General features: G+C 50.4%; 2 protein-coding genes and 2 pseudogenes across 2 annotated transcripts; 3 read left to right on the top strand and 1 right to left on the bottom strand.

Annotated features, from left to right (window-relative positions):
- Nucleotides 1–7,680: 7,680 nt before the first annotated feature.
- On the top strand, nucleotides 7,681–28,981 carry ANKRD24 (ankyrin repeat domain 24). Its single transcript, XM_006902162.1, has 21 exons — nucleotides 7,681–7,719; nucleotides 8,520–8,606; nucleotides 8,707–8,837; nucleotides 8,918–9,006; nucleotides 13,119–13,183; nucleotides 13,640–13,697; nucleotides 17,219–17,289; nucleotides 17,439–17,545; nucleotides 17,662–17,849; nucleotides 18,288–18,325; nucleotides 19,387–19,467; nucleotides 19,585–19,692; nucleotides 21,347–21,385; nucleotides 21,476–21,574; nucleotides 21,994–22,066; nucleotides 22,238–22,356; nucleotides 22,485–24,011; nucleotides 26,640–26,807; nucleotides 28,236–28,361; nucleotides 28,629–28,694; nucleotides 28,904–28,981. Exons 1-21 carry the CDS (start codon nucleotides 7,681–7,683, stop codon nucleotides 28,979–28,981), a joined length of 3,357 nt encoding a protein of 1,118 aa, XP_006902224.1.
- Nucleotides 28,982–32,128: 3,147 nt separating this feature from the next.
- On the top strand, nucleotides 32,129–41,891 carry EBI3 (Epstein-Barr virus induced 3). The gene is made up of 5 exons (XM_006902161.1): nucleotides 32,129–32,195; nucleotides 38,090–38,207; nucleotides 39,486–39,664; nucleotides 40,927–41,084; nucleotides 41,739–41,891. The coding sequence occupies exons 1-5, from the start codon at nucleotides 32,129–32,131 to the stop codon at nucleotides 41,889–41,891; spliced, it is 675 nt and encodes a 224-aa protein (XP_006902223.1).
- A 2,786-nt stretch (nucleotides 41,892–44,677) lies between these two features.
- LOC102866601 lies at nucleotides 44,678–45,598 on the bottom strand (annotated as a pseudogene).
- An 8,887-nt stretch (nucleotides 45,599–54,485) lies between these two features.
- LOC102866203 overlaps nucleotides 54,486–60,732 on the top strand; it is a 25,895-nt pseudogene continuing 19,648 nt past the window's right edge.

The raw sequence follows: 60,732 nt of genomic DNA, 5'->3' as shown, positions 1-60,732 counted from the left end.
ATTTTTTAAGTTATTTTATTATTTTTTGTTCATGTACCATCAAATCAGATCTGACTGGTACAGGAGGAGATTGTCCCTCCTTCTCCAGCAGAGCTTTGGTGGATACGAACTGCACACCTCTGGGATTGCAGTGCAGCTTCTTGTCACTAGGCCATCAGAGCTCCCCAATATTTCATATTTTTAAATAAAATGTTATGTTCAACAACAACAAACCCTGAACGCATTGCTGGTGACTCAGCACGAACTCTCAGCGACCCTGATCAACACAGAATAGCCCCAAACGGGTGTCTGAGGCCAGCAGGCTTCACGGAAGCAAAGGCCTCATCTCTACCCCATAGAGCAGCCAGTGAGCTCAAACCACTGACCTTATGGTTACCAGCTGGGCCATTAACCACTGCACCACCAGGGTTCCTGGCCAACCAGGCAAGAGAAAGATAAACCAAGGCAGAGGATTTTTAAAAAAGATGTCCCACAGTGCTGGCCGTTGTGTGGTGGTGCAAGGCAGCTTTCCTGGCAGGCTGAGGGAGGATGGACGCCATTGAGTTGGGGTGTTGGAGGAGAGGCCTGGGTACCCCAAGGCCAGAACAGACTCCTGTCTGGAGGAGGTGTGGCCAGAGTGCCCCCTAGAGGATGGGGAAGCTTCATCTGTGCGCCTTGGGCATGGTGTCAGGAGGGCGCAGTCCTTGGAAAAGGACCTCAAGCTTAGAGTCCAGGGTCAGTGAGGAAGATGAAGACTGTCCTGAGATGGAGTGACACACTGACCGCAGCAATGAACATGTGTATGGTGCGAATCGTGCGGATGGCGCAGGATACAGTGGGCCTCGGCTCTGCAGTTCCTAAGTCACCACAAGTCCCAGGAAGTGACTCCATGACACCCAACAATAACAACAGAGCTGAGTTCTTTACCACGGTGCCACCAGGACTCCTAAGTGCACTGTCTGGGTACGGTGAAAACCACAAAGACCGGACAGGCCCCATCAAGGGCTCAGGGGAGTAAAGACTGAAGTTGTCAAGGGTTTTGCTTCACTTGGATACACAACCAACATCCATAGCAGTTGTTATGAGCTGTCCAGTCACCTGAGACTCACAGCGACCCCGTGTACGACAGCCCTGAACCCTGCTCTATCCTGTGCCAACTTTACTGTCTCTGACACACCCACCCCCATTACCCCATCACTGAATCCATCCACCTCATCAATGGTCTTCCTCTCTTCCTCTGTCCCTCCACCCTTCCAAGCATGACATCCCTCTCCAAGGTCCCTCCTTGCAACATGTCCAAAGTATGTCAGATGGAGCCTCAGAATCCTTGCCTCCAAGAAGCAGCCTGGTTTAATCCTTCCCAGGATGAATCTGTTCTCTTAGCAGTCCATGGTATATTCAACACTCTTCTCTAGCACCACAGCTCAAAGACATCAATTCTCTATCATCACTAGTCATTGTCCAGCTCTCTGATGCACAGCAATAGACAAGAAATTAAAAGGTGTGTTGCATTGGAGAAATCTGCTGTCAAGGACTTCTCCAAAGTGCTAGAGCAAGGACATCACTTTAAAGATTAAGGTGTGCCTGACTCAAGCCATGAAACTTCCAATTGCTTCCTATGCATCTGAAAGTTGGACAATAAATAAGGCTGATGTTGTTATGTGCTGTCAAGTCGCTTGTGACTCATAGTGACCCTATGTACAATAGCCCTAAACTCTGCTCTGTCCTGTGCCAATCGCACTGTCTCTGACATTCCCATCCCGATTACCCCAGTCACTGAATCAATCCACCTCATAGAGGGCCTTCCCCTCCTGCACTGTCCCTCCACCCCACCAAGCATTATGTCCCTCTCCAAGGACTGGTTCCTCCTTACAACATGTCCAAAGTGTGTTAGACAGAGCCTCAGAATCCTTGCCTCCAAAGAGCTACCTGGTTTAACCCTTTCCAGGACAAATCTGTTTGTTTTCCTAGCAGTCCATGGTACCCTCAATACTCTTCTCCAGCACCACAGCTCAAAGGCATCAATTCTCCGTCTATCCTCCTTAGTCATTGTCTAACTCTCTGATGCATAACAAGTGATTGCAAAGACCATGGCCTGTATCAGGTGCACCTTAGTCTCCAGTGAGACACCATTGCTCTTTAGTACTTTGGAGAGGTCCCTAACAGCAGACTTTCCCATGGCAATATACCTTTTTATTTCCTGGCTACTGGTGCCAAGAGTGTTGACTGCAGAGCCAAGCAAATTAAAGCTGTGAACAATCTCAAAATGACGCGTCTGAATTATGGCGTTAGAGAAGAGGACTGAATGTCTCATAGCTCGTGGACGGCCAAAGGAACAAACAAATCTGTCCTGGAGAAAGTGCAGCCAGGGTGCTTCTTAAAGGAAAGGATGGTGAGACTTCATCTCACATACTTTGGGCCTGTTTCAGGAGGGGCCAGTCTTTGGAAAAGACATCATGCTGGGAAGGGTGGAGGGTCAGAGAAAGAGAGGAAGACCCTCAATGAGATGGACGGACACAATGACTGTAACAACAGGCTCCAGCAGGGCAGATTGCGAGATGGTGGTGCAAGATTGTTATTGTTGTTGTTAGGTACCACCAAGTCATGTACAACTCATAGCAACCCTCTGAACAACAGATCTGAACCCTCTCTTGTCCTGTGCCAACCACACAATCTCTGACACATTTAATCCATTGCTGCAGTCACTGTGTCAATCCAGCTGATTGAGGGTCTTCCTCTCTTTTGCCAGCACTCCACCTTTCTTTTTTCTTTTTCTTTTTATTGTATTATTTTTACATGTACATCAGATCAGATCTGACTGGTACAGGAGGAGATTGCTCCCTCCTTCTCCAGCAGAGCATCTGGTGGATTTGAACTGCGTACCTCTGGGACTGCAGTGCAGCGTCTTGCCACTAGGCCACAGAGCTCCCTAACCCTCCACCTTTCTAAGCATGATGTCCCTCTCCAAGGAGTAGCCTCTCCTAGCAACATGCCCAAAGGATGTGAGACAAAGCGTGGTCATCCTTACTTCGAAGGCGAACTCTGGTTCCAACTTCTCTGAGACATATCTGTTCTTTTGACAGTCCGTGTGTTTTCAGTGCTCTCCTCCACCGCTACAGCCATCCTTATTCATTGTCCTGCTCTCAGATGCATAGCAAGTGATGGAAAAGTCTGAGTCAGGTGCACCTTAGTCCTCACACTAACATCATTTCTCCTCAGTAATTTGGAGAGGTCCTGACTGCAGACTTTCCCAGTGCAATACGTCTCCAAATCTCCTGACTGCTAGTTCCAGGTGTATTAATTATGGACGCCAGTAAGATGAGGTCGTTGACAGTTTTAACTTTTCCTCCCTCCATCATGATGTTGTTTATTGGTCCAGTGGGAAGAATTTCTGTTTTCTTGACGTTGTGATGTAATCTAAGTCAAAGGCTGCAGTGTCTGACCTTTTGCAGCCTGTGCTTCAAGTCCTCCTTGCTGTCAGCCAGCAAGGTTGTGTCATCTGCATATTGCAGGTTATTGATGAGGTTTCCTCTCATCTTGATATCACATTCTTCTTCATAGAGTCTAGTGTCTCTCAAATAATTTGTTCAGCTCACAGACTGAATAGGTATGGAGAAAGGATACAACCCTGACACAATCCTTTCTTAATTTTAAACCCCGTAGTGTTCCCTTGCACTGTTCACACAACAGCTGCTTGGTCTAGGTCTAGGTTTCACATGAGCATGATTAAGTGTTCTGGGATTCCCATTTTTTCAGTGTTAGCCAGAACTTGCAAGATAGGGCAAAGTTCAACTCTATTACTCACAGAGAGCATTGCTTTACGTGACAGTTGACTTGATGGCACCTAACAACAACAACAACAACAATAACAACAACAACAACAATTCATAATCAGAGACAATAGTCAAGGGATTGGCTCTGGGGCAATGAGAGTCCTTAAAACACTTCACTGAGGCGAGCTCTGGTGACCTAGTAGCAAGAAGCTGCACTGCAATCGCATAGGTGCATGGTTTGAAGCCACCAGATGCTCTGCTGGAGCAGGAGGGACAATCTCCTCCTGTACCAGTCAGATCTGATTTGACTGTGTACACACACAGACACAAATTTTTTTTAAAACCCAAAACCCCACTTCATTGAGAGATACCTCGGAAGAAAGGGCTGGTGTTCTACTTCCAACACAACCATTGAAAACCCTCTGGAGCACAGCTCTCCTTTGACACACGTGGGGTCCCTGTGCATTGGGATGGGTTGGAGAGGAGCTGGTTTGGGTTTTTATGTGGACTGTGGGGGAAGGAAGCTGCAGGGAGAGCAGAGGCGAACACCCAGGTGTGTTCCAGCGGTGGAAAGGGGAGACCACAGCCATGAGGGGTGGACCACGAGTGAGATGTGTGTGTGCTCACAGCTCCAGGAACTGGAAGCGGGGGATCCTGGAGAACAGAAGTTCCGGGAGTTCTCTTTAACTGTCCAGACAGTAAAGACCATTAGCTTTGTGGGTCAAGTCTCTGTTGCATTTATTCATCTGCCCATTGAGGCGAAAAGCAGATACAGGGATAAGCAAATAAGGGGCATGATTATGTGCCAAGAAAATGTTATTTACAGACACTGAACATGAACTTCACATAATGTTCAAGTGTCTCTGAATATTATTTTTCTGTAGATGGTTTGCCAACCATTAAAAAATATGAGAGAAAAAAGTCCATGAGGGAAATACAATCAATTTTTTAAAAAAGAATAATAAATTCATCACACACACACACACACACACACACACACACTCTGAGAATCCACTTCTGGTCTCAAGCTGTATGGAACTGGGGTGGGGGGCCTGGGTGTGATGGGGCCTGAGTTTGCAGATGGCCGTGCTGTGGAAGTTGCTAAGCAGATCGTATCTCACGAGGTCATTGGCCTTTCACACTCACCAGCCCCAGGGAGAAAGGTGTGGTGTCCGCTTCTGAAGCGCTGTGGGCAGCTCTCCTCTGCCCCAAGTCACGCAGGCAGCGGACAGGAGGGCAGTGGATTGGGATTGGGTTTGTCCTGAAGAGAGTGGTTAAGGTTGGCAGTTCAAACTCCCCAGCAGCTCCTGGGAGAAAGAGCGGGCCATCAGCTTGTGTAAGGCCCCTTGCCCAGGACAGGGTCCGGACCCACCTGCTCCACTGGGCGCTACGGGGTGGGATTGACTAGTCAGCAGTGAAGGAACCTCTGGGGGCCTCGCGGCAGGAGTTTTGCTGCCAGTCTCAAAGGCAGGAGGTTCAAACACACCAAGTGCTCTGTGCAGGAAAGACGGGCAGTCCCCTCCCTCATGATTCACAGCCTGCTGTAAATGAAAGGCTGATTTACAATCTGCTGTAAATGAAAAGCTGATTTACAACCTGCTGTAAATGAAAGGCTGCTGCAAGGTCAGCCGTGAGTCAGTTCCGACTTGACAGCACTTAACAGTGGGCAGTGGGGCTTTGGTGGGGAGGCTTGGAGAAGGCAAGGGTGGGGAGGGGTCTGGGGATGGTGGGCTCTGGGCGCTGGTGGGATTGGCTGTTGGATTGGGTGGTAGGAAGAGACAGAGGGAGATGAAGTGACTCCAGGGTGTGGCCGGAGCCCCAGAGGGTGGGGTGCTTGGCGCAGGTGTGGGGACCACACACAGTGCGTGTTCTGAGCTTGCATTGTATCCAGGAGGATGGGTTGGGGGGCTGTTGGAAATCAGAGGCCTGAGGCAGGAGGGTTGCCAACCTCTGAGAGCCAGGGGGGAGGAGCCTTTGGGATCTCCCCACATGCCCATCCCTGGGTACCTGCCCCTCACCCACTGCTCAAAAGCGGTGTAAAACCTCCGGCTGTAATCTTAGCACCGCTGTTCTGTCCACTGCCCACCTTCCCCCAGGCCATTGTGCCCCCCGGGGGACATTTAGCCCGCTTCTGAGTTGGCCTGGCTTGGGGGTGAAGCTGTGATTGGATGCAGGCCAGAGATGCTGCTAGCCCTGAAAAGCACAGGGTGTCCCCCCAGGATGGCCGGATGGGATGGTGCAGCCCCATGTCAGAGGGCCCAGGGGACTGGCCTGCATTCATTGTCTGGAACAGCTTGAGCCAAGGCCACCAGCACCAACTCCCACTGGTGAGGTGCCGCGAGCCATGGGGGCCCTCAGCCTCTGTGCCCCCCCCCCAAACCTCAGTGTGTGGACTTCAGAGTGGGTGGGGGTCCTAGGTCAGCTGGGGGCCCCTCAGCCTCTGTGTCCCCTCACCCTTAAACCTCAGTGTGTGGACTTCAGTGTGGACCGGCTCACCTCAGCATCTGTGTCGCCTCCTCTCCCCTTACCTTGACCTCTCACTGTGTGGGCAGGGTCCTAGGTCAGCAGGAGGGCAGGAGTTCATGGGACCCAGTCTCACGGGGCTGACCTAACCCAGGGCTTCTCACTCGGGGCCGTTTTGTTCCCAGGGGACATTTGGGTGACATCTGGGACATTTTTTGTCACAACCGTGGTCAGGGGAAAGGTGTGGAGTGGTGAGAATAGAGATGCTGACCAACAGTCCACAGTGCACAGACCTGGCACCACACCAGGGTGGGAGACTTGGGAGAAAGGCTATGTTGTGATGCTATTTCTGTTATCAGTGGGGAGACTGAGGCCTAGGGCACAGTGCCCATGAAATCACACCACGGCCAGAGCACCACCCCCACTGGCGTCAGATGGATCCCCTCCCAGAGCTGCCCTGGCTTCTTCCTGGAAGCGGCTGGCCACGTCTCTCTCCCCCATGGAGCAGCTGGCAGGCTTGAACTACTGACCTCTGAGTTAGCAGCTGAATGCTTTAACCATCGCACCACTCAGAGCTCAAGGTTGGAAAGTGGCCGATCTGGGCTCAGACCTCTGCCCAGCCATCCACAGGGTCGCTGCTCTTAGTTTTGAGTTTGGAAAAGGCCTAATCTCTTTCTTCGCCCTTGTCTCCCCACCTCGGTGAGTTTGCATGCACACCCACAGAGCGGACCACCCCCTTCTCCTCTGTCCTCCTCCCGGCAGCCCCTCCCAGCTTCCTCGGGTTCCCCCTGAAACAGACAGCCCCTCTGCTCCCTCCTGACTCTCCCTTGCTTCCTCCCTGGGTCCCCGGGCAGCTCTTATCCCAGTAACCCGGTGTGGTGGGTCCTGCCACCAAACCCATTTCACAGATGAGAAAATGAAGTCCAAGACCAGTAAGTATGTTGGCGAGTCATACAGGTAGTAAGGGGTGGGGGGTTGGGCGCTGGGCTCCAATTCAAGCTTGTCAGGCCCTGGAAGCAAACTTGGAGATGAGCGGGTGAACGAATGAAGGAGTGAATGAATGAAGGTGTGTGTGGGCCAGCGGTGAGGAGAGGCCTGGGTGGACCGGCGTGGACGGTGATGAGTGGCTGGGTGGGTGGATGGGGAGAGAATGAATGAATGAGCGGGCAGACGCGGGGGGTCCGGACTCGCAGGCGTGTTGAGGCCCAGTGGCCGGTGGGGGTCCCCGCGGGGTGACACGGCTTGGTCGGAGGTGGACGCCCGCGGGCCCAGCGGAGGTCGGGCGGCTGCCGTGTGTGGGGGCTGAGCGCGGAGCCCTTGCCGCTCTCCCTCCCCCGCCCGCACCCCCCATCCCCCGGCCCGGGGGGAGGGGCCTCCGGGGGGCGGGGCGGGGCGGCGGCCGGTGAGCGGAGCTGGGCAGGGAGCGAGCGCAGGGCGGCCGCCTGGGCCCGCGCTCGCCGCCGCCATGAAGCAGCTGTGTCTGTGCGCGGCCGCCTCGTTCGCGGTAGGCTGGGGGGGATGGGCAGGGGGGCCGGGCCGGCGGGGGGGCAGGCCGGGGGAGACGGGCTGGTGGGGGGGACGGGCCAGGGGGGACGGGCAGGGACAGAGCCCGGGCAGGGACAGGGTGCAGGCTGGGGACCCTTTGGAAGTCATATGGAGACACTTAGAAGAATGCGGGGAGGTTGGGGTAGGGTGGCAGGGGGCGGTTCTGGATACAGGTGGAGCCATTTGGTGGACAGCTTTTGGGGAAGCTTGACATGGGAGAGCAATTTCGGAGGACAGTGGCGCGTACCTAGTGGAGGACACTTGGGCACAGTTCTGGGGAGGAGATACTACGTTTGGAGAACAGTCTGAGGGATGAAGTCATAAGACATTTTTGGGGACAGCTCCTGGGCACATAATGAGCTCCTTTGGGGGTCGGCTTAGAATTTGGGGGAGAGGTTTTGGAACGTGCTTCAGGGCATGGAGTGAGGCAGACAGGCCTGGGACTTTGGGGACAGTGGTGGCATTTCAGGGGCAAAAAGGAATGGAAAGGTGACAAAGGACGGCTCTTGGAGGCATTGCCAGGGCTCTTTCTTGGGGTTCTCTGAGGAACTCTGGGCTGTCGTTTGGAGCGTTGTGGAGACGTCGTTGAGGTGCTGACTTCTTGCTGAGAACCAGGCTGGGCCTGGGTGTGGGGACCCCTCTGGGAAGAGAGGCTGGTCAGGGATGGGCAGCTGGGATGGTGGACTTGGGTCCGGGTGCCAGGGCCGCAGGCTTGGGGACTCTGTCTTAGACGCGTGCCCAGAAGCCCCTTCCCTGCAGCTGCGGCTGAGCCCCACCGAGCTGGGCTCCTGCCCGCCCTGCGGCCCCTGCCCCATCCCGAAGCCGGTGGCCAGAGGCAGGCGCCAGGCAAGTGCCCGGGGTGGTGCCCTGCTCGGAGCCCCTGCCCGGGGGAGGGAGGGCGGAGCAGCGGCCAACCTGGGCCCACGTGCTCTGGGTGTGCCCGCAGAGCCAGGACTGGGGCAAGAGTGACGAGCGGCTGCTGCAGGCCGTGGACAGTGACGATGCCCCCCGGGTGGCCGCCCTCATCGCCCGCAAGGGCCTGGTGCCCACGAAGCTGGACCCCGAGGGCAAGTCCGCGTGAGTGCCCATCCCCGGACCACCAGACTACAGCGGGATGGACATGACCCAGTGTCTGACCCCTGACCTCTGACCTGCAGGTTCCACCTGGCAGCCATGAGGGGTGCAGCCAGCTGCCTGGAGGTGATGCTGGCTCAGGGTGCCAATGTCATGAGCACGGATGGGGCAGGTACTGCCAGCTGGGCCCTGGGAAGGGGGGGACCAGGGGAGAGACTCAGACCAGGTGCCCCAGGGTCCAGTCAGGCCCTGCTGACAAAGGGGGAGCCCTTCCGTTCCCTACCTGACCCCAGGAAGTTTCAGGGACTGCTGTGCACATGCTCGGGGCCCCGAGCTGGCACCAAGGCAGGTGAGTCAATGAGCTGTGGGTGCACCTGAGTCTGAGGGCCCGCTGAGGCAGAGGAGGTATCTGCAGGGAGTATCTGAGGCTTAGGCTCGCCTAGGTTTGCCTCGGAGATAAGGTGAGCTTCAAAGTGCTTGTGTCCGTAAAGCGAGCCACATGGACGATCAGGCTTCCAGTGAACAGTTAGGTTTACACGCTCCTGTTGTCTAGGAAAGCAGCCTGGTGGAACAGTGCATTGGGCTGCTAACAGAGAGGTCAGTGGTTCAAATCCACCCAGCTCTCAGGGGGAGAAAGTCAGGCTGTCTCGGAAACCAGAGGCTGCTGGTCAGAACTTGCCCCAGAGCAGGGTCTGGGTTTGTAGTCTCTGAATGTGCTTTATACAAAAGGTGGAAGAGCAGGAGAATAGCCAAAACGTGAAGCAGAGAACCGTGAGCAGGTGCTGTAGGGAGCAGGACAGACTTGCTCAGCACAGGGGCCCACGAACCACCAACTGACAAGAAGGCAAACACTGTACCTGCTGAGTGTCACAAAATCCTACCTGGCTACTCCTGGGTGAGGAGGCAGAGGCTATGACAAGAGCCAGCCCTGGGGCTGTGGGGACAGAGGCAGAGACTGAGTCTTAAGGTGCCCCTGGGATAAGGAAGTTGTTGGGATCTGGGGAGTTTCTTAAACTAAGGAAGTACCTCAAATTTGAAGGAGAAACTGGGCTCAGGGAATATCTGAGTTTAGGAAGCATCTAGGGTCCTGAGACTAACAAGCGGAGGTGAGGGATGCCTGAGGTTGTGAACAGCTGGGGCAGCGGCACTCTGGGCAAGGGAACCCTGGTGGCACAGTGGGTAAGGCTGTGTTGCTATCCAAAGTGTGGGCAGTTTGAACTGACCATCTGCTCCATGGGAGAAAGATGTGGCAAGTTGTTCTTGCAAAGACATACAGCCTGGAAGGCCCTCTGGGGTTGTTCTACTCTGTCCTGTTGTTAGGCACTGTTGACTCAAGCACGACCCACAGCAACTCTGTGAACAACAGATCTGAAGCCTGTCCTTTCCTGTGCCCTCCTCTCACTTCCTAACACACTAGAGCACGTTGTGTGTCAGTCCACCTGGTTGAGGGTTTTCCTGTCCTTCGCTGACCCTCTGCATTTCTGAGCATCATGTCCCTCTCCAAGGAACAGCCTCTTCTGGCAATGTATGTGAGGCAAAGCTTTATCATCTTTGCCTCCAAAGAGTACTCAGGTTGCACTTTCTCCAAGATACATGTGTTTGTTCTTTTGACAGTCCATGGGGTGTTCAGCACTCTTCTTAAATGCCACAGCTCAAAGGCATCAATTCTTCTCCTGTCATCCTTATTCATTGCCCAGATTTCAAATGCATAGCAAGTGACTAAAAACACCATGGCCTGAATCAGATGCACCTTAGTCCTCAAACTGACATCATTACTCCTCAACAATTTGGAGAGGTCCCTAACTGCTGATTTTCCCAGTGCAATATGTCTCCTGATTTTTTGACTGCAAGCACCAAGGGAGTTGACTGTGGATCCAAGTAAGATGGAGCTGTTGACAGTTTCAGTCTTTATCGTAATTTTGCCTGTCAGTACAGTGGTAAGAATTTTTTTTTCTTGATGCTGAGATGCAACCCATATTGAAGGCTGTATTCTTTGATCCTCTGGCACAAGTGCTTCAAGTCCTCCTCACTTTCAGCAAGAAAGGTTGTGTCATCTGCATAACACAGATTATTGATGAGTTTCCCTGAGATCTTGATACCACCTTCTTCTTCATAGAGTCCAGCTTCTCAAATAACTTGTTCAGCACACAGATTGAGTAGGTATGGAGAGAGAATACAACCCTGACACACTCCTTTCCAAATTTAAAATCATGTGGTCAAGTATAAATTTCACATGAACACAATTAAGTGTTCTGGGATTCCCATTCTTCTCAATGTTAGCCATAAGTTGTTATTATCCACACAGTCAAATGCCTTTGCATAGTTAATAAAGCATAAATAGACATTCTTCTGGTATTCTTTACTTTCAGCCAGGATTTCTCTGACATCAGCAATGATATCCATGGTGCCACAGCCTCTTCTAAATCTTGGGTGAACTTCTGGATTTCTTCTATGTACTGTTCTAGCCAGTTTTGTGCTCATCAGCAGTATTTTGCTTGTATGTGATATTAATGATTTTGTTCAATAGTTTCCACTTTCTTGAGAATGGGAACAGATATGACCTATTCTAATCAGTTGGCCAGACAGCTGGCCTCCAAATTTCCTGGCATAGACTGGTGAGCACAATAGGGCTGCAACTATTAATTAAAACAAATTAATTGGTGTCTCATCAATTCCTGGGGCCTTATAATTTTTGCCAATGCCTTTAAGGCAGCTTAAACTTCCTCCTTCATTACCACTGGCTCCTGCTCATATGATATTTTCTGAAATGTTTCAGTCTCAGTCTGTTATTATTTGGTACAGTGACTCTGTATTTCCTCCATCTTCTCTTGATGCTTCCTGGGTCATTCTTGGTATTTCCCACAGCATCTTTCAATATTGTTACTCAAGGCTTAAATTTGTTTTTAGTTCTCTCAGCTTGAGAAATGCAGAGCGAGTTCTTCCTTTTTATTCTCCAATTCCAGCTCTCTGGACATTCCGTTATGAAACTTTGTTTTGTCTTCTTGAGCTACCCTTGGAAATCTGTTCAGCTCTTTTACATCGGCATGTTTTTCCTTTGTTTTGGCATCTTGACATGCTAGTGCAATTTTCAGAGTCTCCTGACATCTATTTTGATTTGTTGTTTCTTCTCTGTCTTTGTAATAACCTTTTGCTCTCTTCATGTAACTCATACCTATTCTTAATATTATTTTGAAATTCAGATGGGTTAGATCAAGGTTATATTTTTGTTCTCCTGGACTTGTTTTAATTTTTTTGGCCTCAATTTGAACTTGCACATGAGTATCACAGCCCACCCCTGGCCAAATTTGATGCCAATATTGAGCTTCTCCAACAATTCCTTCCACAGATACGGTCAGTTTGATTTCTATACAACCCGTCAAGTGAGGTCCATGTGTAAAGTCGCCACTTGTGGTGTTTAAAAAGATGTCTCCAATGATTATATCATTGAAAATACAAAATTTGATCGTTCTATTTCCAGCATCATTTCTATTACCAAGCCCATATTTCTCAACTACTTCATCGTTTCCAACTTTTGCGTTCCAGTCACCAGTGATCATGGATGCATCTTGACTGCATGTTCGGTCAATTTCAGACAGCAAGATTTGGTCAAGAGTCTCAATTTCATCCTCTTCGGCTCACAGCTCTTTTTTACTCTGTGCTGTGGGGTCATGATAGCTGGACTGGACTGGAGGGCAGTGGCTTTGGGAATAGCTGGGACAAAAAAGAAAATCCGGATGCATAACTTAGCCAAGGACCTGAGAGTCCCACTGAGATAGAAGATATGGCCAAAAAGCATGGTTCAGACACAGAGGCAAGTAGGTGTGGGGCGTAGCCGGATCTGAAGCATTCATGTGATGGGCAGTAGCTAGTTAGGGAGTAGCCGGGGGCTTGTCGAGTAGCAGTGACTAGGCCATAGCTAGCACATAGAACTGCATGGGTACATTGATGAGCTGGGGTGCAAGAACAGCTGTGGGGTGTGACGATGTGACGATGGACAGTTGGGGATTGACTGTGGTTGGGCATGTGAAGCAGCTGGGGACCTGGGGAGTAATTGGAGCTTGAGAAATAGGTGGGTGTGAGTTTGGCTGAGGTGGGCTTGTCGGACACAGACTATGGTGTGGAGGGTCTCCAACCTCAAGGAGTAAAGAGGTTTTGAGAAATCCTTGGAGTCTGGGGAATTGCCGGGTGCAGCAAAAGGCATCATGAATGTTTGACACAGACTTGGGGAGCAGCTGGGAACACCTTGAGTTTCTGGCACCCCATAACCTCCTTCTTTCCATTCAGGTTACAATGCCCTCCACCTGGCCGCCAAGTATGGGCATCCCCAGTGCTTGAAGCAGCTGCTACAGGTCATTGGCTTTCTTGTCTTGGATAATCCCCGAACCTGAGATACTCCCTGAATCTTAGCTACTGTTCATCCTCCTGGGCCCCAGCCACTCCCTGAGCAGCCAGATACTCCCCAGGTGTCCAGATACTCCTCACGCTCAAGGCTGGCTTTGACCTGGGCCCCAGTTCCTCCCTCAACCCCAGCTCGACTCTTAGCCTCAGCTCATCTTAGAGGTCTCAGCTACTCCCCTAGCCCTCAGCTGCCTCCAGGCTCTTTCCTGTCATGACAGCTCTCATGAAAACAGATGTTGTGGAGGGATCCCTCAGGAGATGAGCACCACAGAGCAGGTGGATGGGAGGGAGGAAGGGGCAGGTGAGGAGAATTCAGTACAGCAGAGCCCAGGGTGGGGTGGGGGTCCTGGGAGAGGCAGGCAGCTTGGAGGGATGATCCTAACTCCTCTTCCTGCCCCCCTCCCCAGGCCTCCTGCGTGGTGGACGCCACAGATAGCAGCGGGTGGACAGCTCTGCATCACGCAGGTGGGTGCGGCCCTGCCCTGCCCACCATGGGGCGAGGCGTGGGGGTTACTCTGGAGCCTGGAGACCCACTCACAACCTTTCCCTTTTTCTTACCCCTTTTCCACCGAGCACCTGTGTACCACACCCTGGGGCTCAGGTGCAATGCCCGGGACCCCTGGAGACACAGGCCTCATTGAGCAGCCTGGGAAAGCCACGCTCAGCCTACTGCGTGCTGGGTCTGAGCTGGGAGGTGATCCTGAGTTCAAGTTCCTTTGGGAACACCCAGAGAATGGCCACACATCAAGCTGCCAACTGTCCATCGTCAACACATTCCCTCCTGGGCCGAAAGGACCCACCCACTCGAGCCAGAACCCAGCCCAGCACCCGTCCACTGTGCCTGCGAGGTGCACATGGCTTTCATAAACGACCCAAGAAACATCTGTTCTTTTGGAAACAAGGAATTTGTGTGCACTTTGGAGTTTGAGCCAAAAGCACACTGATATTTTGCGTATGCTGCCACCTAGTGATGCCAGCTCCTGAGTTTTAGACCTGCCTCAAATAATACGGTGCCAGGCACCACCAGGGACTCCTCTGACTTCACTGACACCTACTAGGTGTCAAGCTCTCATACGGACAGTATTGAGATTTTTTTTTTTTTAACCAGAGGGACCCGGCCTTAGTTGCGTGGGGCAGCTGCTGGGCTTTGAGCCGAGAGCTGGGTTTTGAAGGGGAAAGGAAGAGAAGTACACAGAGGGACATGCATGTGCAAAGGCCCTGAGGTAGGAAAGAGTGAAGTGAGGAAAAGGAAGTTATGTATGTCCTAAACTTCAATGACAGAAAGGGACACGACAGGAGGTGTAGCTGGAGAGGTCAGTGGGCCCCAGCCCTGAGGGCCTTGAAGGAAGTGACTGGGAAGTGAGTGTTTTAAATAGCTGAGTGAGATCATCAGCTTAAGATGACTTAGAGAGATTTCTTTTAAGCGAGGCTGATAATGTGCATTTCTGCTCAAAATGTACAGAAACAGAATCTACAGCTTAACAAGACCCACAGGCGATCTGGTTGATGCAAGAAGCTCCTGGGAGGTTTCCTGGACTGTGTGGAATGAATCCTTTGACATGCTGATTGAAGGGGTCTGGACACAACCAGGAGAGGATAAAATTGATGAATAAGGCCTTCTTTTTAAAAAATATTTGTTGTGTGCCATCAAATGGGATCCGACTAGCATAGGAGGAGATTGCCCCTCCTTCTCTAGCGGAGCACCTGGTAGATTCGAACTGCCCACCTTCAGGATTGCAACTCAGCTTCTTGCCCTTAGGCCACCAGCACTCCCTTTGAATGGAGCCTTCTAAAGATTAAATCACTGTGCTCATAAAAAACTTTTTCCAACAGGGTGAAAAGAAAACCTACCGACTGGGAAAAAAACCATTTGGCAACACTATCTCAGACAAGGGTCCCATAACAAAAGTTTACAGAATAGTACAGGGCCTCTACCAAAATAAGGACTGATAAGTCAGTTAAAAAATGGGCCAAAGAGGTCCCTCTCTGGCTGCTGTGTGATCAGGCTCAAGGCAGGAGGCTGTTTAGCCCAGATAAGAGCGTGGCCTCTGGGGTTCTCGGAATTTGCATCCCTGAATATTGAGGGAAGTCTGACTGACACGAAGCAGCTATTTTTCCAGTCAACACACTGAGTACTTGCTGTGTAGTGAAGTGGCCATGAGGTTTGCTGCTCCCTCTTCTCTCCTCCTTGCTTGTTAGAACTGGGCCTCTTGCCTCTCCATTGTACAGCAAGTATTCAGCGTCTTCTTAAACCGTACATTCTGACTCCGTACTTTCTGAGTAAAAATGTACACCATCAGCCACGCTTAAAAGAAATCTCTCCAAGTCATCTTATGCTGATGATCTCACTCAGCTATTTAAAACACTCCCTGACCCAGTCACCTCCTTCAAGGGCCCTCAGGGCCAGGACCCACTGACCTCTCCAGCTACACCTCCTGTCATGTCCCTTTCCCTCATTGAAGTTTAGGACATACAAAACTTCCTTTTCCTCACCTCATCCTTTCCTACCTCAGGGCCTTTGCAAGTGCACAGCCCCCTTCCTTTCCCCTTCAAAACCCAGCCCTTGGCTCAAAACCCAGCAGCCTGCCCCGTGCGCCTAAGGCCGGGTCTCTCTTGTAAAAAAAAAAAAAAAACCTTAATACTGTCCGTATGAAAGCTTGACACCTAGTAGGTGTCAGTCAAGTCAGTGGAGTCTCTGGTGGTGCGAGCTAGTAAGCACTGGCTGACCAACTGCAAGAATCCTGACAGTCTGACCGATAGATCCTGACCGACAGTCAGAATCCCCTCCCTAGAGGCACCTTGGAAGAAAGGCCTGGCAATCTGTTTGCAGAAGATTACAGCCATAAAAACCTCTGTGGCTTTCATCACTCAAAATCATCAGAGGCTGATGGAACCCCGCCACTGTGGCCCTCAGTCACCCTTTGAGCCTGGACTATTCTCAGCCTGTGGCTCAGGAGTCAGCCCAGTAGTGGACAGGCTCGTTAGGTGAACAAGAATACAAGGGGTGTAGTCATTTCTTGGAACAACCATCAAGACCATGGTGTTTTCCCAGAGAGAAGGCTCAGAGGGAGCAAGGGAAATGAGATTCACAAGGGGGAAGTAGGAAGAGTGCTGTTGCAATGTGGCTGCTGTGACTAATGGCCTAATACAGCATCTCTGGGAAACCATTCACTCAACGGACGATGAAACGTGCAAGAAAAATCCCCTCCCCTCCCCAAAAAACCCAGCCCAAGCACTGTGGAGTCCACTTCTACCCAGCAGCACATGGGGTCAGAATTGGCTTACTGGCCACTGGATGGGCACATGATAAGGGCTGGTTGCATCAAAGTGGGAAATACATGAAAATGAGCTTGAGTTCCACCTTGCTGTTGTTGTTGTTTGATGCTATCGAGTCGTACACAACTCATAACGACCCTATGAATGAACAGCCTGAGCACTGTTCGTACATAGAGTTTCTGGAGGCAAGCCATTTCAGAAGTGGATACTGCTCCTGCTTCCAGGCTTGTTTTAGTCGGGAAGCTCCAGCCAACACTGTCCACCATGGGTGCCCATTACCATGATTGGCACGTCACTGTCACAGTGTTCAGCATCACAGCAACATGTTACCTCTGTACAGCAACGCACAGACCAGTGCTATACCACCTAGAAGAATGTTTGACAGGAAAACAATTTGAACCTGGCCCGAGGGCCACAGATGAAAATCACCCACCTTCGGCTTGGTAGCAAAGCTTTAAGTTCCACCTTAAGAGAGAAAATATCAAAAGGCACAACATGGAAAGACCTGGGGTGGAGGCTGTACTTCTGACCTTGTAGGGTGTCCAGGGGTCCACTGGGCCCTCAGGTTCCTCATCTGTGAAATGGGACTCATGCCTTCATCATTGATGCCCCACGGGGAAGAGGAGCTTGTGAAGGAGAGGGCTTGAACTAGGCAGAGGTAATCCAGAGAATAACACTGGCCTTTCTGCTTCCCTTTTCTCTTTGACCAGCGGCTGGAGGCTGCCTCTCCTGCTCAGAATTACTCTGCTCGTTTAAAGCCCATCTGAACCCCCGAGATCGGGTGAGCCTCCGGAAACTGGGGGCGGGGAGGGGTGAAGCCAGCAGAGCTGTGCGCTGCCATGGTGGGATGGAGCTCAGGGGCCGCCTTTAGGCGTCACATCTCCCAGGTGGGCCACTCACAACCCCATTTCATCCTTTCTTCCACATCAGTCGGGTGCAACACCCCTCATCCTCGCGGCTCAGATGTGTCACACTGACCTGTGTCGCCTCCTTCTGCAGCAGGGCGCAGCCGTGAACGACCGGGACCTGCAGGGCAGGTGAGCTGATGCCCCACGTGCTGTGCGACTTAGGACAGTTGTCTTGACCTCTCTGATTAAGGAAAAGTGGGTTTGAAGGGTGTCCTCGCCCCCTCATTCGCTCCCTCCCCCAGCAGGACAGCCCTGATGCTGGCCTGTGAAGCGGCCAGCCCCGAAACCGTGGAGGTGCTGCTTCAGGGCGGTGCCCAGCCGGGCATCACCGACTCCCTCGGCCAGGACGCCTCGCACTATGGCGCCCTCGCGGGGGACAAACTCATCCTACAGCTCCTGCAGGAGGCGGCCCCGAGGCCCTCACCCCCCAGCGGTACGCAGGCTCCGCCCCTGGGTGGTTTCAAGCACCCAATCCCCTCCTTTCTCCCAGTTGTAAGGAGTTTCAAGGTACCTCCAATTTGCTGCATTATAGGAGGTTTCATGGCTCCCCTCATCATATTCAGAGTAGTTTCAAGGAACCCTAGAACATTTAGGGTAACATAAAGTCCACCGTGTTGTGAAGGTTCATCCTTTCCCTGACTCCTTCCTTTTCCTAAGTATCGGTGCCCCACCACCCTGGTCCTCTCCCTTTTGAGAGCTCAAGGTCGCTCTTCACAGTATCCTGCCTACATGGTGGATTCCTGGCTTTAAAGTCCTCTTAGGTGGGAAACTGAGAGTCCCCCCCAAGTCCCAGGGGTTCACTAAAGCCCTCCCTGGGGCTGGGAATGGGTTCCACAGAGCAGAGGGCCTGACCTGCTTCCTTCTTTCCCCTCCCTCCCAGAGGATGACTCAGGCGAGGCCTCATCTCAGGTATGGAGCCCTAAGCAGTTAACAAGTCTTTCTGTGCACACCACACCCTGCACACACACCACACACACACACACACACACACACCCTCTCTCTCTCTCCCCCCCCCACCCCCCAAGCTTTGTGGGAAAAGAGGAATCCCTGCCCCACCCAGGGCTGTCATACCTGGAAAGTCTGGTTTGGAAAGAATGCTGCCTTCATCTATCCCTTTCTGTAAAATGCTTGTCCTTCAGATACTCTTCTAAAGCTGCGCATTCAAATTAAGACAGACTGGGAAGGATTGGCCTTCCACTTTTGAAATAACAGGCCTTCAAAAACCCTACGTACAATAGAACACACTTAGAGTAGACTAGCAGATATAGCAACTGAGGCTGAGACCTCTAATATGGAAACTCAGTGACTCTGTGTGTGTGTGTGTAAGTGTAGTGACTCTGTGTATGTGTGTGGTGTGTGTGTGTGTGTGTAAGTGTGTCAGAGACAATGAAGTTGGCAATGAAGTTGGCTCAAGATAGAGCTCAGAGCTGTTGTACATAGGGCACTGTATAGCGTAGAACATCAACCTTCAGGATACACGGCCACCAGGTGGCAGCAGCGTCCACAGCGACACTCCCACAGCTGGGTGAGAATCCCGGGAGATGGTGCTGGATCTGAGGCTGGGCTCAGTGATGGAGGGAAGTGGTACCTCCTATTTGCTGCATGATAGGACAGTTTGTGACTCGGCTAATCATCTTCAGGACAGGGCTGAAGCGATCAAGGAAGGCTTTCTGGAGGAGGCATGCCTGGCCTCTGTGCTTGTCTCAGCTCTGCAACACCTCGGTTTACAGGAAAAGGAACATGTGGACAGTTAGGTCCCACTAGGGATGATGCTGAGGTGCAAAGAAGGGCAGAGGGGAGAGAGATCTGGAAGCGCTAGGGCATTGTCACGTGCCCATCTATGCAGGAGAGGCTGGGGGAGGAAAGGATTCACTTAAGCTGCACAGGAAGCCAGTGTGGGGATGGGCTGGCTGGTTGGTCTATATGGTGGGAGGTTGGCAGGTCCCCCATGTGTCCCCCCACCCCATCAGAATTCTGTGTCCAGCCGTGAAAAGCCAGGAACTTCCAAGAAGCGGAAGGCACCCCAGCCCCCTGCCAGCATCCCTATGCCGGTGAGAGACCCTGAGAGGGGGAACACCCAGGAAGGGGTCAGAGGGAACTCTGGCTCCAGTGTGGGCAGGACAGGCCTCTGGCCTCATTTAAACGAGATGGTCTCTGGTGGGGGACAGGATGACCGAGAGGCCTATGAGGAGATCGTGCGCCTGCGGCAGGAGCGAGGCCGTCTGCTTCAGAAGATCCGGGGCCTGGAGCAGCACCAGGAGCGGAGGAAGCTGGAGGTGAGGGGCGGCCCGGGCCCAGCCTGGGTGTGCGCTGTTCTAGGGGAAGACCCCCACCATTCCTAGCACCCCTACTCCTTGCTCAGCCATGCTGGCCTCTTGCTGTCCCTCTGGGCCTGGTCCTGCCTCAGGGCCTTTGACAGAGTGTTCTGTCTGCTCTGCTCTTCCCCAGACCCCTGCGTGGCCCCTCCCTCCCCTCCTTAGGGACTTGGCTCAGAAAGCCATACACATCCCACTTTATGTTAAATTGCAACTCCCTCACTTCAGAGTCCCGTTTGTTTCACCCATGCCCTTGTCTCAGCTTTTCTGGTTCATGAAAGTGTGAGCCAGTAGTGGCTGACACACAGTAGCACTCAGTAAACACCAGGGACTGAGTACAAGGGCAGAGCAGTGTGGCACACAGCAGACTCCAGTAAGTACTTACGATAAGTGTGTGTAGAAGGCGTCTAGCATGGAGTGAGGGCTCGGTGAGCAACGAGGAGCAAGTGTGTAGGCGGAATGGCCCCTGCACACAGCAGATGCTCAATATTTCTATGGTCTGAGTGAGTCGTGGAGCAGTGCTGGCGTGCAGTGGGTGCTCAGTGGACCTATTGAGGGTGGGTGAGTATACAGTAAGTGCTTGGTGAGCACATTAGGAGGAGTATGCAGTAGGTGCTCAGAATGGGCACATGGGACTGGACGGGTGTGAGACATGAGATGAGTATATAGTAGGTGCTTGGCACACGTGTTGAGGATGGGTGAGTATACAGTGGGCGCTCTGGGGGACATGAGGATGGGTGAGTATACAGTAGGTGCTCAGTGGGTCTGTTGAGGATGGATGAGTATACAGTAGGTGCTCCATGGAGACATGAAGATGGGTGAATATACAGTAGGTGCCCAGTGGACATGTTGAGGATGGGTGAATATACAGGAGGTGCTCCATGGAGACATGAGGATGGGTGAGTATATTGTAGGTGCTCAGTGGGGACATGTGGGTGGGTGAGTATACAGTAGGTGCCCAGTGGGCATGTTGAGGATGGGTGAATATACAGTAGGTGTTCAGTAGGTGCGTTGAAGATGTGTGAGTATACAGGAGGTGCTCGGTTGGTGTATTGAGGATGGGTGAGTATACAGAAGGCACTCCGGGGGACATGAGGATGTGTGAGTATACAGTAGGTGCTCACTGGGTGTGTTAAGGATGTGTGAGTATACAGTAGGTGCTCAGGGTGTATGTTGAGGTTGGTGAGTATACAGTAGGTGCTTGATAGGTGTATTGAGGATGGACGAGTATATAGTAGGTGCTCAGGGGACATGTGGATGGGTGAGTATACAGTAGATGTTCAGTGGGTGTGTTGAGGTTGGTGAGTATACAGTAGGTGCTCGATAGGTGTCTTGAGGATGGGCGAGTATACAGTAGGTGCTCGGGGGACATGTGGATGGGTGAGTATTCAGTATATTCGGTAGGTGTTCAGTGGGTGTGTTGAGGTTGGTGAGTATACAGTAGGTACTTGGTAGGTGTATTGAGGATGGGCGAGTATACAGTAGGTGCTCGGGGGACATGTAGATGGGTGAGTATTCAGTAGGTGCTCGGTGGGCATGTTGGATATGGAAGCAGAAGGTGGATGGGCAGGAGCCAAGCTCAGAATCCCACCTCCTCCCCGTCTTTCAATCACAGGAGCCAGAGGCCAGCTCCCTGCACAGCCTGGAGAGACAGGTAGGTGGGAGGTGGGGGAGTAGTCCCAGTGTCGCCTCCTTGTGGGGTTCGCAGGGCCAGCTGAGTGTCCATCACCCTCCCCCTGCCCAGGTGCAGGAGCTGCAGCAGCTGCTGGTGGAGAAGCAGGAGGAGAAGGAGAGCCTGGGGCGTGAGGTGGAGAGTCTGCAGAGCCGACTGTCCCTGCTGGAGGTGTGGCGGGGGACCAGGGACAGGGACTTGGGGCTGGGGGCCAGGCGGGCCGAGCGGCACACGGGCTTGTGGACCAAGCAAGGCGGGCAGCAGACAGGCAGCACTGTCCTGCTCTAACTGCCACTCAGACACACACGCACAGACAACCCCAAACCAAACCACTCCCTGGCAGCAAGTAGATCCCCTATCGTGACCGTGTGGGACAGAGGACTGGCCAGAGGGTTCCAGAGCTCCAGATGACCACATCCTCCCAAGGAGCAGCCAGTGGGTTCAAATCACAGGGCGCTCGGTCAGCGGCTGAGTCCTTACCCACTGCACACACCACACACCCACAAATACATTTACTACACACATATGGGCCCTTCTTGAAGCACACAAGTCAGGGGACAGAGCCGAGTTGGTCTCTGTCACCACCCCAGAACGAGCGTGAGAACACCAGCTATGACGTGGCCACACTGCAGGATGAAGAGGGGGAGCTGCCTGACTTCCCAGGTGAGCCTCCCCCACCCCCACTCCCTCCTCCTGCCTGCCCTTGTTCTGGGTCCTGGGATGTGTACCACACGTGGGGCAGCATTTGGAGCTGTGGGGGAGGTGTGCAGGGCCTGGGTGGTTCACTCCATCACCCCAGCCTGTTCCCCTGCGGCCTGAGTCTGTGTTCCCCAGGGGCCGAGGCACTGCTCTCCAAACAAGTGAGCCCGTCAGTCCAGGAGCTCTTGGCGTCGCTGCAGGACCAGGTGGCCACGCTGACCAAACAGAACCAGGAGCTGATGGAGAAAGTGCAGGTGGGGAGACAGAAGCCTGGGGGTGCTGGGCTCGGGGTGGGCCTGGGGCTGAGTCTGCAGGCTCGTGTGGACAGCCCATCTTACGTCCCCATGGCCAGTCACCTGCTGCCTGACTACCCTCTGTTTAGATCCTGGAGAACTTCGAGAAGGACGAGGAGGAGGCCAGCAGCTTGGCCGAGGTCATCCCTCTGGCTGTCTATGACGCTCTGCGCGCTGAGTTTGACCAGCTCCACAGGCAGCACGCCGAGGCCTTGCGGGCGCTGGGGCAACGGGACATCCAGGAGGCCCTCAGAGAGGAGGAGGCAGTGGCAGGGACAGGCAAGGGCCAAGCAACCAGGAATACCATGAACGGGCTGGCCGGCACAGAGCTGAACGGCCTGGAATCCAAAGTGAATGGAGCTGAGAACACAGATGAGGAGACTGGAGGAGACAGGACCATCGAGGTTGGGACTTTGGAACCAGCATCCACAGGGGTGGAGGCCACTGAGGCCAAGACCACAGAAACAGAGGACTCAGGATCTGCAGCTGAGGAAACAACAGTGGCCATGGGGACTGAAGTCACTGAAGTGAAGGCACCAAAGGAGCCAGAGACCATTGAGAGAAAGGCCACGGGGGTGGAGGCCACAGGAACAGGTGCCACGGTGAAGGAGACCACGAAGGTGGCACCAGAGATGACAGAAAATGGAGTGGGGGCCACAGAGGCAGAGCTCACAGGCCCACAGAACACAGACGGGAAGGCCACAGCGGTTGAGACCACGACACTGTCCGCGGGTCCCCTCCTCCATCCCGGTGCCGCGGAGGCCTCAGAGAAGCTGCAGGCAGAGCTAGAGACCAGGATCCGTGGCCTGGAGGAGGCGCTCCGGCAGCGGGAGCGCGAGGCGGCTGCGGAGCTGGAGGCCGCCCGCGGCAAGTGCGAGGCCGCCGAGGCCGAGGCTGGCCGGCTGCGCGAGCGGGTGCGCGAGGCCGAGAGCGGTGGGGCCGGCGACGGCTGCGGGGGCAACGTGGCGCAGCTGCGAGCCGCCCTGGAGCAGGCCCGAGAGGACCTCCGGGGCCGGGACGCGCGCCTCCGGGAGCTGGAGGCGGCCGTCTCCTCCCTGGACGAGTCCCGGGCCGGCCTGCTGCTGGCCGAGGAGGAGGCCCGGGGTCTGCGCGCAGAGCTGGCCCAGAAGGACGAGGTGCGGCTGGAGCAGAGCCGGGAGCTGCAGGTGCTGCGGGAGCAACTGGCCGCCGCCACGGCCTCCGAGGAGCAGCAGCGGGCAGCGGCCGCCCAGCTGGGCCAGGCCCGGGACGTGGCCGAGGCGCAGGCGGCTGAGCTGGGCGCAGCCTGCGAGGAGGCCCGGCGGAGCCTGGCGGAGCTGCGCGAGGCCTCGGAGGCCCTCCGACAGTCCTCGGTGCCAGCGGCCGAGCATCACCGCCTGCAGGAGGAGGCCCTGGAGTTGCGGGGCCGGGCGGCCAGCCTGGAGCAGGAGGTGGTGGCCACGGGCAAGGAGGCGGCCCGGCTACGCGCGGAGCTGGAGCGGGAGCGCGTGGGCAGCGTGGCGCGCTCGGAGCACGAGCGGGTGGTGGGCGCGCTGCAGGCCGATGTGGCCCGGCTGGAGGGGCAGCTGGAGGAGCTGGGACGGCGCCATGAGAAGACCAGCGCCGAGGTCTTCCAGGTAAGCACGACGGCCTCCGACAGGCCCAGGGATGACTGCTGAGGCCACTCACAGACAGCTGACGCTGAGCCAGGCTGACCACCTGCGTGTTTGAACCAGCAGGGTTTCCTTGTTTACCTACCGGCTACTCAGAGTCTGCTGTTTTTTGTGATTCCTTTTTCTGGTCTCTGTACAGCATCTTACGTGCCTACCGCTGAGAACATACCGTCTGTCCTCTTCCATCAGGTCTCTGGGCGCTGTGACAGGACGGGTCATGGTCTGGTTTCGGGCTCTGCTATTTTGCTCACTGGCTATTGTGTCTGTTGGTCACTTCCACCTGGTGATTGCTCCCGGCCAGCTGTTTTGCCCTTGTTCTAATGATCTGGTCATTTTTAATTCTCCAAACATTCAGAAAGAGGTACACTGACACTAAGCAGCTGTCATCTCATTATTCTTCCCTGGAGAATTCAGACGCTCATTTATTTTCTCTTTTAGCCCAGGAAGTACTTTTTGGCCCTGACAGTAAACTTGTATTTTTAAATTATTTCTTAAAACAAACAAACACACAAACAAACAAACAAATCGAATTGAAACCACTGGCATTTCTTTTCATCCGTGGGCATTCACTAGCTCTTGTCAGGAAAGCGTTTTCTCTGTTGTCTCCATTCCCGTGTGCCAACAACAGGGATGTGGAGCCTGGTGTGCAATGGGTGAGCAACTCTCTGCTGACCATAAGGCTGGCAGTTCAAAGCCACTGAGCAGCTCTGAATGGACAGTCCGAGCGGTCTGTTCTGGTAGTGACTACAGTCTCGACAGCCGTTTGGGGCAGTTCTGTCCTGTCACGTGGAGCTGCTGGGGGTCAGCTTGACGACACACACCCCGTGGAGGTCAGTGGTCCTCAGTTCTCTCACAAGCATTAAAGGGGCTGCTTACCAGAAGCATTTGGGACTGTGCCTGGTGTGGCATTGTTGTTGTCTGCACTGTCCAGTAAGAACTGACCGTGGGAGAGCTTCAGAGGTCATAAATCGTCCATCTCAGGCTGAAAATTGCCTTTATCCCACAGAGCAGCTGGTGGATTTGAACTGCCTGCTTTTAGGGTTAACAGTGTAACTCCTTACGCACTAAGCCACCATACCTCCCTGATACAGAAAGATCAGCTAAAAATCTTACCTTGTTTTTATCACAGCTGACTCTCCAGTGTGTTAGCAGAGGCTGTAATCACCGAGGAGGAGGTGGCTCACAGTCTCCTGTGGGGCGGCTGGTGGATTTGAACTGCCTGCCTTTAGGTTTACAGTGCAGTTCCTTCTCCACAGTGTCACCATAGCTTCCTTGGTACACCATAAGTGCTCGATAAATGCTAGTCACGTTGACTGATTCCCCAGGAGCACCTCTTTTTACTAATTAAACTCTTGCCTCGTTCCCAGAGCTTGCCATCTAAAACCTGTCTTCATTTTATTTTCCTAGACTTACCTTCCTTGACATAGCTTCTTTTGGGGGCAAATTTTTTAAGTCTGACTTGATTGGGTAATCAGTTTAGCATTTTTAAAAAAATCAGATTAGATGTTTATTTTTTAATGATTCCTGCAAGGAGCCCTAGTGGTGCAGTGGTTAGACACCTTCCTGTTAGTGGGAAGATTGTCAGTTGGAAGCGAGCAGTGATCCTGTGGAGTCCGCTGGTTCAAGGCTGCAGCCTGGGAGGCCTGTGCAGAATCGCTTCTCTGTCCAGCACGTCGTGATGACCTAGAACTGGCTGGACGGGTGTAGGTTGCTTTGCTATTGTGGAGCACAGCGGTTCAGCATTGAACGGTTAACTGAAAAGTCAGTGGTTCAGACCCACCAGTTGCTCCGTGGGAGGCCATGGCAGTTGGCTTGCACAGGCAAGAGGCTGCGAACCCCTGTGGGCCATGCTCTGTCCCGCAGGGTCACTGTCCCTTGGTCAGCATGGTGGGCGCCTGTGTGTGTGGGGTTTGTCCACACCAGCTGGAAGCCCCAGCCTTCTGACTGCCCTGGAGCCAGTTTCCTCCAGGATCAGATGTTGTAGACTTACTGTTGCTCCAGTCTTGATATTTCGTGAAAATGCAGCCATCATTTTCCAGATTCACTTCAGCTGGTGAAAATGCAAATGACAACCTTTCTTACATTCTGCTTTTTGTCTCTGCTCCTTTCATTTTGTAAGCGATTCACAAACTCTCACACCAGTAACAGGGGAAATGCCATCAGGCCGCCAGGATGAGTGGCCCAGTGTCACTGTCACCAGCCTGAATGTGGCTCTGATGAGGCACCCGGCACCATCCTGTGTGACTTCTGAGAGCTCGCTCGCTCTGTGCTCATAACCACCTATGAAGTGGGGAGGTGGGACCATTAGTTGTCCCATTTTATAGATAAAGAAACTGAGGCCGAGGAGGTTAAGTCACTTGTCCTAGACCTCACAGTTTGCAGGGTCTGATGTTTGAAATATCAAGAGGAATTCAGGACTTTCACAGTCAGGCTCTGTCAGGTCTTGGGGTTCAAACAGTGGGACTTTCACACTTTTGGGCCAAAATAGAGGAACATCTTTGGAGTCTGGACAACCTGATGGTTCAGTCATCTTTAGGATCCAGACGTCCTTGGAGCCCAGGTGTCCTGAGTTGCGTGTGATTTGAGCTGCAGGTGCAGCGGGAGGCGCTGTTCATGAAGAGTGAGCGGCATGCGGCCGAGGCCCAGCTGGCCACAGCGGAGCAGCAGCTGAGGGGGCTTCGAACCGAGGCCGAGAGGGCACGCCAGGCCCAGAGCCGTGCCCAAGAGGCCCTGGACAAGGCCAAGGAGAAGGACAAGAAGGTAGGTGGCCCCTCTCTTGCGCTCCAGATGGAGGACCCTGCTAAATTGGGATGGGAGCCTCTAAGAATATCCCATCTAAAAAGGACTTGGGAAATCAACCCATTCTACAGATGGGAGACTGAGGTTACTAAGAAGGGAGGAGACTCAGCTGCAGCCACTGAGCAAGTCTGACACACAAGTCACTGTTCTGACTGCTCAGTGTAACCACAGTGACATTTACTGAGAGCCGATTGCAAGCCGGACCATGTGCCGTGCACTCAAAACCACCCTGACACGTGAAGACATGAGCCTGATCATGAAAGGCCATGGTTTGTGCCAATACAACTTTATTTAAAATCGGTGACTGTCACAAAGTCAACTCCAGCGTCATGGCGACCCCGTGTGTCAGAGTAGAGGTGATCTGTGGGGATTTTCAGTGGCTGATTTTTTAGGTTCGCTCATGAATCCTTGGGTTCCCATAAGAGAGGTCCTTTTGTTGTCCTGATTTGAGGAAATTGAAGACAGAGAGGGGCAGCCACTTGGCCATGACTTCTGGGACCATTTTCCATGACAATGGTGGTGACAACAGCCTCTGTTGGGCCAGACATTCCCTGCACACCGTCCCTTTAATCTTCCCACAACCCACAAGGCTCTCAGAGGGGAGAGGGCCCCACAGCATCCACTGGACGGTGGGGGGACATTATGGCCAAGGCGCCCAGCCCTGCCTAACTGTGTGACATTGGGTGAGCATCTCACCTCTGGGCCTGTCTCCTCTTCTGTGAAGTGGCATTAAAAGTGTCCCATAGTTGATGGAGAGCAGAGGTTCTCAGTCTCAGTCCTGTGACATGTGGGGCTGGACCCCCCTCTGGGGTGGGGTGCCCTGTGCACTGTAGGGTGCTGATGGACGTCCTTGCCTTTCACCCACTTGATGGCAGTAATAACAACTCCAGTGATCAATACCATTGGCCAACATTGACCAGTGTTCCCTGAGGGTCAGACTTGCTTCTGCTTGAGAATCTCAGATCTCCTGTGCAAATGAGGGCAATTTGGATACACAGGGACCCACAGGACAGAATAGAACTGCTTCATATCGTTCCCAGAGGGAGACAGATAACCTCCTTCCCCCCTTCACTACCTCTGTGGAGGTACTGGTAGTTTCGAACTGTTAACCTTTCCATTAGCAGCTCAAAGTCTGGCCTTTGTATTAGTGATAATAACAAGCCTTTACTGAATATCTGCTGTTGAACACTTGGGCTGGGGTCAGACATCTCCAGAAAATGACTTAACCTCCCTGAGTCTCAGTTTGTTCATCTGTGAAATGGAATCAGTTCCTTTCTTCCCAGGCGGCTGAAAGCACACACTGAAATGAAACTGTGTCTGTCAATAGCAGATCCTCCCCATACCTGGGCCCAGGAGCCACTGAGGCCCCTCCCTGCCCCTCTCCCACAGATCACCGAGCTGTCCAAGGAGGTGTTCAGCCTTAAGGAAGCCTTGAAGGACCAGCCAGCCACTCCGGCCACCCCTGAGGTGGAGGCTCTGAGAGAACAAGTGAAGGCGCTGCAGCAGCAGCTGGAGGTGAGGGCTGCCTTGGGTGGGGCTGGGGTACAGCCAGGAGTGGGGTCCAGTGGCCAGAACACTCCCCATGACCCAGTCCAGCATGGGGTCCAGGAGGGAGCCGGGCACACATCTCAGGCCAGGGCAGAAATATTTCCATATTTCAGCAACAGGCAGCAATACCACTGCACTGATGTGTACCAGCAAATGTGAGGTCTGAGTGCACAAGGGTGTTTGGGAACGTCTTGGGGGTGTCAGCACTCCTGAGCACTCCTATCCTTCCCACAGGAGGCTGCCAGGGAGCACAGTGCCGTGGTGGCCTTGTACCGGAGTCACCTGCTCTACGCTATCCAGGTGAGTCTCACGGAGGTGATTTTACTACCTGGCCCCTGACGTGGTGCCCGTCTGGTTTGGGTCCGCTTGATCCTGGGAGAGTTTCTCAGCCTGTTGAAACTTTTCTGGGTTCATTACCTGTGTGAGCTGGCTGGATCAAGGCTGAGGAAGGAGAAGAATGGGGTGGTCCAGGGCAGGACCCCCAAGCCCTCTGTTCCCCATTTCTCCAGGGCCAGATGGACGAAGACGTGCAGCGAATCCTCAGCCAGATTCTGCAAATGCAGAGGCTCCAAGCCCAGGGTCGCTGAAGACGGTGCATGGGAGCCCCTCCTCGGGGGCCTCTGCGCCAACACCTTCTCCCTGTGTCTCTGCCCATCTGAGCCCTACGCAGATCAGCTCCACTCAGGCCCCAGGGCTGTGCACTGCCCATTCACACCTGGGACCAGGCTAGGGGGACTGTGGAGCCCCTTCCTGGCCATCTTAACCTGACTGCACCTCCACCTGGCCCCTAACTGACCGGAGAGTCTGTGAGCACCTCCCCTTCTCCTCCACCTGTCACCAAAGTCAACCCAGGACTAAACATCGCTGTGCCCACAGCCTGAAAGCAAAGCATGTGGCCCACCTGCTGGGTACCCTCTGTGGGCAAGGGGGAGGGTGTGCATGCAAGGCAAGGTCTGAGGTGACGTGAGGCGACGGAGTATGAATTTGTAAAAAACCGAGACTAAACCAGTTGCTGCAACTCACAGTGCCTCTGTGTGCATCAGAGTAGAACTGGGCACCGTAGTGTTTTCAGTGGATGGTTCTTGTGGTAGTAGGTTGCCAGGCCTTACTTCCAAGGCACTTGAGCACACTTGAATGGTTGCTTGTTTGGCTGGCAGCAGTGCAGGGTGTGCGTGGGGTGTCCAGTTAAAACTCTGTCCTTCTGTGGGCACCATGCAGAGAGCCCAGTATGCTGCGTCCAGCTGGGTCAGCAGTGACCTGAGCTGTGCACCAACTGCCGTTGAGCCAACGGCGCCTCCATGTGTGTGAGAGCGGAACTGTGCTCCGTGGGGTTTTCAGTGGCTCAGAGCTTTCAGAAGTGGATTGCCAGGCCTGTCTTCTGAGGCACCTCTGAGAGAACACAAAACAGCGTGCAAAGATTTAAAGGGCACTTAAAACTCGGTCATGCTGATAAAGCATATTGCCTGGCATTTTGTTAAAAAAATCACGATGAAAGTGGGAGAACAAAAAAGCCATGACAAATAAAATATCAGCGTTTTCCAGAAAGATAGTGTCATGGATTGATTGTGTCCCTGGAAATATGTGTCAGCTGTCTGAGTAAGGAGTCTTGGTGGTTCGGCTGTTATGTAATGGTCACCACAATGAGGTTAATCAGGTATGAAAGGGTTGAGGGTGGGGTGGAACATCCTTAATCCCACACTCCCCTGGGCTGATGGCAGGGGCTTCCCTGGGATGTGGCCTGAGATTATAGAGAATCATGCAGAGAGGGGGCACCTGTACCATCAAGGAGGAAAGGTCAGGAGGGGAGCCTCTGCACACAGGTCCTGCAAAGGGAACCTCTAGATCCAGGAAAGGAGTGATGTCAGACATGTGGAAATCTCCCAGGGATGCTCACAGATGCTGAGAGCAGACACCCTCCCCTAGATCTGAATCCTGACTTTTGGCCTCCGGGCAGCAAGAGATTAAACTCCTGTGTGTTCTGGCCTTCCATGCATGGCCTGTCTGTTACAGCAGCCTTGGGGTCCTGACACAGGCTCCCATCATGCACTTGTGTGCCCTGTGATCATTCAACCCACACAGTCCTAGCTGCAGCTTCCCCCTCAGCCTACCTGACCTGCCAACTGCCACCTCTGAAAGCCCCTGGGGGTTCTGGGATCTTTCCAGCTGAGGGGGTGGGAGGCAGGGCTGTGAGTAGGAATCCATGTGTGTCCAGTTTCTCACTGGGGGTTTCTCGGGTGGTCAGGGCAGGCTCTGCACTATGTCCTTGGCATCTCCATCCTGGGAGAATCCCAAAGGGTAGGGGCTGCCCCCCAGCCTTGAAGTTTCTCATGATAGTTTGGAGCTGGGCCATGGTTGGTAAGTGGTGGGTCTGCGTCCTTAAAGGAAATTCCATGGGTGAATAACTCGCGGGTCCCTAGAAGAATCCCTGGTGGCAAAGTGCCTCACATGAGGGCTGCCAACCCAAAGGTCAGGGGTTTGAATCTACTCGGTGCTCCTTAACTGACTGTTGGGCAGTCTCTTCTTAGCAGAGAGGTTAAAGCCGCAGAACCCCATGGGTCTCTGTGAGTCAGAGTCAGTGGGTTTGGGGCTCGTGTCTGTGTCCCACTCAGTGGCCATGTCTCACTGAGAGGTGGCTCTGTGGGTCATCCTGAGAAGGACTTGAAGCACTTGCTGCAGAAGATCAGCGACTGCAGCCTTCAGTATGGATTACATCTCAACCTTAAGAAAACAAAGATCCTCACTACTGAATGGACCAATAGGCAACCTCATGATGGATGGAGAAAAGATTGAAACTGTCAACTATTTCATCTTCCTTGGATCCACAGTTAACACCCTTGGAATCAGTATTCAGGAGGTTGGGAGATGTAGAGCATTGAGAATGTCTGCTGTCAGGGACCTTTTCAAAGTCCTGAAGAGCAATGATGGCAGTTTAAAGACTAAGATGCATCTGACCCAGGCCACAGTTATCTCAATCACCTGCGATGCAGCTGAGAACAAGGAATAAAGACGAAAGGAGAATTGGTGCAATTGGCTGGTGGTGCTGGATGGACTGTTAAAGAACAAACAGGTAGGTCTTGGAGAAGGGGCAGCCTGAGTGGTCTTTGCAGGCAGAGATGGTGATGCTTCTTTGCACTTATTTTGGACACTTGGTAAGAACAGGCTATTTCTTGGAAAGGGACATCATGCTTGGAAAGGCAGAGGGTGAGCAAAAGAGAGGAAGCCAATGGGATGGACTGATACAGTATCTGCAGCAATGGGCTCCTGTGTGGAGGATGATGAGAAAGGGCAGGACAGCGTTCAGATCTATTATTCACAGGCTGTTATGAATTGGAGCTCACTCTAAGGCACATAACAACAGCAATCACATAGCTGTCTCTGTAGCTCTGTCTCTCTCCTCCCCCTCATCTCTGTCTCTCCTGACTTTCCCTTCCCCTCCCCGGGGTTTCCCCTCCAGAAGGCAGGACGGAAGGACCGGCCTTGCTGGGAAACACATGCCTGGGGTCCCCACTTCTCCCTTCCTGGCCTGCCCCACCCCCCTGGACATTCCCGCCCTTCCCCGCCCAACCACTGAGCCCCAGGGAGGGGCTGGAACTCTGGCTGCTGGACCCTCAGCCCTATTTAGAGGAAGTCTGTTCCCAGCGGAGTGCTCTGTGGTATCTGGCCGTGCCTGCGTCAGAGAGAATCCTGACCAGCGAGTCTCCAGTGTGCCCTTCTCAGTCCCAGGAGGCGCCAGCATGGTCCCCAAGCTACTCCTGACCTTGACCCTCTGGGCCAGCTGCATGTCTTGCGGTGGAAGTGAAGGTGCAAAGGGCCCGGTAGTGGGAGGGAAAGGGCTCCCCCAGGGAGGGCTTGACCTGGGAGCTTGACTTTGACCCCTAGTGAGGTCTGGACATATGGTGTGGGACGGGGGTGGAATCACTCACAGAATGTGTGTCTATTGGGCGATGGTCACTGTCACCATATAGATGGGAAAAGGCATAGATGGGGCCATGACAGACACAGATATGTAGGACACCAGAGAAGCAGGTGAAATACGGGATAAGGAGACCGGACTGCTGACCTGAAGCTGACAGTTCCACTGCACCAGCTGCTCGGTAGGGAAATGAGGCTGTTTCCTCCCCGTTAACACCAATAGCCTCAGGCTGTCACCACAGATATAGACGTGGGTACAAATACAGAGGGGGCAGGACCCCTGGGGGTGGTGCCCAGGTGATGTGCTCTCCCGCCGAGCAAAAGATGGGAAATGAATCATCCAGTGTGGCCCCGTGGGAGAAAGAGCTGCCCATCTGCTACCACAGTGGTGCCCACGAGGCAAGTCTGACTCACAGTGACCCTGTGAACCCTGAACCCAGGCCTGGCCTGGGCTGTCCTCCTCACTCTAGGAACATCTGTGATGGGGTTCCCATCTGCCACAGGGGATCACTGTGGCCGTGGTAAGAAGCTGCAGTGCCAACCCAAAGGCACACAGTTCAAACCCAACAGCTGCTCTGCCAGAGAAGATGGACAGTGAACTCCAGTGCAATTTCCTGCCTCTGAAAACCCACTGGAGAGTCAGGTGTGAGTCAGTTCTGATTTGACAACGCGATAATGATAGCACAGCGGGGGCAATGAATTCTAAGACCCAGTTCAATTCCCAGCCAGGGCACCCTGACTCAGTCGTCTTTAAAATAGAAACCCGATCATGTGCTTCAGCACAAAACAGAGAAGATCAAGATACACCCACCTGTGTCCCAACTGAGTTCCTGCCACCCTCTTTCCCTCTGTGGCTCCTTGAACCTCAGTTTGGCCATTTGAAAAATGGGCTGATGACTCCTGCCTTGGTGGAATGTAGGGGCTCTGATGGCATGATTGTTTCACCAGTTGTATTCCTGAGACCAGCAGTTCTGATCCACCAGCTGCTCCTCAGGTGAAATATGGGCAGTGTCTTCCCAGAAAGATTTACAACCTCAGAAAGGCAGAAGAGGGTGGTTATGAATCAGGAGGGCCTCGAGGGCCTGGAGATGGTAGGCTGAGTGATAGTCGGTGTCCTGTTGCTGGCAAGGTGGTACTGACTCATAGTGACCCTGTTCACAGCAGAACAACGCCCTTCCCGTTATGCTCCATCCTCACGTCCACCACCAGGCTAGGCTGTCAGTGTGTCCTGCTGTGGTGGCTTGTGTGTTTCCGTGATGCTGGAATCTGTGCCACTGACACAAATACCAGGGGGTCACCCATGGTGGACAGGTTTCAGCAGCTTCCAGATCAAGACAGACTAGGTGGAAAGGCCTGGCTGTCACATCTGAAATACTGTTTTTGCTAGGTGTAGTCCAATCGAGTATGATTCATAGTGACACCAAGAACAACAGATCTGAGCCTTGCTCTAGCTTGTATGTTACTATGCACTGCAGAGTTAGAACTAACCCATAGCTGATCTTCTAGTGGCTTTTCAGAGACTGTAAATTACACAGGAAGCAATTGCCCATCTTTCAGTCACAGGGCAGCTGGTGGCCTCAAACCGTGCACCTTTGGGTTGGCAGCACAGCTCCTACAGATAAATGATTGTATGGGTGAGTCTATCTCTTCACTATGTTGATTAGACACCTGCTGTTTTATTTCTTTTTTAAATTAACTTTTTTTACAGCATGTTATTCCCTTTTAATTTTTTTTTAAAATTTTACTTTTATTATTTTTTGTGTTTGTACCATCAAATTGAATCTGACTGGTACAGAAGAAGATTGTCCCTCCTTCTCCAGCAGAGCATCTGGTGGATTCGAACCACATACCTCTGGGATTGCAGTGTGGCTTCTTGCCACTAGGCCACCAGAGCTCCCCTTTTAATTTTTGTTCTCATTCATTCATTGTTGCACATTTTCCTCCCTGCACACCCCTCCCCCAAGTTTGCTTTTCTCTTTGAAAAGAAAAAAATTATTCTTTCATTGTTATACACCCCCTGATCCCCTGTCTCAAGTCCATAGTCCACTTCACTATGCATTTCTTTTTCTGGAATCTTATCATGAGTATAATACCTAACCATATATTCCTTTTTAACAGTTCTCACCCTCATCTGTTTCAATGCAGTGTACATTATTTATCCCCTCTTTTCTTAGGTTCCCCTCTACCCTGATGTCAGTCCCTTTTTACAACCATGCCATTATGCAGTATTTGTCCTTTTGTGACTGAGATATTTTACTCAGCATAATGTCCTCCAGGGTCACCCATTTGGTATAATAGTTCATGAGATCCTTGTTTTTCAATTCAGCGTAATATTCCATTGTGTGAATATACTACAGCTTCTCTATCCATTCGTTTGTTGATGGACACTTGGGTTGTTTCCAACTCTTTGCTGAACAAAGCTATGATAAACATGGATGTGCATACATCTGCTTGGGTAACAGTTCTGGTTTCTTTGGGGCATCTTCTCAGTAGTGGAATTGCTGGGTCAAATGGTATTTCTATTTGCAAGTTTTTGAGAAAGCGCCATACTGCCTTCCGTAGTGGTTATACCATTTTACACTCCTACCAACAGTGAATAAGGGTGCCAGTTTCTCCACAATCTCGCCAGCATTTGATGTTTGTTCTTCTGTTAAATTTTGCTATTCTTACTGGGGTAAGATTATATCTCATAGTTGTTTTGACTTGCATCTTTCTTAAAGCCAGGGATTTTGAACACTTCTTCATGTGTTTGTTCTCCATCTGAATGTCTTCTTTGCTGAAGTGTCTGTTTATATCCTGTGTCCATGAAGAGATTGAGATGGTTGACAATTTTAGTTTGCTTGGCTCTACAATCAACACTCTTGGTACCAGCAGCCAGGAAATTAAAAGACGCATCACATTAGGAAAGTCTGCTGTCAGAGACCTCTCCAAGGTACTGAGGAGCAACAATGTGTCTGGAGACTAAGGTGTGCCTTATACAGGTCATGGTCTTTGCCATTACTTGCTATGCTTCAGAGAGGTGGACAATGGACTAGAGATGATAAAAGGAGAGTTGATGCCTTTGAGCTTTGGTGCTGGAGAAGAGTAGTGAATATACCATGGACTGCTGGGAGACCAAATAAGTTCGTCCTGGTGAGGGTGAAGCCAGGCTGTTCTTGGAGGCAAGGATTCTGAAGCTTTGTCTGACATACTTTGGACGTATTGCAAGGAGGGACCAGTCCTTGGAGAGGGACGTCATGCTTGGGAGGGTGGAGGGACAGCCTAGGAGAAGAAGACCCTCGATGAGATGGATTGATTTCGTCACTGGGGTAATGGGGATAGGCATGTTGGAGACAATGATATTGACAAAGGATAGAGCAGGGTTTAGGGCTGTTATACATAGGGTCACTATGAGTCACAAGTGACTTGATGGCACATATCACCACCACCACCACCACCTTTATCTTGTTGTGGTGCCTGAGTATAAATTCTAGATATAAGTCCCTATCAGACATGACATTGCCAAATATTTTTTCCTCAGTCTGTGGCTTCCCTTTTCACCCTATTGGAGAAGTTTTTGAATGTGCATAGGGTTTTGATTCTTACAAGGTCCCATTCATCTATTTTATCCTCTCTTTGTTGTAAGTTTTTCAGGATTCTTGAAAGATTGTTCATGTTGTGGATCAGGACGTCTAGAGTTCTTCTAAGCTTTTCTCTAATGAAGTTTATAGCCCTTGGTTTTAGTTTTAGATCCTTGATCCACTTTGAGTTGGTTTTTGTGTATGGAGTGAGGTGTGGATCTTCATTGAGTTGTCTGCCCATAGTTTTCCAATTTTGCCAAAACTATTTGTTAAAAAGGCTGTTGTTTCCTCACTTAACTGATTTCATCTCCTTGCCAAAATCAGTTGACCATAGGTACATGGGATGAATTCTGGGTTCTCAATTTTATTCAGTTGATCTATGTGTCTGTCACTGTACCAGTGCCATCTGTCTTGACCACCACAGCAGTGTAGTAGAATTTGAAATCAGGGAGTAAGATGCCTCCTACCTTGCTTCTCTTTTTTTAGGGAGTGCTTTGCTTATTCAAGGCCTCTTTCTGTTCCAAATGAAATTGGAGATTGCTTTTTCCATCTCGTTGAAGAATGGAATTAGTATTTGTTTTGAGATTGCATTGAACATGTAAATTGCCTTTGGTAGTATTATCATTTTTACAATATTGAGTCTTCCTATCCATGAGGAAGGTATATTCTTCCATTTTTCCAGGTTTCTTTGTGTTTCTTGTAGTAATGTTTTCTAATTTTCTTTAAATAGATCTTTGTGTTTGGTTAGATTTACTCCCAAGTATTTAAACTTGTGATTAGCTATTGTGAAGGGTATTGTTTTTCTTAGCTCCAGTTCTGTATTCTCTTTGTCACTGAAGAAAAATCAATTGATTTTTGTATGTTGTTCTTGTGTCCTGCCACTTTGCTGAATTTATTAACTATGTCCAATGGTTTTCTTGCTGAATCTTTAGGGTTTTCCACATATACTATCATATCATCTGCATATAGAGATAATTTTACTTCCTCTTTGCCAATTTGGATAACTCTTTATCCCTCTCTTGTCTTACTGCTATTGCTAAGACTTCCAATACAATATTAAATAGGAGAGGTGATAGTGGGCATCCTTGTCTAGTTCCTGTTCTCAAGGGGAATGCCTTTAATCTCTCTCCATTGAAAACAATGTTGGCTCTTGGGTTTGTGTATATACTTTTTACTTTGGTGAAGAAATTGCCCAACATCTGCTATTTTTAGGCATTGACTGGAAGCATGCAGGGCTGGGCTCACAGCACAGCTCTGAGAGTCTTGGGATGAATCTGTATTTAGCCATGGACTAGTAACTTGACATTTGCCCTAGGTGCTAAGAGACTGAGGAAAGAGGCAGGGGCCTCTGAGACGCTGATGTGGGAGTCTATTAAGGGGTGACTTATTCAGAGACAAAGCCCTGGGCAGTCTCAGGGCTGACTTGAATCTAGTGCCCTCCAGTGGGGGCTCTGAACCAGGGCTTCAGAGAGCTGATTCCATCCCTATAGGTGATTGTAATGTTAGCCTTTAAGTTGACGTTTTTTAGACATCACAGTTAGTCCCCTCTGGTCTCCAGGAACCTTAACTGCAGACACATGGTCTTGCAAATCACAAACAGCTGTGGGAATAGAATAAGAGAAAGAGTGCATCCTACATTGCACAGCAAGACTTGACAGAGCAAGACTTGAGGCAGCCTGGAGCAAGCCCATAGTGAGAGTGAGACCCTGATGGTGGAGGCAGTGTGGCACTGCATTGGGAGACACTGTGGCAAGGTCTAAGCAGAGGATTCCTGAGATAAAGGCCTCAGTTAAAGGCACATTTGTGCCTTGGAATTTGGGCTGAAATTTGGACTTGCCCTGTGTAATATTCATTGCCTCCTATACTCTTACTTCCCTAATAAACCCTGTTCTCAGTACCACAACTGTGAGTCTTTGAGTCAGCAAGAAATAGACAAACCTCTTGCTGCTGCTGTGACTCCATGGGCTTGGCTATGGGTTCTTTATCTGCTTTGTGCTTTGGGCTGGGAGAAACTGTTATTCTCATTCTGTTTCTTTCAGAGGAATACTCATGTCCTTGTGCCCCCATGTTCCATTTCCTCCTCTGTAGACAGTGATATATGACAGGGACTTAGCCGTGGAAGCAAGCCTCCAGCAACTAGGAATGTTGCTACGCTCAGCTTTGCTTTTCAGAAAGCCTGTTCCCAGCTGTCTCACCCTCATGCCTCTTCCTTTCTCCCAGCAGATCCGAGCCTGCAGGTGCAGTGTCGAGCCTCCAGGTACCCGGTCAGCATAGATTGCTCCTGGACACAGTCCCCAGCTCCAAATGCCACTACGCCCACTGAATTAATCACCACATACAGGTCAGAGAGCCACAATGGAGACCAGCCTTCCTAGAGACCCACAGTTCAGAGAACAGGCTGGTTTCCAGTGCCCCTGGAAGTGCCTCAGAAGAAAGGCCTGGTGATCCACTTCTGACCCATCGGATCCTTGTGGGGCCCAGTTCTGTACTGACACACATGTGGTCGGCCATTGGTTCTATTCTGAGCTCATAAAACTTGTTGTTGAGGAAACTGATGCACAGGTCATCATGTTCCAAAGGATAATAACAAAAAGAAGTGCTAGCTTGAAGCTCTGGTGCTGAAGTCCATGAGGAGTTGAGCTGATGACCCAAAGGCCAGGCCTCTCAGGACCTTCGAACCCACCAGCGATTCCAAAGGTCAAAGACAAGCAGTCTCTTCTGATGTGGTTTACAGGCTCGGAAACCCTCATTTGGGGTTTTGTCAATTCTGAGTCTCTTCTATCTTCCCAGCAATGAGTTTGATATTTTTTGTTTGTGTGTTTTGAGTGTGTTATGGGTCAGGATGCTAAAGGGAAGGTTAATGGTTCAAGTCCTCCAGCAGCTCCGCAGAAGACAGGGACAGTTTCCTCTCTTAATGATTCATAACGTTAGAATCAGGTGGTGGGCTTGGAACCCCGAGAGCAGCCAGATGGACAGGGTACCACAGGGTCTCTGAGCATCAGACTCAGACCTGCTCCTCCAGGGTCTGGGAGGGTAGACCTCAGACACTGTCCTGCCAGGTCTGTAACTAAGGGTCAGGCCTCAGACCCTGTCCTCCAGGGTCTCTAAGGGTCAGAATCGACTCAGTAGTTATGAGTTTGGCTTAGGAATTGCTAAGAGCCTGTGGCTGAATTTAAATTAGGGAAAATGAGATGAAATGAGGTCACACCCAGAGGCACTCGCTGCATCACAAGTGTTCCATACCCAAGCCTGGGTGGTGTCTCCTCCCCTGCCCAAAGAAAGCAAAGAACATTCTAGAAAATTTTACTCGATAGTGATGAGGTAATTCCAAGAACATTTCAAGTCCTGAAATCTGGGGAGTCACAGAAATGTACAAACCGGGATGCCCTTGTTTCTGATTCCAGAGTTTGAGAATCCCTAAGCCTCTGGACTATTGAAATTCCACAGGTGGGGGGTAGACATTCCAGAATCCCTTAGAATCCAAACACTCCAGCATCTCCCTGGGGAGGTCCGGTGCCTGCACAGCCACAGGACAGGGGCTCGAGCAGGACTCAGAGCCTTTTCCCCATTCCCTGGCAATCACAGACTCCCAGCCCCTCACAGAGCCCATCTCCTGCAGGCTTGGAATGGAAAACAAGGGAGAGAACAAGCCCTGCCTTCAGCAGACACCCGGCTCCACCAGCTGTACCATCTTGGACTTCATGATGTTCTCCACGGTGCCCCATGTGCTCAATGTCACGGCCATCCACCCCAGTGGTGTCACCACCGCCCTCCTGCCCTTTGTGCCTGAGCAAATCAGTGAGTGAGAGCATTTGAGATGGAGGTGGAGGCTATGAGGGGGTTTCTGCTCTTCTCTCCTCTCTCTACCTGTCCTCCAATCCTGTCCTCTCTATAATCTATGCAGATTCTGCCCACTTCGTCCCCACTCCTCCTCCACTTGGCCCAGCCCTGGTCTCACAGCCCCCACAAGCTGTTCTCCCCGCTGCGGCCAGAGGGCGCCCGTGAGCGTGGGAATCCGTCCTTACTCTATGCCCACAGTCTCCCAGGGCACCCACCTCCCTTGGGTAAAACCCCAAGTCCTCTCCATATTCAGGGGACCCCCCACATGCCATGCTTTGTCCCCACCCTGCCCTCCCCCAGTGCACATCCTCATCTATCTGCTTCCAACCTCTCCCACCCTTCTTGGATCGTTATACTCATTGTATAATAATGGTTTTATACAGTAATTCTCCTTGTGGGACTGAGTTAGTTCACTCAGCATAATGCTCTTCAGTCCCTCCCAAGTTAAGTAATAATGAACAAAATAATTGCGCCTGCGTGCTGCATAGTATTCCATGGTGTGAACGAACCATAATTTCTCAGTCCATTCATTTGTGGTTGGACATCTGGGCGTTTTCCATGTTCTTGCAATGGTGAATAATGCTACTAAAAGCACTGGTGTATAGATCTCCGTTAATGCCTCAGTTCTCATATTCTCAGGGTATATTACAAGTAGTGGAATAGCTGGGTCATATGGAATTTCTATGTTCAGTTTTTTGAGGAAGTGCCAAACTGCCTTCCAGAATGGTTGTACCATTTTACAATCTCACCAACCATGCATATGAGTTCCTTTCTTGCCACATCCTCTCCAACATTTATTACTTGATTCCCTGTTAAACTTTGCCACTGTCACTGGAGTGAGATGGTAACACATTGTTGTTTTGATTTGCATCTCTCTTATTGCCAGTGATATGTAATATTTTTCCCCATGTATCTGTTTGCCATTCAAATATCTTCCTCTGAGAAAATTCTTTCCATGTCTTTTGCCTGTTTTGTAATGTAATTTGTTTTTGAAGTGACAACCTCCTCCCAAACTTTGCTGCCTGCTCTTTGTGAGCTGATAATTCCTTTCCTGTTTCTCGTCATTTGTTTGATGACTAGAATCTCCAGGAGGACAGATCTGGGGTGGTTTCTGTCTTAGTTCTATGTCTGGCCTCTGAGACAGGACTGAACATGCAGTGGGTGCTCCATACATACTTGTTGTTGAATGAATGAATGAATGCCTTCTGCTTGTCCGTCAGTCAAACCGGACCCTCCAGAGGCTGTCCACCTGAACCACATCCCTGGGAATCAGCTGCAGGTGCAGTGGGATCCACCCCACACCTGGCCCTTCCCAAATGTCTTCAGACTCAAATACCAGATTCGCTACAAGCGCTGCAAATCCAAGCGCTTCTGGCAGGTGAGGCTCACGAGAGGGAGGGCAGAAAGGGGCCTGGAGTGATACCGGGTATGGCCACCCCGCTAGATGGGACATCACACGCAAACTGTGGAGGGCCAGCAGGGCTTGTGTGTACGTTAGGGTGACTGGTGTGTAAAATAAAGGAAGTCAGCAATTTCACCTCCAGCAGTCCACCCACAAGATGAAATGCACATCCACACATTGGCGTCCCTCCAGCTGTCTTCCCAAGAGCCAGGAGGTGACCGTGGAGTGACCAGAACATAAACATATTTGTCTTGAGAGAAGTAGATCTCAAATTTTCCCTGGAAGAGAAAATGGTGAGATTTCATCTCACACACTTCAGGCATGGTATCATGCAAGACCATTCCCTGGAGACCGACAGCATGTGTGAAAAGCAGAGGGTCAGTAAAAAAGAGGAAGACCCTCATTGACGTGGATTGACACAGCAGGTGCTGCAATGGACTCAAGTTCAGCTGAGATGTGAGGGTGAAGGTGGATACTGGAGGGTGAATAGGTTAGGAAGGGAAGAGCCCAAGGGGAGTGTGTGTGTGTGTGTGTGTGATGCTTGAAATGAGGCCAGATCCCATAGATGGGAGGACAGAAGGCTGCCTCATGTCCTGCTATTCAAGTGACCTAACCTCTCTCTGTTCTCAGGTGGGCCCCACTGGAGATACCACCTTCACACTCAAGTTTGTGCGGCCGCATGTCAGGTACTGCATCCAGGTCAACTCTCAGAATCTCATAGGCTATGGGGAGTCGAGTGACTGGAGTCTTCCTGCCACTTCACCCCTCACTCCGGGCAACTAGTACTGTCCTTCCTCCCAGCAGCCCTGCAATGGTGCACAAGGGACCATGCTGGCCTGGATTCAAGTACTTGACTTTGCTGCTGTGTTGCTGGACTGACTCAGACCAGTGAATTTAACGTCTTTAAGCCTCAGTTTTCTCACCTGTGAAATGGGGATGTTCTTCCTCTTTGTCCCACTGTGGTGGACAATGACATGTGAATGTGAGAATCATCATCATTTTATTAAAAAGAACTATTACTATTTAAATTAAGAATCTTTCTCCTTTCATTCAGTGAACACGAATGAGAATCCACTGGGCTCTCAGACCTGGGCTCTGTCCTCTGGAAGCTGAGATCACAGGGACAAAGGAGACAAAGATACAGTTAATCGCTGTTCTCTTGGGGTTAGTGCTGACCAGGGGGGTTGGGAGAGACAGACCTGGGGTTAGGGGAGCTAGGTCTGGGAGGTTTCCCTGAGGAGAAAATGGGGCAGCAAAGCCTTGAAGATCAGAGATTGTCCAAGGGCTTGACTGCATTTCATTTATGTCCAACTCAAAGAGAGGCCTGCCCTAAGTATCCATCTTGGCCAGTAGAATAATGCCCCTCAAAGATGTCCTTGTCATTGTCCCTAGAACCTTCATGCAAGGCAAAAGGGGCTCTGCTGATGTGATTAAAGTGTGGTTCTTGATCTAGAGGATTATTCTGGATTATTGAGTGATATAATCACAAGGGCTCCTATAATAGGGAAACAAGAGGTTCTGTCATGGATTGAATTGTATCCCCCCAAATAGATGTCAGTGTGGATGGACTGTGATTTCCAGTGGTGCGGAAGCTATGCAATGATGTAGTCAATCCCCTTTGATGAGCTGATTTGATTCCCTGTGTAAAAGGTCTGGGGTGAGATGCAGCATCCTCACTTAGGTCACACAGCCTTGTAAGGGATGCTTCCCTGGATGTGGTCTGCATAATTTTTTTTTATTTAACAAGAGATTAAAGGAGAAAGAAGCAAGCAGAGAAGGAAGGTCCACCAGAAAGAAGAGCTGCAAGCAGAGTGCATCTTTGGACTAGGGGATCCCTGTGCTGAGAACTTTCTAGACCCATGGGAATGACTGATGTCAGGTTGCATGGATTTCCAAGGAATGCTGGGCCTATAGATGTTGAAAGGAGACAAGGACATCCCCCAGGATAGCTAGAGAGAGAAAGCCTTCCCTTGAGTCAACGTCCTGGATACAGCAGACAATGTGAGGAAGGACTTAGAGCCGAGAACCATATGGAACCACAAGTCAAGGAAATCAGGAGGTCTCTAGAAAGTGGAAAACACAAGGACATTTATCCACCCTGGAGCCACTAAAAGAATGAAGAGAGAATGCCGCTGAGAGAACACAAAACAGTATGCAAAGATTTAAAAGGCACTTAAAACTCGGTCATGCTGATAAAACATATTGCCTGGCATTTTGTTAAAAAAATCACGATGAAAGTGGGAGAACAAAAAGCCATGATGAAAAAAACAAAATATCATCATATTCCAAAAAGATAGTGTCACGGATTGATTGTGTCCCTGGAAATACATGTCAGCCTGTCTGAGCGAGGAGTCTTGGTGGTTCAGCTGTTATGTAATGGTCACCACTATCAGGTCAATCAGGTGTGAAAGGGTTAAGGGTGGAGTGGAACATCCTTAATCCCACACTCCCCTGGATTGATGACAGGGGCTTCCCTGGGATGTGGCCTGAGATTAGAGAGAAGCATGGAGAGAGGGGGCACCTGCACCACCAAGGAGGAAGGGTCAGGAGGGGAACCTCTGCATAGGGGTCCTGCACTGGGAGCCTCCAGATCCAGGAATACAGTGACATCAAGACACATTGAAATCTTCTACAAATTTTCACAGACGCTGAGAGCAGACACCCTCCCCTAGTCCTGAATAGTGACTTCAGGCCTCCTGGCAGCAAGAGACTAAAGTTTTGTGTGTTCCATCCCTCCACGAGTGGCGTGTCTGTTACAGCGGCCCTGGAGCCCTGACACAGGCTAATACCATCTCCTTAGGGGCACGGCGCTTACTCGCCCCACACGGCCCTGACGGCAGCTGACCCCCAGCCTTCCTGTCCTCCCAACTCCCACCACAGAAAGCCCCTGTGGGTTCTGACATCTTTCCATTTTAGGTGATGGGAGAGGCACAGCCGTGGGCAGAAATCCACCTGTGTCAAGCTTCTAACTTGTGGTTTTCAGGGTGACCAGGGTAAACTCTGCACCATGAAGGCCTCAGCATGTCCTAGGCATCCCCATGCAGGGCGGGGGCTGCCCCCCAGCCACGAGGCTTCTCCTGATAGCCTGGAGCTCTGACATGGCTGGTCAGTGGTGAGTTCCGACCCTTTAAGGGGATTCCATAGGTGAATAATGTACCCAGGTCCCTAGAATGAGCCCTGGTGCTGAAGAGCCTCATGTGAGAGCTGAGCTGTTAACCTAAAGGTCAGGGGTTTGAATCTACTCACTGCTCCTTGATTGACAGGTGGATGGTCTCCTCCCAGCAGAGAGGTTATAGCCACAAAATTCCATGCATCTCCATGAGTAGGAGTTAGTGGGTTTGGGGCTGGTGTCTGGGTCCCGCTCAGAGGCCATCTCTTACTGCAATGCGGCTTAAAAAGGCAGAACTAGAAGACATGTTCGTCACCAAAGCAAAGCTGTGTTAAAGGTTCCAAAGATTTCACTTCTTAAAATAAATATTTCCTTTATTCTGGTGTCTAAATTCATGTCTTCAGAGCGTCACAGGGAACTGAAGCCCATCATGAGTTACAATTTCACTTAGAGTCCCAGCTCACTGTGTTTGGTAACTTGCCATTCCACGTCCAGCTCGGTGAGGAGGAGGTATTACGGGGGAGGAGCTTGTCCTTGGGGAGGCTGAGCACCAAATCCGCCCATCCAACAAGCAGAAGGTGATGGACGGATCCGAAGCCTGGCTGACTCCACGCCTGTCCATATACTCCACAGGGCCGCACTCGCCACCCATTTGCTACATACTGTCCATACTGTGGTGGGTTTCCTTACATTTGGCCCCACTGGCCCCACTGGCTATAGTCGACCTGTTGGAAATTTTTAGTCATATCAGGAGATTTTTCACCCCAATAGCATTTAACATCATGTCCTTGAATCGCACTACCATTCACTGACATGGTAGCGTGGGCTACACTTTGATGGGTAGAAAATCTGACCACTGAATAGCCCTTAACTAGAAAAACTCTTATTGCCATAATTGGTCCAAATGGTGAGAATGTCTGTCTCATAAGCTGTTCTGTTAGCCCTGAAGCAATTCCTCCACAGTAGACAGTCCAAGTTTTTGGACTTGACTGGTTTCCACAGCAGCAAACCAAGACTGTTTAGTGTTGTTCTCTTGCGTGCTCTTCGGGGCTGGCGGTTTCCGAGTGGCCCAGTTAGTGCGCATCTGCCGGCCACCCAGTCACTGGCCTCCCATGTGCATGATTGCATTCTCTGTATCCAGTTTGTTATAAAAAGATACAAAACGGTAGCCTTTGGACTTCCCAGTGGCCATGTCTTTAACTACCCAGGCACCTGATTTTTTATCAAAAGGGGCAAATGCTGATTCGATATCTTCTGTTATTATTTCTGGGCTCAGATCCCCAACAAATACATGGAAGTGATTGGAAGTATCTTTTTTTCTTTTCTGGCTACCTGCTTGAGTGGTCTGCACTGAGCAGAGGTTCTCTGGTCCAATCCGCATGTCCCACGTCTACAATCCCACCCCATCCTGTCTTTTTGTTTACTCGCCTGTATATAAGTGTACTGCAAGCCCCAGTAAAGTTGAGTTTAGCTCTCTGCAGCGCTCTGGTGTGTCTCTGTCACACTTACCACCATCAGGGTGTCGCTGTTCCATGCCGGCAAAAATACTGTGACAATGGTGACACTTCATTGCACATATTTTAGACATGTTCCAAGGAGAGGCCATTCCTTGGAAAGTCATATCATGCTTAGAAGTGTAGAGGGTCAGCAAAAGAGAGAAAGACCCTCAATGGGATGGACTGATACAGTATCTGCAATAATTGGGTCAAGTGTGTGGTGGATGATGAGAAAGGGCAGGACAGAGTTCAGATCTATTATTCACAGGGCTGTTATGAATCACAGCTGACTCTAAGGCTCTTACTATTAACAATCACAAAGCTGTCTCTGTAGCTGTGTCTCTCTGTCACTCTCCTCCCCCTTGTCTCTGTCTCTCCTGACCCTTTGCCTTTACCTCCCCAGTGTTTCCCCTCAGGAAGGAAGGAATGAAGGAAGGAGGGAGGGAGGGAAGGAGGAAGGAAGGAGGAGATGGAGGAAGAGAGAAAAAAAGGATGGAAGGATGGAAGGAAAGAAAGAAGGATGGAAAGAAGGAAAGAATCACTGGCCTTGCTGGGGAGGCACATGCCTCAGGGTCCCCAATTCTCCACTTCCTACCTTCACTCTGTCTCCCTGGATTCCAGCCTCTCTTCACCAAGCCATTGGGCCCCAAACAGGGGCTAGAACCTGGGCTGCTGGACCCTCAGCCTTATTTAGACAGAGTCAGTACCAGGTGGGTTCTCTGCAGTATCTGACTCTTGTGCACCAGGAAGAGGCCTGGCCAGAGAGTCTGCAGTGTGCCCTTCTCAGCCACAGGTGGCCTCAGTATGACTCCTAAGCGACCCTTGACCTTGACCCTCTGGGCCAGCTGGATGTAGTTTTGTGGAAGTGAAGGTGAGAAGGGTTATGTGGTGTAAGGAGAGGGGTTGCCCAGGCAGGGCTTGACCTGGAGCTTGACTTTGACCCCTAGCTTAGGTCTGGGCTTTTGGTGTGGGACAGGGTTAGACACACTCTGGAATGTGCATCTATTGGGGCAGGGTTACTGTCCACATCTTATGGATGGGAAGAGGTGTAGATAGGGGCATGACAGACTCAGACACATAGAACACCAGAGAAGCAGGTGAAACACGGGGTGAGGAGACCGGGCTGTTGACCTGAAGCTGGCAGTTCCACTCCCCCAGCTGCTCCGTGGGGAAATGAAGCTGTTTGCTCCCCGTTAACACCAACAGCCCTGGGCTGTCACCACAGATGCAGATGTGGATACAAATACAGAGGGGGCAGGACACATGGTGGTGCCAAGGTGATGCCATTGGCTGCTGAGCAAAGGATGGGAAATGAATCCACCTAGTGGTCTTGCGGGAGGAAGGTCTGCGCATCTGCTCCCACAGTGGTGCCGGAGAGGCAAGTCTCACTCAGAGGGACCCTGTGAACCCTGAACATGGGTCTGGCCTGGACCATTCTCCTCAGTGGTTAGTCTAGGAGCTTCTGTGATGAGGTTCCCCTCTGCCACAGGGGATTGCTGTAGCCTAGTGGTAAGAAGCTGCACTGCCAACCCAAAGGCATGTAGTTCAAAACCTGAAGGCATGTAGCTCAATTCCAACAGATGCTCTGAAAGAGAACAATGGACCGTCACCTTCCGAGAGATATTCTGCCTCTGAAACTCACTAGAGTCAGATATAGGTCAGTTCTGACTTGACAATATGATGATGTCAACATAGCAGAGGCATTGAATTCTGACCCAGGTTCACTTCCCAGCCAGGTCACCCCGACTCAGTCATGTTTTCACTCTAGGTACTCATTTTAAGGTAGAATCTCAGTCATATGCTTCAACACAAAACTGACAAGATCAAGATACACCCACCTGTGTCCCTCCTGACCGGGTTCCTGCCACCCTGTTCCCTTCTGTGTCTCCTTGACCATCAGTTTAGCCATTTGGAAAATGAGCTGGTAACTCTGATGGTTTAGTGTTTTATTAGTTGTGTTCCTAAGGTCGGCAGTTCTGACTCACCAGCTGCCCCTCAGGAGAAAGAATATCAGTCTCTTCAGATCTACAACCTCAGAAGTTCAGCAGAGGGTGGTTATGTCAGTAGGGCCTTGAGGGCAGTGGGCTTGGAGATTGTAGTCTGATCGGAGCTGATGTCCTGTTGCTGGTGAGGTGGCGCTGACCCATCGTGACCCTGCTCACAGCAGAAAAAGGCCCTTCCCGTTGTGCCCCATCCTCACGTCCACCACGAGGCTGTCAGTGTGTCCTGCTGTGGTGGCTTGTATGTTTCTGTGATGGTGGAAGTTGTGCCACTGACACAAACACCAGGGGGTCACCCATGGTGGACAGGTTTCAGCAGAGCTTCCAGATCAAGACAGGCCTGGCTGTCACAGCTAAAAGACTGTTATTGGTAGGTGGGTCCAGTCAATTATGACCTGCGGTGACCCCAAGAACAACATATCTGAGCCTTCTTCTATCTTATATGTTGTTATGCACTCCTGAGTTGGGACTGTCCCATAGCTGACCTACTAGAGGACGTGCTTCCCCATCTTTTTCTCAAGGTGCAGCTGGACGACTCAAACCACGTGCCTTTGTGTTGGCAGCACAGCTCCTACAGATGAATGATTGTACGGATGAGTTTATCTCTTCACCTGTGTTGATTAGACACCTGCTGTATTTCAGGCATTGGCTGGACGCATGCAGGGCTGGGCTCACAGCAGAGCTCTGAGAGTATTGGGATGAACACGTTTCTGGCCATGGACTAGTAACTTGATAATTGTCCTAAGATGCTAAGAGACTGCGGAAAGAGCCAAGGGGGCTCTGAGATGCTCGTGTGGAAGTTTTTTAAGGGGTGACTTTTTCAGAGGCAAAGCCCTGGGCAGTGACAGGGCAGATTTGAGTCCCAGTGGACCCCAGCAGGGGCTGAGCCAAGGCTCCAGAGAGCCGAGGCCATCCTTGTAGGTGATAGTGGTGCTAGATTCTAAGTTTACTTGTTTTAGCCATTACACTTAGGCCCCTCTGGTCTCCAGCTACCTTAAATGCAGACACATGGTCTTGTAAATCATGATCAGCTGTGGGACTAGGATAAGACAAAGAGTGCTTCCCACATTGCACATTAAGAATTGACAAGGGCAAGACTTGTGGTATCAAACTTTAGAGATCCGGGAGCAAAACCATAGTGACAGTGAGACACTGAGTGTGGCATTGTTGTGAGAGAAATAATATAAGCAGAGGGACCCTGAGATAAAGGCCACGGTTAAAAGGTTTTTTTCTGTTCTTGCCAGATGCTTGAAGGAGAAGCTGACTTATAACTGCTCTGAAATAAACCTTGCAGGATGATTTGGATTTGACTGTTGAACTGAAATCAGAGCCTGAACTGCCTTGGAATTAGGGCTGAAATCTGGACTTGCTTTGGGTGATATTCTTTGTCTCATTTTACTCTCCAACTTACTTCCCTAATAAATACCATTCTCTGTACCACAGCTGTGAGTCAGCAATGAATAGACAAAGTTCTTGCTGATGTTGTGGCTCTAGAAACCCCATGAGGCTGGGCTACGGGCTCTTTATCTAATTTCTGCTCTGAGGCTATAAAGCGCTGTGCTCTTCTCATTACCTCTGGCTCTTTCAGTGAGACACTCACGGCCCTATGTCTCCATGACCCCTTTTCCCCTCTGTGTAGCCCATAATCTTTGCAATTACTTTCTGTACAATAGAAATGTGGACAATAACTATAGGTTATAGAAAGAAAATTGATGCCTTTGAGCTGTGGTGCTAGAGTAGAGTATTGAATATACCATGGACTGCTAGGAGAACAAACAAATTCATCTTAGAAAGGCTAAAACCAGGCATCTCCTTTTAGGCAAGGATTTTGAAGCTTCGTCTGCCATACTTTGGACATGTTGCAAGGAGGAACCAGTTCTTGGAGAGGGACGTCATGCTTGGTAGGGTGGAAGGAACAGAGGAAGGGAGGAAGACCCTCAATGAGATAGATTGATTCAGTAACTGGGATGGTGGGGATATGAGTGTCAGAGACAATGAGATTGTCACAGGATAGAGCAGGGTTTAGGACTCTTGTATACATAGAGTGGTTATGAGTTGCAGGCAACGTGATGGCACATAAAAATGACATGAGACTGTGATACATGACAGTGAATTAGCCCAAGGGGGAATGTTGCCACGGTCAGCTATGCTTTTCAAAATCCTGTTCCTCATCAGTTCCACCCTCATGTCCCTTCCTTTCCCCAGCATATCAAACCATGCAGGTGCAATGTCCAGCCTTCAGATACCTGATCAGCATAGATTGGTCCTGATATCCTAATCTTCTTCTTGAAAGATTAAATTTACGTTTTTGACTGCTAACAATCCTCGGTTTCTTTCTTTTTTCTTAATCCTTTTCCTGTAATGTAATTCCTATTCAGCATCATATTTTTTACCTGAGTTGATGCAGTAGGAATTTGTAAAGTTGCTCCCCACTTGTCAAATAAAGATCCACATTTCTTAGCTCAATGATCCCTTTCATATTTTCTAGAAAGCCCTGAAGGTGTGAATCTAAGGCGTGAATCTCTCCTTTACAGTCTCATTTCCCCCTTTCTTTTCAAGACAATCTCTTTTCAAAAGTCCTAAGTTTCCACAGTTGTAACATTTGATTTGCAACAAACTTAAAAGTTCTTTTTAAAGCAGCTGCTAATAAATTGGCTTGACAATAACTAGTTCCAATGTCCGTACAAGCAGGTATATATTCATAGAAGGGAGATTTCTGAACTTTCAATGGGCTAAGCCTTTTTTTTTTTTTGGGGGGGGGGCTAAGCCTTTTGACATTCTGAATTAGCATTTTCGTATGCTAAAGTTTTAACAAAAACTCAGGAACCTCATGTTGAGATATTTCTCTTTTAATAGCATCCTTTAATCTAGATAAAAAATCAGTATCTTTCATTTTCAGAGTGTGTTGTTCTCATAAAGGATTGATCTCCCTTTCCTGAAACTTCTACTGTATCCCATGCTTGCACGCAGCAAAGTCTTACTCGCACATCCCAGCATCATCATATTGTAACTGAGCTTGCCCTCCAAGCCCTTGACCTCTCCCCAGCAATTGATCAGCAGGAACATTAAGAGGAGGATTTCTAGGTAAATTTAGCCTTTCCATATTTGTAGCTTCATCAGCCCACCAAGTTCTAAACTGTAAATATGCCCTAGAGTCCAAAACTGTCCTGACCAGGGACTCCCAATCATAAGGAATTAATGTAAATTCTGTAGCTAATCCTTGTAATATTCCCTTTACATAGTTAGATTGTATACCATAAGAAACTATTTCTTTAATTCTTTAACAGGCTTATAAGATAAATACTGATGTTGATACAAGTGATACCCATGGGAAGATCTTGATCAGGAGATATATCCTGAATTGTAACTGGAAATACAGAAGCCCTCTTTCCCCAATTAGATAAATCATCTTGTTTTGCTTGTTGCAAGGACATAGACATAGCTGGTAAAATCTTCTTAAAAGGAGTTACTCCCAACAGAGTATAATTAATATAATTAAATAACATAGAAACTGGAACTGTTGCTGTTGATGGAACTGTATTTCTATTTTGGTGTAAATTTCATTATAAAACCTAGTTTGTCTATTTTACTAGAAAGTTCTAAAACTATTTGAGATAATACCTCAAAAGAATGGTTCTCTTGAATGATATTGCTCAATTAATTCCTCTGGAGAATGTTCATCCTCCTTTGAATCAGATTCACTATCACCTTCATCTGAAGAGGTTTTTCCTTTTAATTTATCAGACATTTCATCTTTAGACTGTATTGTTTTTAAAATGAATGAGATCAAAGCACATAGTAACCAAATGAAACAGGTATCACATCTTCCTTTGATGAGCACTTTCCAAAGGTGACAAAGGCTTTTTCTCACCTTTAGCTTTAACTTCCTTTGATATAATATTACTTAATTCATCTTTGTGCAAAGATTCAGCCATCTTCCTCTGCAAATTTTTTGGATTATGAGTACAATCCTGCAGAGACATTTCTACTAGTCCAGCTTCTCGAATGACGTGCTCAATATGCAGATTGAATAGGTTTGGAGAGATGATTCAGTCCTTATGCACACCTTTCCTGATTTTAAAGCATACAGTTTTTTTTCTTGCTCTCTGTTTGGACAACAGCTTCTGGTCTAGAAATAGATTTCCTATAAATGTTATTAAATATTATGAAATTTCTGTTCTTCTCAATGTTAGCCACAGTTTGTTATGATCCATAGAGTCAGTTTCCTTTACATGGTCAATAAGACACAAGCAGCCATTCTCCTGGTGTCCCTTTTTTCAGCACGGTCCACTGGGCGCAACAATGATCTCCCTGGTGTCATGGTCTCTGGTCAAGTCAGGTTGAACTTCTGCCCGTTCTCTGTCAATGGAATGTTCTAACCGTATTTGGGTGATCTTCAACAATTTTTTGCTTGCATGTGATATTAATGATATAGTTCAATAAATTCCATTTTCTGCTGGATCATCTCTCTTGGGAATGGGAAAAAATAGGGATGTCTTCCAGTCAGTTGGCCAGGTAGTTGTCCTCCTAATTTCCTGGCATAGACTGGAGTGCACATCCAGGGCTGCACCTATTACTTGGAACATGTCAATTCATATCCCATTGATTTCTGGAACCCGTCCCCCCCGCTGCCCCCCAGTGCCTTCAATGCTTAAACTTCCTCATTCATCACCACTGGCTCTTTATCATATGTTGTTTTTGGAAATGTTTTAGTTTCACCCATTTCTTTATTGTACCTCATGTATTCTTTGTACTTTATTTTGATGATTCCTGGATCATTTAAGATTATCCCCCACATCATCTCAGCCATGCAGATACAGAAAGATAGAGATCAGAGACAGGGGAGAGATACAAGGACAGAGTCATAGACAGGTGACAGACATGGATATAGATAGACTCTAATGGAAGAGACTGAGATATAGAGATACAGAGAGATATACAGATAGAGAGATCTACAGATATAGAGGGAGACAGATGAAGAGACAGGGTAGAGACAGAGACAGCCAAGAGGAAGAGAGGAGAGAGAGAGAGAGAGAGAGAGAGAGAGAGAGAGAGAGAGAGAGAGAGAGAGAGAGAGAGAAGGGAGCCCAGTGACACAGGACCGAACACAAGGAGACACTCAAGGGAGGAGAGAAAGACAGGGACACATAGTGACCCACAGAACCACACTGTAGTGAGAGATGGCCACTAAACGGGTCCCAGACACCAGCCCAAAACCCACTGACTCTGACTCAGGGAGACACGTAGGGTTTTGTGGCTGTAACCTCTCTACTGGGAGGAGACTGCCCACCTGTCAGTTAAGAAGCAGCTAGTAGATTCAAACACTTGACCTTTGGGTTAGCAGCCCTCACATGAGGCACTTCACTGCCAGGACTCCTTCCAGGGACCCAGGCACATTATTCACACATGGAATCCCATTTAAGGACAAAGACACACCACTAGGCAGCCACGGCCCAGCTCCAAACTATCATGAGAAGCCCCGAGACTGAGGGGCAGCCCTCGCCTTGTGGGATTTTTCTAGGGTGGGGATGCCCAGGACATGCTGAGACCTTCATAGTGCAGAGCCTGCCCTGGCCACCACAGAAACCCCCAGTGTGAAGATGGACACATGTGGATTTCTATCCTGGAATCCGCAGAAGCTTTCAGAGTTGGGAGTTGGCAGGACAAGGAGGTGGAGGGGGAAGCTGCAATGAGGGCTGTGTGGGGTGAGTGAGCACGGGACCCCCAAGCATACGGTGAAAACAAAGATCCTCACTGCTGGGCCAATAGGCAATTTCATGACAGATGGATAAAAAACTGAAACTGTCCCCTATTTCATCTTACTTGCATCCACAGTAAACACCCTTAGTCCCAGCAGTTAGGAGATTCGGAGACAAAGAACATTGAGAAAGCCTACTGTCAGGGACCTCTTCAAAGTCCTGAAGAGCAATGATGTCAATTTAAAAACTAAATGCACCTGATCCAAGCCCAGATTTCTCAATCACCTATGATAATGAATAAAGACAATAGAAGAATTGATGCAATTGTGAGATGGTGCAGGACAGAGTGCTGAACATCTCATGGACCAATTAAGAACAAAGAGAAAGACCTTGGAGAAGGGGTAGCCTGAGTGATCTTTAGAGTCAAGGGTGGTGACACTTCACTGCACATACTATGGACATGTTGTATGGAGAGGCTATTTCTTGGAAAAAGACATCATGCTTGGAAAGATAGAGGGTCAGCAAAAGAGAGGAAGACCCCCAATGAGATGGATTGGTACAGTATATGCAGCAATGGGCTCCTGTGTGGGAGATGATGAGAAAGGGTAGAGCAAAGTTCAGATCTATTATTCACAGGGCTGTTATGAAACAGAACTGACTCTAAAGAATTTAACAACAGCAATCACATAGCTGTCTCTGTAGCTGTGTCTCTCTGTCTCTATCCTCTCCCTCGTCTCTGTCTCTCCTGATCTTTTACCATTTCCTTCCTGGATTCCCTCCCCCCCCCTAAAGACAAGATGGAAAGACTGGCCTTGCTGGGAAGTACATGCCTCAGGATCCCTATGTCTCTCTTCCTGACCTCTACCCCACTACCCTGGACATTCTGAACCCTTCCCCGCCCACCCACCAGGCCTGAGGGAAGGGCTGGTATCCAGGCTGCTGAACCCTCAGCCCTATTTAAAGGGAGTCAGCTACCAGCCAAGTGCTCTGTGATATCAGGCCCTGCCTGTACCAGAGAGAGACCTGGCCAGCAAGTCTCCAGTGCACTTCTCTCAGCCCAAGGAACCGCCGGCATGGTCCCCAAGCTTCTCTTGACCTTGATCCTCTCGGCCAGCTACATGTTCTGCGATGGAAGCGAAGGTGCAACGGGCCAGGTGGTGGGAAGGAAAGGGGTCCTCGAGGCTGCACTGAACCACGAGCTAGACTTTGACTCCTGGATTAGATCTGGTCATACTGTGTGGGATGGCGTGGATTCACTCACAGAACACATGTGTATTGAGCCAGTCACTGTCCCCATCTTATGGATGGGAAAAGGCATAGATATTGGCCATGATAAATACAACATGTAGAACGCCAGAAAAGCAGGTGAAACATGGGGTTAGGAGACCGAGCTGCTGACCTGACGCTGGCAGTTCACTCTACCAGCTGCTCCGTGGGGAAATGAGGCTGTTTACTCCCCGTTAACATTAAAACCTCTGGTTTCACCACAGATACAGATATGGATACAAATACAGAGGGGTCAGGATGCTTAGTGGTGGTGCTGGGGGATGTGCCTGGTTGCTGAGCAAAATTTGGGAATCGAATCCACACAGTGGCCCTGCTGGAGAAGGGCCTGTCCATCTGTTCCCACAGTGGTTTCCAGCTGCCTTAACTGCAGACACATGGTCTTGCAAATCACAAACAGCTGTGGGACTAGGATAAGAGAAAGAGTGCTTCCCACATTACACAGCAAGACTTGAGAAGAGCAAGGCTTGTGGCAACAGCACTTGAGGGAGCCTGAAACAAAACCATAGTGAGAGTGAGACCCTGATGGTGGAGAGACTGTGACATTGCTGTGGAAGAAACTGTGGTAAGATAGGTCACAGTTAAAGGTTTTTCTGTTCTTCTCAGATGCTTGAAGAAGAAACTGACTTATAACTGCTCTGAGACAAATCTTGCTGCATGATTTGGATTTGACTGTTGAACTGAAACTGGAGCCTGAACTAACTAGGCTCTGTGCCTTGGAATTTGGGCTGAAACCTCGACTTGCTTTGGGTGATATTCTTTGCCTTCTCTACTCTCCAACTTACTTCCCTAATAAACCCCCTTCTTTGTGAAACAACTCAGTCTGTGTGTCAGCAATGAAGAGACAAAACCCTTCTGCTATGACTGTAGAAACCCCTTGGGGCTGGTCTAGGGGCTCTTTATCTTCTTTCTGCTCTGGAGCTGGGGAGGGGCTGTGCTCTTCTCATGCCCTCTGATTTTTTTTCAGAGATACACTCATGCCCCTTTGCCCATAGCTCATTTCCCCCTCTATTGAGGGAATAGTCTTTTCAATTACTTGCTATGCAACTGAAAGCAGGACACTGACTAGGCATGAGAAAAGGAGAATTGATGCCTTTGAGCTATAGTGCTGGGGAAGGGTATTGAATAAACCAGTACTGTCTAGGAGGAAAACAGATTCCTTCTAAAGAGGGTGAAAGCAGGCTGCTTCTTGGAGGCAAGGATTCTGAAGCTTCTTCTGACATACTTTGGACAGGTTGCAAGGAGGGATCAGTTCTTGGAGAGGGACGCCATGCTTGGGATGATCAAGGAACTGAGTAAGAGAAGAAGACCCTCAATGAGATGGATTAATTCAGTAACTCGTATAATGGGGTAGGTGTGTCAGAGACAATAAGATTGGCACAGGATAGAGCAGGGTTTAGGGCTGTTGTATGTAGGGTTGATATCACTTCAACAAGACATCACATAACAATAGACAGTGGTGCACGATAGTGACTAGCCATGGAAGCAAGCCAGCCACCAGTGAGGAGGAATCGAGCCTTACAAAAAGCCTGTTGCCCAGAAGTCTCACTCTCATGCCTCTTTCTTTCCTCCAGCAGTTTCGAGCCTGAAGGTGTACTGTCGATCCTCCAGGTACCCGATCAGCATAGAATGCTCCTGGGTACAGTTTCCAGTTCCAGACACCACAACGCTCACCAAATTCATTGCCAGATACAGGTCAGAGAGCCACAAGGGAGACCAGCCTTCTTGGGGACCCCACAGTTCAGAGAGCAGGCTGGGTTCCAGTGCCCTGGAAGTGCATCAGAAGAAAGACTTGGTGATCCACTTCTGACCCATTAGCGTCTCAGATCCTTGTGGGGCCTGTTCTGTACTGAAGCACGTGTGGTTGACCACTGGTTTTATTCTGAGCTCATAAAACTTGCCATTGAAGTAACCGATGCACAGGTCATTATGTTCCAAAGGGCGTTTAAACGTATTTCAATAATTTAAAAAGTACTAGCTTGGAGCTCTGTGGCGTAGTCCATAAGGAGCTGAGATGCTGACCCAACGGCCATGCCTCTCTTGAAGTTCAAATACACCATTTATTCCAAGGTCAAAGATAAGCAGTCTCCTCTGATGTGATTTACAGGCTCAGAGACCTGATGGGGGCAGGTGGCTCCCAATTCTGAGTCCCTTCTATCTTCCCAGCAATGAGTTTGATAGGGTCGCTATGAGTCGTAGGCGACTTGACGGCACATAACAACAACAACAACGACAACAACAACAACAACAACAACAACAACAACAACAACATTTTGAGAGTTATGTGTCAGAATGCTACTTGGAAGTCATTGGTTCAAGTCCACTAGGTGTTCCAAAGAAGACAGATAAGCAGTTCCTCTAATGATTTATATCTTCAGAATCAGGTGGTGGGCTTGGAACCTATGGAGCAGCCAGATGGACAGGGTCCTCAAGGATCTCTGATGGTCAGACATAGGACCCAGTCCTCCAGGGTCTCAAAGGAACAGATTTGACTCAATAGTCAGGACTTTGGCTTAGGAATTGCTAAGAACCTGTGGCCAAAATTAAATTAGGGAAAATTAAATGAAATGGGATCACACCCAGAGGCACTCGTTGCATCACAAGTGTTCTATATTTACACCTGAGTGGTGCCTCACTGCGGGGCTAGAGCAGAACACAGAGCCTTGTCCCCATCCCCTGGCATGTCAGATGCCCAGGCCCTCACAGTGTCCATCTCCTGCAGGGTTGGATACAACGACTCTGTAGAGACCAAGACCTGCCTCCAGCCGAGACAAATCTCCCGCAGCTGCACCATGTATGACTTCGCACTGTTATCCAGTGAGCCTCACGTGCTCAATATCACGGCCATCAATCCTGAGGGCATCACCACCACCCTTTTTCCCTTTGTGCCTGAGGACATCAGTGAGTCAGGACATGTGGCATGGGGGTGGAGGCTACCAGGGGGTTTCTGCTTCTCTCTCCTCTCTCTACGTGTCCTCCAATCCTGTCCTCTCTGTAATCTATGCAGATTCTGCCCACTTCGTCCCCACTCCACTTCCACTTGGTCCAGCCCTGGTCTCTCAGCCCCTACAAGCTGTTCTCCCCGCTGCGGCCAGAGGGCGCTCGTGAGCGTGGGAATCTGGCCCAGGTCTCTGCCCACCGCCCTCCAGGGCACCTATCTCCCCTGGGTGAAATGCCAAGTCCTCGCTGTATGCAGGAGACCCGCTCACCCTGGTCTGTCCCCTCTCTGCCCTCTTCTCCTCCTCTCTCCTCTACCACTCCAGCCACCCTCTAACTCGTCCAGCACATGGAGCAGCAGGGACTTTGCTCAGGCTGCTCCCACTGCCTGGAAGGCTTTCCCCACAGATATCACCTGGCTTCCCCTGCACTTGCTCCAGGGATCTGCTCATGTGCCACCTCCTCCGTGGGGCCTTCCCTGAGCATTTTGTTAAAACTTGCAAACCCTCATCCACTGCTGGTGGAAATGTAAGATGGTGCAAGAGCTTTAGGGAAGAGTTGACAGGTACTCAGAAGGCTGAGCACAGACTTCTATACAACACCGAAGGAGCCCTGAACAACAGTGCCTCAAGGACCTGGTTGCTAACCCAATTGTTAGTGGTTCAAACCCACCAGGAGCTTCCCTGTACAAAGTGACTCTAGTTTAGATCATCGGTTGTCGTTATTTGCTGTTGAGTCAGCTTTAACACAGAGACCACATGTACGACTGAGTGACACTGTGGCTGGTTCTGAGCCAGCCCCACAGCCGCCGCTGTGCTTCACCCCATTGTCGCAGTCATCCGCCATTCATTCCAACCTACCTCGCTAAGGGGTTTCCTCCCTTTTGCTGACCCACTGTTTTTCCAAGGTTGGTGTCCTTTCCCAGTCACTGGCCCTGGCTGATAACACACCCAAAGTCTGCGAGATGGAGTCTCCTGCCATCTTCGCTCTAAGGCGCACCCTGACTTCACTTCCTCCAAGACAGATCTGTCTGTTCTGTCTGGCAGTCCATGGTGTATTCAATATTCTTCACCAATCTCCCAATTTGAAGGCATCCATTTCCCTTGATTTTTCTTATTATCTGACTTTCTCATGCATATGCAGCAGTTAAAAATACACTGGTGTCTGCTAGGTGCACCTTAATCTGTGAGGTGGCATCCTTGCTCAGCTTTGGAAACCCTAAGTTTCAGTTCTCCTCCATCCTAAAGGGTAGTTGTAAATCAGAATCGACTCACTGGAGGTGGTCATGTAACACTGAAACGGAGTCACACACAAGTATGTACCTGAGTGTTCATAGCAACATTACTCCTAAAACCCAAAGTGTAGAAGCAACATGGATGTCCATCATGAGATGATGGAGAAACGTGATGTGTCCCAGCTGCCCCCTGGACTCTTACTCAGTCGCGCAGAGGGCAAATGCTCTGCAATGCCCTTCTCCATGGATGTGGGGAGGGGAGTAGAAGCAGCTGGTCACAAAGGACCACGTGCTGAGTCCATTTCCTCTCAGTGTCCAGAACGGGCAAACCCATAGAGCGATTAGTGGCTGCCTGGGGCTTAGGACAATGGAGAGTGGGCAGTGACTGCTGGAGGGTCTGCTTTTCCTTTGGGACTGAGAAAATGTTCTAGAATTTGACTGGGGATGTTTGTACAACCTGGTGAATGAACGTAATACCCGGGATTTTATGCTACAAAAGGGTAACTTTTGGATTAGTAGGCGGGACTCAGTATCCCTACAGCCTGCCAGAGGGTGACTGTGAGTGTGGAAAGGAGGATGGGTGACAGCTTTAAAAAAGTTACAATTTAAAATGTAATTTGTTTTAAAAACCACAAGCCACTTCCAAACTTTGCTGCGGGCTCTGTGTGAGGTGCTGTATCCTCTCCTGTTTCTCTCCGTTTCTTTGATGCCTAGAAGCTCCAGGAGGACAGAGCTGGGGTGGTTTCTGCGTTAGTTCCGTTTCTGGTCTGGGTCAGCACTGGACATGCAGGAGGTGCTCAGTACATACTTGTTGGCTGAATGAATGAATGAATGCCTTCTGCTTGTCCATCAGTCAAACCGGACCCTCCATTGATTTTCCGTGTGAGCACCGTCTCTGAGAATGAACTGGAGGTGCAGTGGTCTTCTCCTGGGTCTTGGCCCGATCCAGATAAGTACAGACTCAAATACCAGGTTCGCTACAAGCGCTGCAAAGCTGACCACTTCCTGGAGGTGAGTAGTACGAGAGGGAGGGGAGAAAGGGGCCTGGAATAGTACTGGGTATGACCTCACCAGTAGATGGGACACCACATGCAAACTGTGGAGGGTCAGCAGGGCTTTTGCACACCTTGGGTGACTGGTGTGTAATATAAAGGTAGTCAGCAATTTCGCCCCCCGAAGTCCAGCCACAAGATGAAAACAGACCCTACACATCAGTGTCCCCTGCAGCTCTCTCTTTGGGAGCCAGGAGGAGGACCTGCTTAGGGTCCATCAGCAGGTGGTCTGTCTGCATAGAAGCATGAAGTTCCCTTTGTTGCAATTCTTGGTGCCACCGCGATGGTGTTGACTCATCATGACCTCGTGTGTGCCCTCCCTGTGCCGCCCTCACTGGCATCACTGTGCTTGAATCACTGGTCAGTCACGGTGTCGTCCACATCACTGCAGCTCCTTCTCTTTTTTGTGTTACTGTCAGGGATTGTCTCTGACCCTGGTCCTGTCCAGGTCTGCACCCTTTTTACACCCTGCTCTGTGCCTGCATCCTGACAGTCACCTTGTCGACCTATCTCTCTGAGCGACTTCACTCTCACTGACTGACTTTACTTCATAGAGCATGAAGTCTTCCTCCAGGGCCTGGCCCCTCCCTATAACGTGCTCAAAGTAGTTCTACTCCCAGGAGTGTGCTCAGAGTAACCGAAGGACTCAGACACCCACACGTGTGTTCAGTGAACACGAGTCACGGTGGCTGACAGGTGGAAACAACCGGTTGTCCATTCACCGGAGCGTGGTTTTACACAGTGTACTCCATTTATTCAGAGGATTGCTATTCGGCCATGAAAAGAAATGAAGTCCTGATATATGCTGGGGCC

This window comes from Elephantulus edwardii, unplaced genomic scaffold (genome assembly GCF_000299155.1).
Source record: "Elephantulus edwardii isolate Elephantulus edwardi_28Jun2011 unplaced genomic scaffold, EleEdw1.0 scaffold00374, whole genome shotgun sequence".
Classification (NCBI taxonomy): Eukaryota; Metazoa; Chordata; class Mammalia; order Macroscelidea; family Macroscelididae; genus Elephantulus; species Elephantulus edwardii.
The sequence above is the reverse complement of the archived record's forward strand: the minus strand, read 5'-3'. Positions and strand labels throughout refer to the sequence as shown.

What these genes read in the sequence shown, in the direction of transcription:
- ANKRD24 (XM_006902162.1), top strand. Translation starts at nt 7,681, where the DNA reads ATGAAGCAGCTGTGTCTGTGCGCGGCCGCCTCGTTCGCG. An exon ending in ATCTGAACCCCCGAGATCGG is followed by an intron (nt 17,290 to 17,438) that starts GTGAGCCTCCGG and finishes CTTCCACATCAG; the next exon opens with TCGGGTGCAACACCCCTCAT. An exon ending in TGCACAGCCTGGAGAGACAG is followed by an intron (nt 21,386 to 21,475) that starts GTAGGTGGGAGG and finishes CCCCCTGCCCAG; the next exon opens with GTGCAGGAGCTGCAGCAGCT.
- EBI3 (XM_006902161.1), top strand. Translation starts at nt 32,129, where the DNA reads ATGGTCCCCAAGCTACTCCTGACCTTGACCCTCTGGGCCAGCTGCATG. An exon ending in GTCTTGCGGTGGAAGTGAAG is followed by an intron (nt 32,196 to 38,089) that starts GTGCAAAGGGCC and finishes TTCTCCCAGCAG; the next exon opens with ATCCGAGCCTGCAGGTGCAG. An exon ending in CTTTGTGCCTGAGCAAATCA is followed by an intron (nt 39,665 to 40,926) that starts GTGAGTGAGAGC and finishes CTTGTCCGTCAG; the next exon opens with TCAAACCGGACCCTCCAGAG.